This window comes from Pelophylax lessonae, assembly GCF_965119305.1.
Source record: "Pelophylax lessonae genome assembly, chromosome: 4".
Taxonomy (NCBI): Eukaryota; Metazoa; Chordata; class Amphibia; order Anura; family Ranidae; genus Pelophylax; species Pelophylax lessonae.
The window spans coordinates 337,454,592-337,526,680 of record NC_138771.1 but is presented as its reverse complement, the minus strand read 5'-3'; positions in this window follow the sequence as shown (position 1 = coordinate 337,526,680).

Genomic DNA, 72,089 nt, shown 5'->3' with positions numbered 1-72,089 from the left:
TGGAGGCAAGTCCAGTGATCATGTCAAAATTTTCAAGGAGGTTGTCCTGAGGGAATTGGAGGAGAAAGATATGAAAATCCAATCCCAAAGAGATTTATCTTTAGGGATCAAAGCTATATGCGACAATAAAAATCTGATTGTTCGACCGGCTGATAAAGGAGGGGGAACGGTACTCCTGAATAAAGAGGATTATCTAGAAGAGATGCAAAACCTCTTATCAGACCGAGACACTTATCAAATCCTTCGGAAGGACCCTACTGGGACTTATAAGAGGAGGCTCGAAAAGATTGTGAAAAGAGGCTTTGAAGATGGTATTATAAGTGAAAAGGAAAAAGAATTCCTGGTTCCACTGGCTCCACGTATACCAATCATTTATTATCTTCCAAAAGTTCACAAGAGCTTAACTAGACCTCCAGGAAGACCTATAGTGAGCGGAATAGATTCCGTAACATCTAGGATAGGCAAATACGTTGACTTCTTCCTGCAGCCTCTAGTTAGGGAAACTCCGGCCTACCTGAAGGACACTTCCCAGTGTATACAGGAGATCACCAATTTAGAAGTAGAGGGGAACATTCTACTAGTTACCGCGGATGTTACGTCCTTGTACACTGTCATCCCCCATGATATGGGGTACGAGGCAGCTAGTGTGTTCCTGGACCAGGCATATGAGATTCCAATACAACAAAGGCGGTTTATCCTGGAATTACTCACATTCGGCATGGAACACAACTACTTCTACTTTGGAAATCAGTTTTTTCTCCAAAAGAAAGGCGTGGCGATGGGGGCTAAATTTGCCCCCAGCCTCGCCAATCTTTTTATGGCACTCTGGGAAGATAGGAACATTTTTTCCGAGAGGATACAGGAATTGCTGTTCTGGCGACGTTATATAGACGATGCCATCTTTATTTGGAAAGGAAACAAGGAGAGTTTACACCAGTTTATGGTTCATATCAACCAAAACAGTTGGGGCATTAGGTTCACCTATTCCTGGAGTACTGTGTCAGTACATTACCTCGATCTAGTCATCTCAAGAAGAGGGAATGGATTCGTAACAAGTGCCTACCACAAACCCACAGATAAGAACGGGTTCATCTCACTCGATAGTTGCCATCATCCAGCATGGCTAAAGTCTATTCCCAGAGGGCAATTCAGGCGGATACGAAGGAATTGTACAGAACGTTCTGATTATTACACTCAAGCAGAAATTCTGAAACAACGCTTCACAGAGAAGGGCTATGATCCCATTACATTGGATAGAGAGATGAAGGAGTTAGAAGATTGCACACAAGTGGAACTGACCGTTCAACGAGATGAAGGAACAACTAAGAAAAGTTTTGACTTTGCTTTCATCACGCAGTTCTCGGGCAACTACAGATGGATGAACCATGTTTTTCGTAAACATTGGAACATATTGAGGCAGGATAAAGTATTAGGTCCAGTCCTCCCTACGGGTCCGCAGATGATCTTCAGGAAAGCCAAAAACCTGAAGGAGACGATAGCTCGGACATATGTAGAACCACCTGTAACCCCAATCCTCTTTCCCAATCTTAAGGGGTACTATCCATGTAAAAATTGCAATCTCTGTCGAAGTGCTAAGACCAAAAGGACCAATACCTTCACATCAACTGTCACCGGAGAAAGCTTTCCCATAAAAGACTTCATTACCTGCCATACTAAAGGGGTCATTTACCTTGTGACCTGCAGCTGTAAAAAACAATATGTAGGCAGGACCATCAGGACAGCAAGTATCCGCGTTTGTGAACACCTGGCAAACATAAGGAAAGGTTTTCCAGGTCACAGCCTATCCCAACATTGTACTATATACCACCACAAGAAACATCATGATTTAGAGGTGGTAGTAATAGAGAAATACACTCCCCACTGGCGAGGTAGCGATTTGAGAAGGACCATATCCAGAAGGGAAACCTTCTGGATTTACCAGCTGAAGAGCTCCCGCCCCCTAGGACATAATGTAGATCTTGACATTAACTCATTCATTAATAACAGATGAATGGTTTAGAGATTCGCCAAATCTTGCTCCCTTCTCCTCTTTACACAAAGTGACACATCCTGTTTGATAACAGGCAGGTCATTTACCTATTGGCTTTCTTTTTCTTCTTTTCTTATTGCCCAAATAATGTTTAATTTGAGGTAATATTTTATTGATTTTATTATTTTAACATGTGATTTAAATATTATTTAATATTGTGCAAAATATTCACCTACCTATACTGATGGCAGGGTTTTGCATTTCAATATTTTTATATTTTATATTTTATATTTTTTATTGTATAATGGCTGGAATTAGCTGAGAAGCATTGCGGCTTTTTATTTTATTTTGTACCGTATGGAATTGTATTGGGCATTTCATATATGACCTTCATCTGTATAGTGCTAGTTAGCCCAGATCCCGACTTCCTGTGGCGGCCGGATCGGTCCCCATTATATGGGTGGCGATCGTGCTGATTATGGTAGCGTCACGGACTTTGACCCGGATGTTTATTTTCCATAACAGGAAGTATCGGGACGGACTGCTTGTGTGAGGTCACTTCCTGTGCACGCACAGGAAGGAGGATACTGCGGACACCGGAAGTGCGTCACACATTGGCTTTTTAAGGGCGGAAGATGACGGTGCAGGCATACTCCTATCTCCGTAGACGACTATTGAGTGGAAACGCGTCAGAGAGGAGCGCCGCGCCGTCATCGTTGGTTGCCGGACCGCACTGCAGGTGGTCTCGGCCTCTATTATTGGAATTGGTTCTTTTTGTGATATGAGATGACCGTCTAAATGTAAGTGCATCTACTTTTGTTAATAAAAACCACCCAAGGTACTGCACTATGGTCTAATTTATTTTCATGAGCCACAAGCTGAAGCCTCCATCCGGGATAATAGAGAGAACCCCCAGGAAGATAGAGGACCGGGATTGGGACATAATACGAAAAGTGAGACAACTTGCCCATACTTGGAGCGATCTGGTAAGAGGCCAATTTTGTCTGCACATCCCAAGGTGACCCCCGGGACCCCTAGGACACTACTGGGTTAATTATCCGCCCTTGACCTCTTTCTTATGGTAAGAGGCCAATCCCTATCCAGGTGGTGGAACCATTGCACCTTCACAGTTTTATCCAATACACGTTTGTGGACTGTATTATTTGTGTGGGATTTTGGGACTTGTGTACCCCCCAGGGGTGTATTTACACTTTAGGTGGTTCACACTGAAGTTTTGGACTTTATTTTGCATTATTTGTGAAGCACCATTTGATTATGTTGTTATTATCACATTGAAAAATATTACTTCATCCATCACCTTTTATTTGTCAGCACCAGGGTTTCTGGTAATACCATACACCCTCTTAGTGCACATCAACCAAGGTACACACTGCAGAGGTTGGTTGGTTACTTATTATAGTGACACACCCAAGTTTTGATGTGTGACACATGTGAATTTAGCGCACCTGACTTTCTTTTTTCATTCTCGATAACTTACCTTATCTCTCCCATTAAAAGGAAGGCGACTTGTTTTCTCTTGAGGAAAGGGAAGTATGATTTTGATTTAGGCCGGGGTTCCGCTGGTTCATGCCAGGCGATGGCCTGCTTAACCGCCTGAATAAATGGCTGAACTAGGGCGAAGTTGAAAACTGAAGGTTCTTCTTCATCTGAAGAGTTATTTGAATGATCCTCCGAGGAAGGATCTCTAGCAGCTGGAACTGCGCTAGCACTGATGGAAGAAGGGCCTACGATCAAAGGCTCTGATTCTTGTGGCTGAGAAGCCTGCGGTATAGGACGAGCTGGGATGGTGGACACCAATTCTGAAAGTGAGTCCTTCATCGTTTGTTTAAGAAGGTCCACCATCTGGCGGCTTTTCGTGTCATGACTGGCCGCATAATCCCTGAGACAGTCTTTACAGACCAGCTTTCTCGGGAGGGGAACCGTGCAACAAGACCAGCACTTTTTCCTCGAAGAGTAAGGTGGTGGTGAAGGAGAACGATAACGGCTTCTAGATCTTGATCTCTCTGGGTATCGTGAAGAATGTGACCTGCGATCTGGACTGTGGTCATCCTGTCTTCTTGATGACTTTTGAGACTTCTTCGAGGGTACCGGACTATGACAAACCAAGAACAATGGATGTCAGTGGCGCACTCTTTTTTTTTCTTTATACACACGAAAAGGTGGTCCCATATCTATTACGGTCAGGTGGATCTTGGTTTTGCGAGGAATAACTCATGGCAAGGGTAGGAGGATCAGCTGAAGGAGAGATTATAATAGAAAGACATATATATATATATATACAGTGCCTTGCGAAAGTATTCGGCCCCCTTGAACTTTGCAACCTTTTGCCACATTTCAGGCTTCAAACATAAAGATATAAAACTGTAATTTTTTTGTGAAGAATCAACAACAAGTGGGACACAATCATGAAGTGGAACGAAATTTATTGGATATTTCAAACTTTGTTAACAAATAAAAAACTGAAAAATTGGGCGTGCAAAATTATTCAGCCCCTTTACTTTCAGTGCAGCAAACTCTCTCCAGAAGTTCAGTGAGGATCTCTGAATAATCCAATGTTGACCTAAATGACTAATTATGATAAATAGAATCCACCTGTGTGTAATCAAGTCTCCGTATAAATGCACCTGCACTGTGATTGTCTCAGAGGTCCGTTTAAAGCACAGAGAGCATGATGAAGAACAAGGAACACACCAGGCAGGTCCGAGATACTGTTGTGGAGAAGTTTAAAGCTGGATTTGGATACAAAAAGATTTCCCATGCTTTTAACATCCCAAGGAGAACTGTGCAAGCGATAATATTGAAATGGAAGGAGTATCAGACCACTGCAAATCTACGAAGACCTGGCCGTCCCTCTAAACTTTCAGCTCATACAAGGAGAAGACTGATTAGAGATGCAGCCAAGAGGCCCATGATCACTCTGGATGAACTGCAGAGATCTACAGCTGAGGTGGGAGACTCTGTCCATAGGACAACAATCAGTCGCATACTGCACAAATCTGGCCTTTATGGAAGAGTGGCAAGAAAAAAGACAATTTCTTAAAGATATCCATAAAAAGTGTTGTTTAAAGTTTGCCACAAGCCACCTGGGAGACACACCAAACATGTGGAAGAAGGTGCTCTGGTTCAGATGAAACCAAAATCAAACTTTTTGGCAATAATGCAAAACGTTATGTTTGGCGTAAAAGCAACACAGCTCATCACCCTGAACACACCATCCCCACTGTCAAACATGGTGGTGGCAGCTTCATGGTTTGGGCCTAATTTTCTTCAGCAGGGACAGGGAAGATGGTTCAAATTGATGGGAAGATGGATGGAGCCGAATACAGGACCATTCTGGAAGAAAACCTGATGGAGTCTGCAAAAGACCTGAGACTGGGACGGAGATTTGTCTTCCAACAAGACAATGATCCAAAACATAAAGCAAAATCTACAATGGAATGGTTCACAAATAAACATATCCAGGTGTTAGAATGGCCAAGTCAAAGTCCAGACCTGAATCCAATCGAGAATCTGTGGAAAGAACTGAAAACTACTGTTCACAAACGCTCTCCATCCAACCTTACTGAGCTCGAGCTGTTTTGCAAGGAGGAATGGGCAAAAATTTCAGTCTCTCGATGTGCAAAACTGATAGAGACATACCCCAAGCGATTTACAGCTGTAATCGCAGCAAACTGTGGCGCTACAAAGTATTAACTTAAGGGGGCTGAATAATTTTGCACGCCCAATTTTTCAGTTTTCTATTTGTTAAAACAGTTTGAAATATCCAATACATTTCGTTCCACTTCATGATTGTGTCCCACTTGTTGTTGATTCTTCACAAAAAATTACAGTTTTATATCTTTATGTTTGAAGCCTGAAATGTGGCAAAAGTTCGAAAAGTTCAAGGGGGCCGAATACTTTCGCAAGGCACTGTATATATATATATATATATATATATATATATATATATATATATATATATATATATATAGAGGAAGGGTAAGAAAAGAAGAAAAGGCGTAAAACCACCTACCAAGTGAGAGCAAACAAAAAAGGAAGGTCTGCAGGGCAAGGCTGGTTGAAACCGAAGACCACATCTCTCTGAGAACCCAGCCTTAAATACCTCAGGCTCCGCCCTTTACCTGAGCCGAGGTACCAATAGGAAGGCAGGAAACAAAAATCATTACCTCTGTTAGTTTTTTTTTTTTTTACTCCGGCGCCGCCCCTTAATAATTTATCAGTATGCTGCCTACATCTAGGTCAAAGACCAGCTCCCTTTATTTCTCACTATTGGCCTTCTTTTGAAATAACCCCCTCTTCTTTTTTTTTAAGTTTAGTTTCTATATTCCTTTCCTTCCCCCCCTTTTTTTTTTTTGGAGACCATGGCAAAATGGCTGCCATGGTCCCTACTGCGCATGCGCCCGCCCGCCGCGATCCGACACGTCGGCGCACCGAGACTCCCACCAAGAAGATGGCCGAAGTGGGAGCCAGTGCGCATGCGCCGACTGCGCGTCATCACGGAGCGACCCGACGTGACCAAGAGAACCGAGGATACCGCGGCCACCGGAACCCGAGCGGAAGCATCTCCCCGATTCTCTTAGCACAGCCGCAGCAACAAGGTACCAGGCAAACGATCCTAAAGACCAATAGGAGAGTTAAAAACCGGCATGTTACCAATAAAGCCAGTACTAAAAAACACAAGCTATTGTTTGAAGAGACAGAAAAGTCAATACACAGAATGCTGATCCATCTGCAGCCATTAATCCCCACAATACATGTATATATTCATTCACGTTTTAATATATATATACATATATATATACAAAAGACGGCAGATTTGTTCCACGTTAGGAAGCGCCGTTACTCACAGACCCCAGAAGATCCACAGAAGGGGTTCCCAGTCTTATTAGCGCGTTTAGCAGCCCAAGAACAGGGACTACACACCGGAGAGGCTGAACCCGGTGGAAGCTGCCCATTTTCACAGGCAGAGGTAGGGACATACTGCTGCATCTTCACTGTTCAAGAGGTATGAGGAAAAAAGGAGAATGATGGGGGGGGGGGGGCTATACCTTTTAATTTATGCTATTCACTGATCCTGAAGGTGGAGTCGAGGCGGAGCTCTATCACTAGTATGCTGCCATGGAGGCACCAGGAAAAAGGTCCTACATTTTGGTGCAAATGTTATGCAATTTGAGCCATACAAAACATATGGCTTAAATTGCATCGCAGAAGACATCACATCAGGAATGCGGTGCGTTTTTGGTGCAAATCACATGCGTTCAGCATGCACCGATGTGAATCCAGGCTATGTTCCATGAACAACACCTCGAAACAGAACCCAGGCTTAAAAAAGAAATTGAACCAAAAACTTCAAAAAAAGCCAGTTAGCAGTGTTTTTTGGCGTTTATCAGCATTTATCGGCGTTTATCAACATTAGAGCATTTTTGCAGCTGAAAAATGCCACTTCAAATCAACTAGTTTTCGGGGGGTTTTTACAGCCAGAAAATGCCTCTGCCAAAAACTGCTGATAACAGTCTATGTATTCATGGACACATAGGATAACATGCTGGGGAGTTTACTGGCTGCAGAAAATAACGTCTGACGCCAAAAACAGCAGCTGTAAAAATGTCCAGTGTGCATGAGGCCTAAGCGCTGGGTGATAAACTATAGCTGTCACTGAAATCCAGAAATTCCAGGAATTACACCAGGCTGAGTCCACCAGGGCAGCTGAGACCAGCAATTGTGTCATTTTAAAGCAGTGCTTTGTAATTCAAGTCATAAATTAATAAATAGAGTTTGCAGGCTTATTCTTTTTAGGCCTCATGCACACTGGACGTTATCAAAATGTCAGTAGAAAGCTGTAGCTGTAGAAGTAGTTTTTCAGCTTTTTTGCAGTAGCATTTTTCAGGGTTTTTTTTCTTCGCTTTTTTCAGCTGTAGCATTTTTTAGCTTTTTTTTTTTAGCAAAACTATATTCCCACAGAAGCTTATGGCTTACAAAACCTTGGTAAACGGCGTTTTTTTTTTTTTGGCGTTTTTCAGCGTTTTTTAGCTTTTCTCAAAGCTAGAGCATTTTTATAGCTGAAAAACGCCTCCTAAAACCCACTAGTTCTGTTTTTTTTTTTTCTAGCCAGAAAACACACCTGTGAAAAACTGCTGATAACAGCCTATGTGTGCATGGAGACATAGGATAACATGCTGGGGAGTTTACTGGCTGCAGAAAAAACGTTTGATGCCAAAAACAACCGCTGTAAACACGCCCAGTGTGCATGAGGCCTAAATTGTAAATAACCTGTCTATTAGATAATTTATAGCTCATGCTCTACCTGGGCAAACAGAAGGCCTCATCTCTGTATGAACAACAAAGAAAAGAATCCATCACAAATATCTGTGGGATTTAAAGAGGTTGTAATTGTAAACCCAATTTTTTTTTACATTTACCTATAGGTAAGCCTGTATTAAAGCTTACCTATAGGTGCTATAAATATCTCCTAAACTTGCACCGTTTAGGAGATATTTACAATGCATGCAGCCGATGACGTCATCCCGCATGTGCTCTGAAGGAACGGCCGCCCGTGCCATTCCTTCAGAAGCCTATGCCATGAACGGCGGCTCCCGAGCGCATGCGCGGGAGTGATGTAATCGCACCTCCGGCCAATCAGATGGCCGGAGGACGCGAACAAGGAAGCAGGGTGGCTGGACATGTCGGCCGCCCTGTTGCAGAGCGGGTGACACTTCGGGGGCTTCGTTTTTAGGTAAGTATTTCATAATGAGCTAGTATGTGATGCATACTTGCTCATTATGCCTTTGTCTTTGCAGGTTTTTTTTTTTTTCTCGTTTTTTTTACGTGCATTTACCTCTTTAACAAGGCCGACTAAGTGCAATGTATAAAGCATCCTGGATTTAGTATAATGCTTACATTATTTGGCAACAATGTAGGCTTAGCTAATCCATAATGACTGTTTCTCATAATATTTAATCCCCAGCATAAATTGATTCTTGATATTATTTTAAATTACACCAAATGTTTTATATTTTGTAAGTTCAGGATTATTTGCATCTTTCCATTTTAGCTGATATGTCTTTGTCATTAAGATTTCCTTGCAATTTATTCTAGAAGGGTAGCAATTAAAGCAAAATGCTGCTTTTTGGCATATGCATGTTAATTATTTCAGTCCTTCACAGATCTTGTTTTATTATCAAGCTTTAATTTGTTTCTATGGCAACAATGCAAATTGTAGGAGCATAAATCCTTGTTATGCAGATACATTGTTGTAACATGTCACTCCATTTAACTTATACATGGCTTGTTTCTGGATTTACTTCTTGCTTATTTACACTATTATGTCTTAAAAAAGATTCCAGTTTTAAAAAGTATAAACTAGTGTCTTCTTGCAACAGTTCTTCTCTACCCATTGCTTGTGCACAATATTGTGAACCCCTGCCTTGCTGGTGTTTACTTTGGTTTTATACACCAAAATGCAAATGACTGAATGGCTCCTAAATGTAATTTCCTCTTCATTACAATCAAGACAGTATAACTCAACACACAACATAACAACATAGTAAAGTGCCACATTTTTATAAAAATTCACATGTTCACATCCAATGGACATTGAAGCAATATTAAAGCCTTGTTTAATTACATGATATACTTACCTGCCCTGTGCAGTGGTTTTGCACAGAGCAGCCTGGATCCTCCTTTTCTCGGGTTCCATGCTGGCGCTCCTGGCTCCTCCCTCCTACCGGGTGCCCCCAGAGCAAGTAGCTTGATCTGGGGGCACCCAAGCAGGTGCACTCCCGAGCTGTGGCTCTGTGCGTCTATTCACACACTGAGCCGTCCCTCGGCCCTGCCCCTTCAGTTTCTTGATTGGCTCACTAGCTGTGATTGACAATGGCTACCGCTGCTGCCAGAAGTGAATCAGGAGTGCTAGTCCTCGGAGAGGCAAGGCTCTCATGGACTTCACTGGTTTGAGAGGGGGCTCCGGTAAGTATTAGGGGGGGCTGAGGGGGCTGCTGCACGCAAAAGGTTTTTTTCTTCATGCATAGAATGCATGAAGGTAAGAGACCTTGTACCTTTACAACCACCTTAACCACTTGACCTTTGGAAGATTTACCCCCTTCATTACAGTCCATTTTTTTTCGATACGGCACTGCGGTAATTTAACTGACAATTGCGCAGTAATGAAACGCTGTATACAAATAAAATGTATGTCATTTATTTTCCCACAAATAGAGCTCTCTTTTGGTGGTATTTGATCACCTCTGCGTTTTTCTTTTTTTTGTGCTTAAAATAACAAAACAACAATTAAAAAAAAACAGTATTTTTTACATTCTGCTATAAAACATATCCAATCAAAAAAATGAAAAAAAAAAAAATCAAATTTCTTCATTCATTTAGGCTGATATGTATTCTGCTACATGTTTTTGGTAAAAAAAAAAAATCCCAATAAACGCATATTGATTGGTTTACGCAAACATTATAATGTCTACAAACTATGAGATATATACTGGAATTTGTATTTATTTTTTTTATACTAGCAATGGCGGTGATCAGCTACTTATAGCGGGACTGCGATATTGCAGCTTACAATCAGACACTAACTGACACATTTGACACTTTGCGGGAACCAGTGATACTAATACAGTGATCATTGCTAAAAATATGCACTCTCACTGTACTAATAACACTGGCTGACAAGGGGCTAAAAATCCTGAGGGCGATCAAAGGATTAACTGTGTGCTCAGCCAATGTTTGTGTTTACTATGTGTGCTGCTTTTACTAGTTACTAGTTGCTTCACAGGAACACAAAATATATCCCTTCCCCCCCTGTCAGAACGGAACTCTGCCTTTCTGAGTCTCTGGCTGACATCTAATGCCTGACAACCGCAGATTGACTTCTGCTGTGAATAATCACAGCAGAGGTGCCAGACGGTGGTATGCACAGACGCCCTGCGGGTGGATGTGCAGGATTACATATATACAGTGGGTATAGAAAAGAATCACCCCCCCCCTTTAACCACTTCTGGACTGGAAGGATTTGCCCCCTTAATGACCAGGCCATTTTTTTGCAATTCGGCATTGCATTATTTTAACCACTTAAGGACCAGGCCTATTTCTGACACTTGCTGTTTACAAGTTAAAATCAGGTTTTTTTGCTAGAAAATTACTTAGAACCCTCAAACATTATATATACAGTAAACCCCACTCCATTGCGGGGGTTACATTCCGGACCCAGCCGCGAAAAGTGAAATTCCCTGAAATAGAAAAACCCTATTAAAATACATTGTAGGCATGTTTTTTTTTACTGTCACTGTACGTGTAGAAGCATTTTAAGGTCTTTAAACACACTTTTAAAACAATAGAAACTCATTTAAACACATAAAAGATACTGAGAGACATAGCAAGAGCTATGAAAAACACAAAATAATTCATTTTTAATGATTTATATAGTAAAATAACATAACAAAAAAAACCGCGAATTACCGGGACCGCAAAAACTGAACCCCGATGGAGCGGGGGATTACTGTATATATATATATATATATATATATATATATATATTTAGCAAAGACCCTAGAGAATAAAATGGAGATCGTTGCAATATTCTTTATCACACTGTATTTGCGCAGCGGTCTTCCAAACGCAATTTTTTTTTTGGAAAAAAATCACTTTTTTAAAATAAAAAATAAGAAAACAGTAAAGTTAACCCAATTTTGTTCTATAATGTGAAAGATGATGTTACGCTGAGTAAATAGATACTCAACATGTCATGCTTCAAAATTGCGCATGCTCGTGGAATGGCGACAAACGTTGGTACTTAAAAATCCCCATAGGCGACACTTTAAACATTTCTAGGGCTCAAATTATTGCTCTCGCTCTAATGATCGCGGTGATACATCACATGTGTGGTTTGAACACTGTTTATATATGTGGGCGGGCTTATGCGTTCGCTTCTGCGCACAAGCTAACGGGGACAGGGCGCTTTCATTTTTTTTCCTATTTATTTTATCTATTATTTTTTATTTTTACACAGTTTTTAAAATAAAAAAAAATGTTTTGATTATTTTTATTCCTATAATAAGGAATGAAAACATCGCTTGTAATAGAAATAGGCATGACAGAACCTCTTTAATGTGAGATCTGGGGTCAAAAAGACCTCAGACCTTTCATCTACACTAAAAAAAGAAAAAAAAAAGAGTTTTTTTTTTTTCATGATACGTTGCTAGGAGACAACGTTTGATGTCGCTCCGGTCCTCCAAGACCATAGAGTCGATTGGGGGCCACCTTGCCCTCACTTGACTTCCTACCTGTGAGGAGCGCGAACCGGATCGTTTTTCCCCGCTGCCGGTGGGCCTGGTAAGCGAGGAAAAGGACCAGGAAGCGACGGGAGGGGAGGGCACCTCTCCCCGCGCACCGTAAGGGTGATCCCGCTGCGAATCTGCAATAGGCAGTTTTAAAAAATACCGGGGTTATGGCAGCTATCTGCTGCCATAACCTCAGTATTTAACGTCAAAGTACCAACGTAAATCTGCGGTGGGCAGTCAGGAAGTGGTTAAAGGACAATTGCGCGGTCGTGCAGCGCTGTACCTAAATAAAATGTATGTCCTTTTTTCTCACAAATAGAGCTTTCTTTTGGTGTTATTTGACTATCTGTGTGATTTTTGTTTATTGCTCTATAAACAAAAAAAGAGCAACAATTCTGAAAAAAATATATATTTTTCACTTTCTGCTATATAACATTCCCAAAAAAATTAATTAAAAATCAAATTTTTTCATCCTTTTAGACCAATTTGCATTCTGCTACATATTTTTGGCAAAAAAAATTCCCAATAAGCGTATTTTGAATGGTTTACGCAAAAGTTATCGCGTCTACAAACTAGGGTAAAGATTTATGTCATTTTTATTTTTATTTTTTTTTCTTACTAGTAACGGTGGCGATCTGCGATTTTTAGCGGGACTGCGACATTGCGGCAGACAGATCAGACCCCTAACTGACATTTTTGACACTTTTAGGAGGACCAGTGACATTACTATAGTAATCAGTGCTAAAAATATGCACTGTTACTGTAATAATGATACTGACAGGGCGAGGGGTTAACCCAGGGGTGATCAAAGGGTTAGGTGTGAGCCTAGGGGAGTGTTTTTCAAGTGTATGGGGGAGGGACTTGGGAAATGAACACAGAGACCTGTGATCCTATAAAAGAGGATCGCAGGCGCTCTGTTTTCATTTCAGAGAGAACACAGCAGACCGTCGTTCTCTCTCAGCGGGGAGAGATCGCGGGTGCCCGGCGGCAATCGCAGCCACCAGCCCCAGGGATCGGCATCTCAGCTGCCTAGTGGGGACAGGTGCGCGCCCCCAGGAGCACTCCTGCAAACCGACATACCCAAACGTCGGTTCGCGCAGCTGAGCCAGCCTGCCACAGTAAACCTGCGGTAGGCAGTTGGCAAGTGGTTAAAATAATCACAATTTGTTGCTTTGCAGCCTGAAATAAAGACAGACACATTTTTTGTTTTATCAAGCTGTATTTACTAGTGCAACTTATAACATCCAAGTGAAATATATAACACCAACATGCAGGCTTCTGGGCCACATGTCTTAAGCTGGCAGTAACATGCAGGGCCAGCCGAGGGTTCCAACATGCAGAGCCGGCAGCGGGTTCCTACATGCAGGGCCGCTGATTTTCCGAATATGCCAGGTAGTAGTGGGAGGAGCAGAAAGAGTTTCTTCATTCCTCGCCCACCAAGCTGTTCCATGGCAACCTAGGCAGCTGCTGAACTAAAGTCCCTGTTCGCACATGTGCTCCACAGCTGCCAGGCACCCTTCAACCAGAACGTCAGGTGGGGAGGAGGGATGGAGAAGCCTCAGACCCGCCTCTTGCACATGAAAGCCGATGAGGTGCTGCAACTGCTCATAGGGAAAGCAGTGCAGCTGGTGTATGCTCACCTCCCTTCTTAACAGTAAAGGGGTCGGATACGATCCTGATTAGATGCTGCCAGCCAGAGAGCGCTTCTTTTGTTAATGGTAATTATTATCTTTTTTTAATCAGTAAATTCAGTCTGATTAATCAGTGTGCACCTGCTGTCTCTGGGCACTCCTTTCCCTCAGAAGCCATGTGTCTGGCTCAAGCTGAAGGGAGGCCTGTTCTACCCAGAAAAGGTAATTGGGGCTAATCTGAGGTGTGAAGGTGCAGGAATTGGGGCTCATCTGGGGTGTGAAGCTGCAGGAATTGGGGCTGATCTGAGGTGTGAAGGTGCAGGAATTGGGGCTCATCTGGGGTGTGAAGGTGCAGGAATTGGGGCTCATCTGGGGTGTGAAGCTGCAGGAATTGGGGCTGATCTGAGGTGTGAAGGTGCAGGAATTGGGGCTCATCTGGGGTGTGAAGGTGCAGGAATTTGGGCTCATCTGGGGTGTGAAGCTGCAGGAATTGGGGCTGATCTGAGGTGTGAAGGTGCGGGAATTGGGGCTCATCTGGGGTGTAAAGGTGCAGGAATTTGGGCTCATTTGGGGTGTGAAGCTGCAGGAATTGGGGCTGATCTGAGGTGTGAAGGTGCAGGAATTGGGGCTCATCTGGGGTGTGAAGGTGCAGGAATTGGGGCTGATCTGAGGTGTGAAGGTACAGGAATTGGGGCTAATCTGAGGTGTGAAGGTGCAGGAATTGGGGCTGTTCTGAGGTGTGATGGTGAAGGAATTATGGTGATCTGAGGTTTAAAGGCTGAAGGAATTGGGGCTGATCTAATGTGTGAAGGTGCAGTAATTGGTGCTGATCTGATGTGTGATGGTGCAAAGCTCAGTTGATTTCTTACTATTATTCAAGTGGTTTACAGCATTTACTTTATAAAGATTCCTTTTCATGTGAGGTGGACAATTTATTTTTTTAATGTATGTGGCACTCTTAATTTCTTTAAAAACATTTTTCGGCACACTATGCCCAAAAGGTTGCCCCTGAATTAGAGCAACCCTCATCTTGTGCTGCTTCATACTATTTTCAGGACTCCACTATCAAAACTTGTTAAGGTAAGACAAAAAACAGAATTATATGGCAGCGATGATCGAAATTGGCCCCAATCTGTCAGAATAAAATTAAAAAGGTACCCTAATGGAGTCAACACATCCTGGAAACCCACATTCCTTCATCAAAAGACCCAGCGAATGAAACCCCCCCCCCCCCCCCTGAGCTGTTTAGTCCAGAATGCCTGGGCCTATTTATTGTCCCAGTCTGGGCCTGCCAACATGTCAGTAAAACAATTTAAAAAAAAAATCAAAAACAGAATTACAGAGTTGGAAAAAGCATCACACCCTTTATGTTGATATTTTGTTGAAAACCTTCTGCTTTAATTACAGCCTTTAGTCTGTTGGGATGTCTTTACTAACTTTTCACATCTAGACTTTGCAATATTTGCAGACCCTTTGTCATGTTGGAAGGAAAACCTTCTTACCATTGACAACTTTCTGACAGAGGGCAGCAGATTTTCCTCAAGAATCTGATGATATTTTGCCCCATCTAGCCAAATAATTTGATTTTAGTCTTATCTGACCATAACACCTTTTTTAATGTGGCCTCAGAATCTTTAAGGTGCGTTTAAGATGATCAGATGAGACTAAAATTTAATTATTTTGCTTCAACACCAAAAGATATGTCTGGCAGATATCCAACGCAGCTCACTATCCAATTAACACCATTCCTACAGTAAAAAATGGGAGTGGTAATATCCTGTTATGTAGGTGTTTCTCTGCAGCAGGGACTGGAGTACTTGTCAGGAAAGAAGAAAAATGGATAAGGCAAAGTTCCCTTTAAATTATTGCGGAAAATCTGCTGCCCTCTGCCAGAAAGGTATCAATGGGAAGAAGGTTTACCTTCCAACATGACAATGACCCAAAGCACACAGCAACGACCACACAGTGGTTGAAGGAGAAAAAGGGTGAATGTTCTTGCATGGGTTAGACAAAGCCCAGACTTGCATCCCATTGAAAATCTGTGAAATGACTTGAAGACTGTAGTCCACAGATGGTCACCATCAAATTTAACTCAACTTGAGCAGTTCTGCAAAGAAGAGTGGAGAAATATTGCAAAGTCTAGATGTGCAAAGTTAGTAGAGCTATCCCAAAAGTCTAAAGGCTGTAATTAACACCCGCTTCATTGTACTGTGGCTGCTGGTGTGCGCTGGAAAGGGAGCAGTGTTGGTGCGCCATGAATAATTCATCACACTGCTCCCTTCACTTCACATATTCAAGAGATCATTCACAAAGGAACTCTGCCCATGTGAATGAGTGACTTGTTCATGTGACTGGAGCTGCCTGTCTTCTATGGGGACACAGCACCTGTATGAACAAAGCCACAGATACAAATTTGACAGGTGTGCAGGTGCAGGTGAGTGGCCCTGGATGCACACTGTCAGTGTTTAGGGCCGTACACCTACACCCACGTCTCCTTCAAATTAGGACCTGCAGCTGTGTTCATACAACTGATGTGTCCCCATACCATAACATAAAAAAAGAGCACTGATTAATACTGTACCCATGTGAATGAACCCCAAGACCTCATTCACACACAGAGCTTTATTTAGTAACCCAATACAGTTGTATCTTTTAGATTTAGCAGAAGCTATGTTTGTTTGCGTAATAATGATTTTACTGTATTTTTGTAAGATATTATTTAGATCTTTGGAGCCCCTTACTTCAGGAACAAAAGAGTTTTATTTTAAACATTATTAAATTTGCTATGTCACATAATCTTTTTTGGTTCAATAACACCTTTTATCTGCAGAATAGGGGAGTCGCGATGGGCGCCAAATTTGCCCCCAGCTTGGCCAACTTGTTTATGGCCAAGTGGGAGGAGGATGTCGTCCTTGCCAACTGCCCTCCGCAGTTAATCCTGTGGCGGAGATATTTTGACGACATCCTCCTCCTATGGGATGGCAGTGCCCTTTCGCTTGATTCCTTTATTTCTGGCTTAAATGATAACAATAGAGGCATCAAATTGGATCATACCAGTAGCTCTACTAATATCACTTTTCTTGATCTAAATTTGGTGGTACAGGGTGATAAAATCATAACCACCACTTATTTCAAGAAAACAGATCGGAACAGCTTCATTCCACGTGACAGCTGTCACCACCAATCATGGCTAAATGCCGTTCCAAAAGGTCAGTTTCTGCGTTTACGCAGAAACTGTACCCAACAGGAAGATTTTCTAATACAGGCCAATACCCTTAAGGCTAAATTTATTGAAAAAGGGTATGATGCTAATCAATTAGATGTTACCATCAAAGATATAATTGACGTAGATAGGTCATCCCTTTTGCGTCCAAAGTTGAAGGGAAGTGACAACGAAGGGTTTAAAAACTCGTTTGTCACTTCCTATTCGACTCAACATTTTCTGATTAAGAAAATTATTAAAAAACATTGGCCGGTCTTAAAAAATGACCGAATTCTGGGCCCTTTGCTATCTGAACATCCTAAGATTATTTTTAGGGGTGTGCCCTCCTTGAGACATAAAATAGCCCAAAATGTTATCGAAAGACCCCTCCAACCTACTTTCTTTGGCGATTTTAAAGGTTTTTACCCATGCCATAGATGTAAAATTTGCGCTCTCAATTCCTTCAAGGGAAGGAAAATTGAGAAATTTACGTCCTCTGCAACTGGACGAGAATACAAGATCGATTCTCTTATCACTTGCTCGTCCACCAATGTTGTATACATGCTTCAATGCAAGTGCGGACAACAATATGTGGGCCGCACAACGAGGAAATTGCAGGTCAGGTTGGGAGAACATGCTGGTAATATTAGGAAGGGCTTCCCAGGCCACAGTGTGTCAAAACACTATGACCAGTGTCATCACAATAACCCTAAGAATACATTATTTGTAGGGATAGACAAGTTTTCACCACACTGGAGGGGATCCAACGTTAGACGTGAAATATCAAAAATGGAAACTCGCTGGATCTATAGCCTCAAAACCTACACTCCCTACGGGTTAAATGTGGAATGGGATGTAAATGCTTTTATCAATAATAGTTGATTTTAACATATTTTTAATATTTTTTTATAAATGATGACTTTGAGGTATGAAATTTGTTATCGTGGGATTTCTAGGGTTGTGCGTCTATGTATCACGTTCATTGTTATACACATCCTGCTGCACATAATTTGATTTATTAGCACGTTTAGAGATGATTATTATTGGTCTAAATTTTGTTACTTGAATTTTTTGCAAAGAAAATTCACTTTTTAGTTTCAACACTATATATGTTTTTAGTATGATTATCATTGATTCTTTTGGTATACACAACATTTTATCCTCAGCACATGAGGTCACTTTAAATATATTTGAATTTTTCACATATTTTTCTCCTTTTTCACATTTTTCTTGTGTGGTTCACATATATATTATAGGTGTTTAAATGCTACACCTTTTTGGCCACTAGATGGCGTCATCACTTTTTATATACTGTTGGGCAGGATGAAATATACGCACAATCTTGAAATCTTAAACATATCCAAAACTTTTTTAATCTTTTATTAAGTTGTAATGGTGTATAATAATCCAATTGTCCCGTTTTTTTAAACTAATGAATGGACCGTTATTCCATGTATTGTTATGCTGGTGGATATTAACATCTGAGCCTTTCTGGTCACCGGAAGATGCTTAGGTGTTTTCTATTTGCATAACACATATTTGTTTTTATCATACGGGAATACTGGGTGTTTGTAACGGATTGTCCATATGAGATACTGTATTTTGATTTGTAATGTAATGAGCGATCAGCTCCATGTCTCCGCTTCTGGTCAGGTGACCTCCACTGACGTGCGCACTAGATGATGAGTGGAGGTGCGTCACTTCCGATGGCATCTGATTGGCGGATGATCGTCACTTCCACCGACTGCGGATAGGTGGACGATCATCGCATTTGCACATCGCACTTCCGCTATCATATGATTGGATGAAGGTCGTCACTTCCGCCGAGCGCGGATTGGCTGACGATCGTAATACACACAATTAGCCGGTGTGCAACGGCGGGAGTTCGTGACCAGTGAGCGGAGATGCGGGGGTACATAGGCGTGTTAGTTGCGTCTGGGGTCACGCCCAGACGAAGTCTATTGAGACGAAACGTTGGCGACTCCAGACGCAACGTCCACACGCCCCTTGAAACTAGCCGGCCTCCATCACCTACTATCTGGGACTGTTTTGCGGGACGCCGCATCCTCATCCCTGATAATGCTATTGATATGCCTGTTTGTTAAGATACACTGTGAGTATAACTTTTAAATAAACAAGACTACAAGTTTTAAATGGGATTACGCTATGTGTGTTGCCTCTCTCCTCTCTTCACATATTCATGTATGATTGACGATATTTATTGATGAGTGCCAATCCCATACCGATCCTACTACATCTCAAGTGGTGATTCCTTGGAGCTAAAAAAGTACCTTTCAACCTTCAGTGGTTTGGATTTAACAGCTGGGAGAGGCTAGCTCACTAATCTGAGCAGCCATGGAAATTTGGTAAGCTGCTTATCATATCCCATCACAGAGGTGTCCCCTTTCCTTCATACACTCCTGGTGCCCTGGGAAGAATTCCTCCCTTTTCTTTTGGACCATTGCACTTGTGGATTTATGTCTTCTTCACTTTATTGAAGATTAATTCAGTTGGACATTTTTTCATACACTATCGTGATTATTAGGAACTCATTCATTTGGACACTTATTTATTATTAGTCTTATGAGTATCATTTTTTCGTAGCGCTACACTTTTATGTTATATTGCAATTTGAATCACTGTTGGTTGATTTTGTGTTGGCTGCTGATATTTATCATTTCCTTTTATTCATTATTATTAGCGCGGAAATATTTTTATATTTTTTCTTATACTGTATTTTTAGCGAAAATAACGATTTGATATTTTGGGGGGGAAGGGGGAGTCCCTGTCAGGTGTGGTTAGTATTGGGCCCCATGATTTCTAACAGCAGTGCTGCCCCTCCCTCTGCATTCCTCTTGCTGCTGGTTGCCTCAGTAAAGTTCTCAGAGTCAAGACAAGCTACCATTATGAAGCAGCCATCTCTTTCCTACCTGTTGTTGGATTTGCAATGGCAGGAGGGGGCAGGGTGCAGTTTTGACCTTATAGCTAGGGTTAGGAAACACCAAGAAACATAAGACTACATATATTTTGTCCCACAAGGGACACAGGGGACAGAACAGTAAACCAAATAAATAAATAATAGAAGTGATGTTGTAGATGCAATCCATCAATTAGATATCATGAAAAAAAATGAGGTTGAAGGATTGTAAGAGGTGCATGAAAGTCAAGTCATTTGAGTCTTTGAGACAACAGCCAGTCGTGGATGAGGGTGGGTTGGGGGAGGTTGGGCTGTCTCCCTCTCACCTGTTCCCCCATCCATCCATTAGCGGCCATGTGCCTCCAGTGTGAGGACACTAAATTAAGAGTGTTAGGACTGCAGATTTAACAGGGTGCCGTGAAGTGGCTCTGCAGCTTTCACATGCGTTTGCAAATGTGTGTCAACTAAACCCCTGTTCTTTGTACCAAGAGACAGGTTTATTTGGTTGGTGACTGACTGGAGGGTGAGTACATCAGACTGGGGGCTGACTTTCATGCACCTCTTACAATCCTTCAACCTCATTTTGTTTCTTGTTATAGGGATGGAGACGCCGGGCAACACCAGCTTGGGTCTCACTCAAAGTCCCACCTAGTCCAATATGTTCAATTAGATATCATTTCACTGATCTAGTTATAGAAAACACTGATCTGTGTTTTGCCTTGGGTTAAAACCATCAAACACTTGGCTTAAAGTGGTTGTGAAGGCTGAAGGTTTTTTTTTTAACCTTAATCCATTCTATGCATTAAGGTAAAAAAACCTTCAGTGTGCAGCTCCCCCCTCAGTCCCTCCTAATACTTACCTAAGCCTGATCTGGAACCAGTGATGTGCAGGAGACCCAAGGCTCTCCCGGGCCTCTCCATAGTGATTGGCTGAGATTCAACCATTGGCTCCCACTGCTGTCAATCACAACCAGCCAGGCAGGAGCAGGGGGCAGGACTTAGTCACGCTCTCTGTGTCCTAGGGACGCATAGAGCTGGCTTGGGAGCAAGCACGCACAAGTGCCCCCACAACAAGCTGCTTGCTATGTGAGAATTCGGCAAGGAAGAGGGGCCCAGAACACCGGCGGGGGACTTGAGAAAAGAAGGATTGAGGCTGCTCTGTGCAAAACCACTGCAAAGAGCAGGTAAATATAACTCATTTGTTTTTTTTTTTTTAATAGAACATTTTCCTTTACAATGACTTTAACACCATGGTATAGTGAAACATACAGTATGTACCCACAATAGGTGCCTTCTGCAAACAAGTTCTTACTTACGCTGAATCCCAACCTATAATTTCCATTAAAAAAATAGTATTTTATTCAGGTAAAAGGTTTAGCCTTTTCTAAAGTGGCTCATTTCTGACAATAGTACGTTTACTTGCATGTAGTCTGAAGAAGTTAATAGAATGTCTGTTCATGAAGAGTTCTAATCATTGATGAAGAGCCCTCAGTCACAAACACCAACATCCTAAATTAAATAGGATGCTTCATATATATTCAAAATCTGTGACCTCTTTCTGCGTAGCACATTTTATAGTGTCACTTGTAAATTAGGAAGAATAATTTCAAGTCAAATAACACTGGGTTTTAGAGAAATGCCATGCAGTGGCATGTCACCAAACAATACTTTGACTTTACTAAGTGCTGTTTATTACGTTTTCTTTCTAATTGCTTTAAACAACCAAAGTGTGACCTGGAAATTGGTGTTATTTAAAATGGAGCCACAGGGGAAAGGCACAGATTGGTAACTTAGCAACCTGCCTTAACTATTAGGATTTTTAAATGACCCATGACAGAATAGCAGTCATTGACATTTTACTTTCCCTTAATCTGTACACGTGTTAATAACTGTCACTAATTATTTCTTACAATTCTTTGCTTAAATTACCATGACTCAAGCCTTTGCTTATTTTATACATAGATTGATTTCCTAATCAGATACATTTTGCATTGCTATTTTCAGTAGGTCATAATGACATAAACTTCTTCATGTTTACCAGTATGACAAAAATGTTGACAAATCTGTGCTATTGCCTATTATTTGGCATTATGAATAGTGTTGAGCGAACACGGACTGTATTATTCGTGTTCGTACCGAATAATTGGATTTTTTGTACCCGAACACGGACACGGACACTTTACTGTATGTTCGGGTAAAAATCCGTGTTCGGTCGTTTTATTTCCGGGTTTTGCATGCTTTGGCGCTCTTTTCATGGCGGGCTTTCAACAGCCAATCAACAATCGTTTAACTGGTGTGCCTTAAGCCATCCCAGCCATGCCTGCAAATGTCTCAGTAGCTGTGATTGGCCGTCTGAAGCATGTGACCAAGTCTTTATAAGTTCGAGGCAGCCGCAGCGGCGTCATTATGCTGCTTAGATTCAGGGACAGAGCACACATCAACGTGCTGGCTGCTGATTAGGGAAAGATAGGCAGGAAAAAACCATTTGTGTCCGGATAGAATTGAGGGACAGGTCGGAGTGTTTAGGCAGGGCGAGTTGTAGGCATTTTAGGGATAGAGTCTGCTGAATTATATAGGGTCAGTGTCTTCTACAAACTACAATCGATATTGCTGTGTGGGGGGTGGGGTCTGCACTCAATCCTGATCTACGATCTCTTCTCAATCCTGTTAGGGACAGAGTCTGCTGAATTTTAGGGAAACTGTGTTCTACAAACTACAATCGATATTGCTGTGTGGTGTGGGATTGGAGATAGGCAGGTGTCAGTGATCCACATCCATTTTTCTGTGTGTGAGCTGCAGTGAACACAATCTTTTTGGGCTGCAGTGAACACAATCTTTTTGGGCTGCAGTGAACACAATCTTTTTGGGCTGCAGTGAACACAATCTTTTTGGGCTGCAGTGAACACAATCTTTTTGGGGTGCAGTGAACAAAATCTTTTTGGGGTGCAGTGAACACAATCCTTTTTGGTGTGCAGTGAACACAATCTTTGTGGGGTGCAGTGAACAAAATCCTTTGTGGGGTGCAGTGAACACAATCTTTTTGGGGTGCAGTGAACAAAATCCTTTTTGGGGTGCAGTGAACAACATCCTTTTTGGGGTGCAGTGAACACAATCTTTTTGGGGTGCAGTGAACAAAATCCTTTGTGGGGTGCAGTGAACACAATCTTTTTGGGGTGCAGTGAACACAATCTTTTTGGGGTGGAGTGAACAACATCCTTTTTGGGGTGCAGTGAACAAAATCCTTTTTGGGGTGCAGTGAACAAAATCATTTTTGGGGTGCAGTGAACACAATCTTTTTGGGGTGCAGTGAACACAATCTTTGTGGGGTGCAGTGAACACAATCTTTTTGGGGTGGAGTGAACAACATCCTTTTTGGGGTGCAGTGAACAACATCCTTTTTGGGGTGCAGTGAACACAATCTTTTTGGGGTGCAGTGAACACAATCTTTGTGGGGTACAGTGAACAGAATCTTTGTGGGGTGCAGTGAACACAATCTTTGGGGGGTACAGTGAACACAATCTTTGTGAGGTGCAGTGAACACAATCTTTGTGGGGTGCAGTGAACACAATCATTGTGGGGTGCAGTGAACTCAATCTTTGTGGGGTACAGTGAACACAATCTCATACTGAAGGTTTGAGGGTGCTGCCTGTTCCATACTCCCCCTATTCCTCATCTAGCCTTTTAGGGGTACAAACAATAGTAATTGGGGCCTAGTGTGGTTGTGTACGTGTGATATACATACACTTTTTTGGGATCATATTTTCTATTCCGCTATTTAATCAAAAACCTTTGGGGATCAGTTAAATTGGGGGATAGTCTGTGTTGGTACGTGTGAGAGAGATCCACCTTTCCAAGTTGTTGGGGTTCATCTCATACTTCTGAAGGTTTGAGGGTGCTGCCTGTTCCATACTCCCCCTACTCCTAGCCTTTTAGGGGTACAAACAATAGTAATTGGGGCCTAGTGTGGTTGTGTACGTGTGATATACATACACTTTTTTGGGATCATATTTTCTATTCCGCTATTTAATCAAAAACCTTTGGGGATCAGTTAAATTGGGGGATAGTCTGTGTTGGTACGTGTGAGAGAGATCCACCTTTCCAAGTTGTTGGGGTTCATCTCATACTTCTGAAGGTTTGAGGGTGCTGCCTGTTCCATACTCCCCCTACTCCTAGCCTTTTAGGGGTACAAACAATAGTAATTGGGGCCTAGTGTGGTTGTGTACGTGTGATATACATACACTTTTTTGGGATCATATTTTCTATTCCGCTATTTAATCAAAAACCTTTGGGGATCAGTTAAATTGGGGGATAGTCTGTGTTGGTACGTGTGAGAGAGATCCACCTTTCCAAGTTGTTGGGGTTCATCTCATACTTCTGAAGGTTTGAGGGTGCTGCCTGTTCCATACTCCCCCTACTCCTAGCCTTTTAGGGGTACAAACAATAGTAATTGGGGCCTAGTGTGGTTGTGTACGTGTGATATACATACACTTTTTTGGGATCATATTTTCTATTCCGCTATTTAATCAAAAACCTTTGGGGATCAGTTAAATTGGGGGATAGTCTGTGTTGGTACGTGTGAGAGAGATCCACCTTTCCAAGTTGTTGAGGTTCATCTCATACTTCTGAAGGTTTGAGGGTGCTGCCTGTTCCATACTCCCCCTACTCCTAGCCTTTTAGGGGTACAAACAATAGTAATTGGGGCCTAGTGTGGTTGTGTACGTGTGATATACATACACTTTTTTGGGATCATATTTTCTATTCCGCTATTTAATCAAAAACCTTTGGGGATCAGTTAAATTGGGGGATAGTCTGTGTTGGTACGTGTGAGAGAGATCCACCTTTCCAAGTTGTTGGGGTTCATCTCATACTTCTGAAGGTTTGAGGGTGCTGCCTGTTCCATACTCCCCCTACTCCTAGCCTTTTAGGGGTACAAACAATAGTAATTGGGGCCTAGTGTGGTTGTGTACGTGTGATATACATACACTTTTTTGGGATCATATTTTCTATTCCGCTATTTAATCAAAAACCTTTGGGGATCAGTTAAATTGGGGGATAGTCTGTGTTGGTACGTGTGAGAGAGATCCACCTTTCCAAGTTGTTGAGGTTCATCTCATACTTCTGAAGGTTTGAGGGTGCTGCCTGTTCCATACTCCCCCTACTCCTAGCCTTTTAGGGGTACAAACAATAGTAATTGGGGCCTAGTGTGGTTGTGTACGTGTGATATACATACACTTTTTTGGGATCATATTTTCTATTCCGCTATTTAATCAAAAACCTTTGGGGATCAGTTAAATTGGGGGATAGTCTGTGTTGGTACGTGTGAGAGAGATCCACCTTTCCAAGTTGTTGGGGTTCATCTCATACTTCTGAAGGTTTGAGGGTGCTGCCTGTTCCATACTCCCCCTACTCCTAGCCTTTTAGGGGTACAAACAATAGTAATTGGGGCCTAGTGTGGTTGTGTACGTGTGATATACATACACTTTTTTGGGATCATATTTTCTATTCCGCTATTTAATCAAAAACCTTTGGGGATCAGTTAAATTGGGGGATAGTCTGTGTTGGTACGTGTGAGAGAGATCCACCTTTCCAAGTTGTTGGGGTTCATCTCATACTTCTGAAGGTTTGAGGGTGCTGCCTGTTCCATACTCCCCCTACTCCTAGCCTTTTAGGGGTACAAACAATAGTAATTGGGGCCTAGTGTGGTTGTGTACGTGTGATATACATACACTTTTTTGGGATCATATTTTCTATTCCGCTATTTAATCAAAAACCTTTGGGGATCAGTTAAATTGGGGGATAGTCTGTGTTGGTACGTGTGAGAGAGATCCACCTTTCCAAGTTGTTGGGGTTCATCTCATACTTCTGAAGGTTTGAGGGTGCTGCCTGTTCCATACTCCCCCTACTCCTAGCCTTTTAGGGGTACAAACAATAGTAATTGGGGCCTAGTGTGGTTGTGTACGTGTGATATACATACACTTTTTTGGGATCATATTTTCTATTCCGCTATTTAATCAAAAACCTTTGGGGATCAGTTAAATTGGGGGATAGTCTGTGTTGGTACGTGTGAGAGAGATCCACCTTTCCAAGTTGTTGGGGTTCATCTCATACTTCTGAAGGTTTGAGGGTGCTGCCTGTTCCATACTCCCCCTACTCCTAGCCTTTTAGGGGTACAAACAATAGTAATTGGGGCCTAGTGTGGTTGTGTACGTGTGATATACATACACTTTTTTGGGATCATATTTTCTATTCCGCTATTTAATCAAAAACCTTTGGGGATCAGTTAAATTGGGGGATAGTCTGTGTTGGTACGTGTGAGAGAGATCCACCTTTCCAAGTTGTTGAGGTTCATCTCATACTTCTGAAGGTTTGAGGGTGCTGCCTGTTCCATACTCCCCCTACTCCTAGCCTTTTAGGGGTACAAACAATAGTAATTGGGGCCTAGTGTGGTTGTGTACGTGTGATATACATACACTTTTTTGGGATCATATTTTCTATTCCGCTATTTAATCAAAAACCTTTGGGGATCAGTTAAATTGGGGGATAGTCTGTGTTGGTACGTGTGAGAGAGATCCACCTTTCCAAGTTGTTGGGGTTCATCTCATACTTCTGAAGGTTTGAGGGTGCTGCCTGTTCCATACTCCCCCTACTCCTAGCCTTTTAGGGGTACAAACAATAGTAATTGGGGCCTAGTGTGGTTGTGTACGTGTGATATACATACACTTTTTTGGGATCATATTTTCTATTCCGCTATTTAATCAAAAACCTTTGGGGATCAGTTAAATTGGGGGATAGTCTGTGTTGGTACGTGTGAGAGAGATCCACCTTTCCAAGTTGTTGGGGTTCATCTCATACTTCTGAAGGTTTGAGGGTGCTGCCTGTTCCATACCCCCCCTACTCCTCATCTAGCCTTTTAGGGGTACAAACAATAGTAATTGGGGCCTAGTGTGGTTGTGTACGTGCGAGATACATACACTTTTTTTGATCATATTTCCTATTCCGCTATTCAATAAAAACCTTTGAGGATCAATTGAATTGCGGGATAGTCTGTGTCGGTACGTGTGAGAGAGATCCACCTTTCCAAGTTGTTGGGGTTCATCTCATACTTCTGAAGGTTTGAGGGTGCTGCCTGTTCCATACCCCCCCTACTCCTCATCTAGCCTTTTAGGGGTACAAACAATAGTAATTGGGGCCTAGTGTGGTTGTGTACGTGCGAGATACATACACTTTTTTTGATCATATTTCCTATTCCGCTATTCAATAAAAACCTTTGAGGATCAATTGAATTGCGGGATAGTCTGTGTCGGTACGTGTGAGAGAGATCCACCTTTCCAAGTTGTTGGGGTTCATCTCATACTTCTGAAGGTTTGAGGGTGCTGCCTGTTCCATACCCCCCCTACTCCTCATCTAGCCTTTTAGGGGTACAAACAATAGTAATTGGGGCCTAGTGTGGTTGTGTACGTGCGAGATACATACACTTTTTTTGATCATATTTCCTATTCCGCTATTCAATAAAAACCTTTGAGGATCAATTGAATTGCGGGATAGTCTGTGTCGGTACGTGTGAGAGAGATCCACCTTTCCAAGTTGTTGGGGTTCATCTCATACTTCTGAAGGTTTGAGGGTGCTGCCTGTTCCATACTCCCCCTACTCCTCATCTAGCCTTTTAGGGGTACAAACAATAGTAATTGGGGCCTAGTGTGGTTGTGTACGTGTGATATACATACACTTTTTTTGGATCATATTTTCTATTCCGCTATTCAATAAAAACCTTTCTAGGGCAAGATCTTAAATTACAGAAATATGAGGAGACCGTCAAATAAGGGCCGTGGCCTGGGTCGTGGTGCTGCTGGTAGAGCTCCTGTTGCAAGGAGAGGACATGGTCGATCTGTGCCAGCTACACGCACAAGTGAAACACCTTCCTCAAGTGTGAGTAGGCGACAGAACCTGCATCAGTATTTGGTAGGGCATCAAACGCCCCTAGAAGTGATGAGGCCAGAACAAGTTGAGGCGATAGTAGATTGGTTTGCTGCTGACAGTGCCTCCAGTTCCTTCACATTGTCTCCCACCCAGTCTACTGCAGAAAGGTCAGAGTTGGCACCTGCAGCCAATGTCCAACCGTCTTTCACCTCACCCCCTTGCAAATCAGGCCAGCAGTCTGAGCCCCAAGCCATACAGCAGTCTCTTATTCTTTTTGAGGACTCTGTCAGCAGGGTTTCCCAGGGCCATCCACCTAGCCCTGCCCCAGAAGTGGAAGAGATTGAGTGCAGCGATGCCCAACCACTTATTTCTCAAGATGAGTACATGCAAGGATCATCGCAGCACGTCTCCGATGATGACGAAACGCAGGTGCCAACTGCTGCGGCGTTCAGCATTGTGGAGACCGACAAGGAGGGCAGGGGTGAAGACTGGGTGGAAGATGATGTGGAGGACGATGAGGTCCTCGACCCCACATGGAATGAACGTCATGCAGGTGAACTGAGTAGTTTGGAGGAAGAGGCGGTGGTCGCACAGAGCCACCAGCACAGCAGAAGAGGGAGCAGGGTGCAGAAGCGGAGCGGCCGTGCCCTAGACACTACGCCCGCTACTGCCCAACGCAGCAAGGGAACGAGCGCACCAAAGTCAGCTCAAAGGAGTTCTCTAGCGTGGAAGTTCTTTAGAAAATGTGCTGATGACAGGACACGAGTGGTTTGCACCCTGTGCAATCAGAGCTTGAAGCGAGGCATGAACCTTCTCAACCTGAGCACAACCTGCATGATCAGGCATCTAAGTGCAAAGCACGAGCTGCAGTGGAGTACACACCTTCAAAACCAAGAAACGTCTCTGGCTCATCCTGCTTCCTCTTCTGCTGCAGTCTCGGCCGCTCCAGCCACATCTGTAGTGATACCGGCACCTGCCACCCCGCAAACAGACGATCTGTCAGCAACACCACCACCTGGGTCACCAACAACCATCTCCACAATGTCCCGTGGAAGCGTTCAGCTTTCCATCTCCCAAACACTTGAGAGGAAGAGGAAGTACCCCCCTACCCACCCGCGATCCCTGGCCCTGAATGCCAGCATTTCAAAATTATTGGCCTTTGAAATGCTGTCATTCCGTCTGGTGGAGACGCACAGTTTTAAAAACCTTATGTCGGTGGCTGTCCCACAGTACGTCGTGCCCAGCCGCCACTACTTTTCCAGGCAAGCCATCCCTTCCCTGCACAACCAAGTGGGGGAAAAAATCAGGTGTGCACTGCGCAACGCCATCTGTGCCAAGGTCCACCTAACTACGGATACGTGGACCAGTAAGCACGGTCAGGGGCGTTATATCTCCCTAACGGCACACTGGGTAAATGCAGTGGCGGATGGGCCTGAGGCGGATAGCAATTTGGCGCATGTCCTTCCACCACCGAGGATTGCAGGGCGCTTCAGTTTGCCTCCTGTTCCTAACTCCTCCTACTCCGCTTCCTCATCCTCTACCGCCTCCTCATCCGGACAGCGTAACACCTTCACCACCAACTTCAGCACGGCCAGGGGTAAACGACAGCAGGCAGTTTTACAACTTGCCTGTTTGGGGGACAAACCACACACCGCGCAGGAGTTGTGGAGGAGCATGGAACAGCAGACAAATGAGTGGTTGCTGCCAGCGAGCCTCAAGCCCGGCCTGGTGGTGTGCGATAACGGGCGAAATCTCATAGCAGCTCTGGGCCTAGCCGGTTTGACGCACATCCCTTGCCTGGCGCATGTGCTGAATTTGGTGGTGCAGAGGTTCCTTAAAAACTACCCCGATATGTCAGAGCTGCTGCAGAAAGTGCGGGCCGTTTGTGCGCACTTTCGGCGTTCTCACCCTGCTGCTGCTCGCCTGGCAGCGCTGCAGCGTAACTTCGGCCTTCCCGCTCACCGCCTCATATGTGACGTGCCCACAAGGTGGAACTCCACCTTGCACATGCTGGAAAGACTGTGCGAGCAGCAGCAGGCCATAGTGGAGTTTCAGCTGCAGCACGCACGCGTGAGTCGCTCTGCGGAACAGCACCACTTCACCACCAATAACTGGGCCTCCATGCGAGACCTGTGTGCCTTGTTGCGCTGTTTTGAGTACTCCACCAACATGGCCAGTGGCAATGACGCCGTTCTCAGCTTAACTATCCCACTTCTATGCCTCCTTGAAAAAACAATTCGGGCGATGATGGAAGAGGATGTGGCACAGGATGAGGAGGAGGAGGAGGATGAAGAGGTAACATTTCCAAGGCTTTCAGGGCAGTCATTCGCAAGGGGCTCCGAGGGTGGGTTCCTGCACACGCAAACGCCAGGGACGCAATTGTCCAGCAGGGGCACAGTTCTGGAGGATGAGGAGGATGAGGAGGAGGAGGAGCTGGAGGAGGAGATGGAACCATGTTCACAGCAGGGTGGCACCCAGGCCAGCTCATGGCCATCACTGGTGCGTGGCTGGGGGGATACAGAGGACACGGACCATACACCTCCCACAGAGGACAGCCTTTCGTTGCCTCTGGGCAGCCTGGCACACATGAGCGATTACATGCTGCAGTGTCTCCACAACGACCGCCGAGTTGCCCACATTCTAACTTGTGCTGATTACTGGGTGGCCACGCTGCTGGATCCCCGTTACAAGGACAACGTACCGTCCTTAATTCACTCACTGGAGCGCGATCGCAAGATGCGCGAGTACAAGCGCACGCTGGTAGACGCCATGCTGCTGGCATTCCCATCTGACAGCGGGGCCACAGTGGAAGCACAAGGCAGAGGAGGAGGAGGAGGAGGTCGCCAACGCAACCAGGGCACCGCCAGCACCTCAGAAGGCAGGGTTAGCATGGCCGAAATGTGGAAAAGCTTTGTCAGCACGCCACAACAAACAGCAGCACCAGCAGCTCAGATGGAACGTCTTAGCAGGAGGCAGCATTTTACCAACATGGTGGAGCAGTATGTGTGCACACGCCTACATGTAGTGAATGACGGGTCTGCCCCCTTCAACTTCTGGGTCTCCAAATTGGGCACATGGCCTGAGCTTGCCCTTTACGCCTTGGAGGTGCTGGCGTGCCCTGCAGCCAGTGTATTATCTGAACGGGTATTTAGCACGGCTGGGGGCGTTATAACAGACAAGCGCAGCCGCCTGTCCAGAGACAATGTGGACAAGCTCACGTTCATTAAAATGAACCAGGCATGGATCCCACGGGACTTTTCCGTACCTTATGCAGAATAGCAATGGATACCGACCTTACCCACCCATTGTTCCATTTTTGCTCTTTCTCACTCTTTTGGGGTGTACCCTCATTTAAAATTTGTGAAAAGAAGCAGTGTTGGCTACCTCGTCCTCCTCCTCAGGGCCAGATTAATGTAGGGGCTATTGGAGCTGCAGCTCCAGGCCCCTACCTTTTATATAGGCCCCGGGTTGGCCATATTCACTGTTACCGCTCTTCTGTCACTTGTAAACACAGAAGTCTGGCTTCTATGCTCGCTTCCCCAGGCAGCACCCTCAGAACCTCCCCACACAGCGTGAAGGCCGGACAAGGAGGGACAGTTGGCGATGCATGGATGTGTTTATGGGCTTCAGAGACAGCATCCCATGTTGAATTAGGCATGCATGGCTGCACCCTTCCTCCTCTGGGTGCATGGCAAGGCACGGCCCTAAGGCCCTTCAAAATCCTCAGCACCAAGCCCATGATGCTGTTAATCCGGCCCTGGTCCTCCTCCACCGCCGCTTCCACCTACACCGCCCATAGGTGTGCGCAGCCTATTGCATTAAGGTGTGCACCCCAAAGTTGAAATACACATGCATGTGTTTGCCAGCAGGGAGAGTAATGTATCGGGGCCATGTACCTGTAGGCAAGGAGAAATAGAGCAGAGCAGGTCCCAGGGAGATCTTTCCCATCTCCTCACTGGCAATGCTATGTGCCCTAGGTGATTAGGGTGTGCCCAGGCACACCCAGCACACCCTGTGCGCACGCCTATGTCACCGCCACATCCACCACCACCTCAACCTCCCTCCTACTCCATATGGGCCTCGTCCTTCAGAGATGAAGAAGAACATTGTTTTATTTTTCTGTTTTTTTTTGTTGTTTTAAGTTATTTCCCTATCCACATTTGTTTGCAGAGCACTTGTCATGCTCTTAATTACGTTTTGCTGCCATTTGCAGCACTCTAGCCCTTTCCATTGGTGTTTTAGAGCCATTTTAGTGCCTTAAAGTTCGGGTCCCCATTGACTTCAATGGGGTTCGGTGTCCGGGAAAAGTTCGGTAAAAGTCCGGGACACGGACCCGGACTTTTTTTTAAAGTTCGGCCGAACCCGTCGAACACGGACATCTAGGTGTCCGCTCAACCCTAATTATGAAAGAACAAAAAAATAACAAACCAATATTTCAAGCATACAGTGCATCCAGAAAGTATTCACAGAGCTTCAAGTTTTCCACATATATTTATGTTATTTTCCTTATTTCAAAATGGATTAAATTCATTATTTTCTTTAAAATTTTGCAAACAATACTCCATAATGACACAGTGGAAGGAGTTTTGAAATCTTTACAAATTTATTAAAAATAAAAAATGAAAAAAAGTACTGTATTCAAAGCCTTTGCCATGACACTCAAAATTGAGCTCAGGTGCTACCTGTTCCCTGATCATCCTGGAGATTTCTACAATGTGATTCGGGTTCACCTATGGTAAATTCAGTTGATTGGGCATGATTTGGAAAGGCACACAACTGTCTATATAAGTTCCCACAGTTAACAATGCATATCAGAGCACAAACCAAGCCATAAAGTCAAAGGAATTGTTTGTAGACCTCTGAGACAGGATTGTATCAGGGCACAGATCTGGAGAAGGGTACAGAAACATTTCTGCAGTATTGAAGGTCCCAATGAGCACAGTGGCCTCCATTATCCGTAAATGGAAGAAGTTTGTAACCACCAGGACTCTTCCTAGAGCAGGCTGCCTGGCCAAGCTGAGCAATCAAGGGAGAAGGGCCTTAGTCAGGGAGGCGACCAAGAACTAGATGGTCACTCCCTGACAGAGCTCCAGCATTTCTCTGTGGAGAGAGGAGAACCTTCCATAAGAACATCCATCTATACAGCAATCCACCAATCAAGCCTGTATGGTAGGCTAGCCACTCCTCAGTACACATGACAGACCACCTGGAGTTTGCCAAAACGTACCTGAAGGACTTTCAGACCATGAGAAACAAATTTCTCTGGTCTGACAAAACAAAAATTGAACTCTTTGGCCTGAATGGCAAGCGTCATGTCTGGAGGAAATCGGGCACTGCTCATTACCATCCCTACAGTGAAGCATGATGGTGGCAGCATCATGTTGTGGGGATGGTTTTTAATGGCAGAAACTGGGAGACTAGTCAGGATCAAAGAAAAGATGAATGCAGCAATGTACAGAGACATTCTTGATGAAAACCTGCTCTAGAGTGCACTGGACCGGGGGGAAGGTTCATCTTCCAACAAGACAATGACTCTAAGCACAAGGCCAAGATAACAAAGGAGTGGCTTTGGGACAACTCTGTGAATGTCCTTAGGTGACCCAGCCAGAGCCCAGATTTGAACCCAAATCAGCATCTCTGGAGAGAACTGAAAATGGCTGTGCACAGTCACAGTCCTAATGGAGCTTGAGAGGTTCTGCAAAAAAAAATAATGGGAGAATTTCTCAAGCATGGAGATACAGATCCAGCCAAAATTGTACAGTAGATGAAAGTTCATCAACTATTTATATATATGTATGATGTCAGCATGGATGTCATAAATCAACTTCACAGTTCCTCCATACTAAATAGTCAACGTGTTTCGTGAGATTTGCTTGATTCTTAAGGACTGATTGGGTGGGTGCTGTTATTGAAGTCAAAATATATAAAATATTCCATTAGTATCATATCTTATTCCAAACTGAATTTTCCATTTCTACATATTTTTGTATTTTGTACCTATATTTGTACATAATTATCCAAAAATAAACAAACGATAAAACAAAACAAAAAAAAAAACAAATAGTTTGTCCTTGCCTGATTGACCTTGAGAGTAGAGACAGGGGTAATAAACAATCATGAGGGTGGACACAGGAGCCACCTTAAGGAGGAGTGGGGAGAACCCGATTGGAAGATCCAGATTCTCACTTCTCCCAAATCACATACCAAATAAGGGTATGGACAGACGATGGAGTAACTCTACCGTAACATTCTAAAGAAAGGGGGAGTATATATATATATATGTATTATAGTACTTCATAGGGGGTAGAGAACAATAGAACAGCCATATATTAAACCACCAACTTTAGATACAGTATAACTTATCCTGAGGGGTGTTGATAGGAGGATGAATGGTAGGCTCAAAAGCATGAGCAAGAGATAGCCACAGCACGACTGAGTCAGTCACTTAAATGATATAATATAGGACATAATAATAGGACAACGATGGTATAGGACCAATATACAGAGGCAATAGGTGTAAACTAGTAACATATTAGTCTCTCTATTATGGCCACAAAAGGGGAGCCTTACCTCAAGATAGTTGTTACATTGATTGTGCTGGTTGGTCTGTAGATGGGAGCTCCCAGCCCCTCCAAAATATATACTCCCACTGTGCCTGATTGAATACCACCGGTGAGCAGACCACCACTAGTAGCAAGAGGCATTGTATAGCAATGTTTTTTTGGGGTTTTTTTATCGTTTGTTTATTTTTTTTATAAATATGCACAAATTTAGGTACAAAATACACAAATATGTAGAAATAAAAAAAGAAGTTTGGAATAATATATGATACTTGTAACGGATCAACCGGCACCCCGACTGGGTACCTCCATTGACGGATGCTCCTAGTGCTTCCCAAGGGCTCCAAGCACTCCAAAAGACACCATAACCACCTCATACCCCATGAACCGCCGCAGCTTGGTTGGGGTCTCGCCACCCCCTACCCACCCTGGACCTATGACAAGGCTCCAAGTTGCCGTGGGTGAACCTCTCTTTCCCCAGAGAGTGAAGCAGGAACAAGCTCTTGCAAGAACTTAATGATTATCCAAGGGAGTATAAAGAGCATAGCAATCCATTGTAGCAGGTTCCCCCAAACATGAGTCAAGACTTCATGAAGGGGTAAAAACAGACTGTTTATTTAAACACATGCACAAAGAGATATACACTGTGGGACAAACCCCCCTCCCCCTTAGCAGCCAATCCACATACACATATACATCCCTTAATAATTTTATCTTAAGGCAGACAGAAACAATAGAACAAAGGTATACAGGCACTTACCAATAACAAACCCCACCCCATCTCACTATCTAGCAATCTGAAAAGTCAAACTATTCATCTTCCTACATTTCCTGAGAGATATTGCTGACAAATATTACTGTCCCATCTGAAGCAATTCAAACCATTATTATCTGTCTTTCACTCCCAGTGACGGTGAACACCATCACAATACTTATGGAATATTTTATATATTTTGCATTCAATAAGAGCACCTACCCAATCAGTCCTGAGGAATCAAGCATATCTCGCGAAACATGCTGACTATAAGGTATGGAGGAACTGCAAAGTTGATCTATGACATCTATGCTGACATCATACATATATATAATTTGTTAATGAACTTTCTTATACAATTTTGGCTAGATCTGTATCTCCATGCTTGGGACTGGGTATTGTTGACCTATTGAATGTAAAGGGTGCTGCAATTATTTTACATATGTTTATTTTAATTAATTTTTGGACTAAAGATTGATATATACTTTTAATAGATTGCCTCATTTTATGCCTACAAAGTCCGCTATTTCTCTGAGAATCTAGGGTTCTATTTTCTCTTCTCCTTAAAAACAAAAGGTAAATTTTTCTGGGTACTGTGGAGGCATTATTAATATTCTAGATATTCCCTATAACATAACAAAGCTTTGCTTTTTCAGTTCACATCCACATTAAAGTAATTTACTTGAAGCAGAACCAGAGCTATAAGGAGGCAGCTAAAGAAATATATTAAACTGAACACTGAACAAAGGATTTGTAATTCTGTTCAGTTTCTTTTAGATTTATTCACCCTTTCCTTACAGCATAGCCAGGACCCTGACCTCAATTTTCTTCAATGCAGCACAGTTGATAAAGGACCTGCCCTAGCTTGTCACTGAATAATGAAGGAGCAACAGCAGCACACTGATGAGGTCATCACTCTGTTCTCTGCTATTGGCAAGTGAGCTCTGAGTTAGATTGGCAGCTCTGTTCTGTATAACTTGCTTTTGCTTACAGTGTTATGCTGTAAAGAAAATTTCTTGAGGCTAATATAAAGAAAGACTTAGGTATACTTTAAAAACTTTGAATCATTTTTTAAAGTCTAAGTTTATGTAGTGCTATCGCCCAGCTGGGGCCACTGGTTTTATGTCCCAGGTTCTCTTCCCGCTAGTGAAACCGCAACCAGGTAAGCAGCAGCTTCCACGCTTCTGGAACAAAAACAGTCTAGGGGTTGCCTTTTTAAAGTTTATTGCAAGTTAACTTTAATGGGGGTTCAGAGAGCTGTGGGATCCTCCATTGCACTAAAAGGAAAATTGAGGACACACTTCACTTGTTACAGTTTCTTGACCAAGGCCCCATGAGTAGTAGAACATACCATGGACAGCACTGGAGCACTTGTAACAATGTCCCAGGTCAGGCAAGCCTTAACTCTGTGCAGCAGGGGTAAATGAGAACATCAGCCACTAAGACCTTTACAGATTAGGTCTTTACTCACAGTGTCCCTCAACTTGGAATGTCTCCCTCAGACTCTAGCAAGCAGGCTCCTCTGTGAAACTCCCAAACCAGATCTCCAGTGGCACCCTTCTTTGGCTCCTCAAGAGCTCGTAGTTGGATGGGCCCCCTCAGCTAAGCATTGCTGAGACTTCAATGAGCAGGCTGGACCTCAGTAGAATGGCAAGGAAGGCAGACAGCGCCCCCTGGCTGAGAACCTCTCCTCTAGGTGAAAGAAGAACTTCCCTCTCAGTGATTTAAAATTATTTATGTATACATCTTTCAACCACCATCTTGGCACACCTCTACAGGGATTGGTCGGAGCTTTATAATTTTTCAGGCTGCCTGCATGATTCTCTCATCCACTAGATTCTGGAACTTTCCAAAAACCGGGGGAAGCAAACAAACCCGCAGCCTGCAAAACTCAGCCCAAGATAATCACACACAGCTGCTTGCACATGTGAAGTAGAACCCTATAGTCTTCTATGGAGTAGAAAGAGAGATCCAGCAGCAGATGCTATAGCTATACTTCCTGTGCTCTGACACTAGATCTTCTAGTCTCAGCTTCTGTAGCTGAAGTCCTTATCCTGCCCAATTATAGAGCGATTTGTATTATATAAACTAATTCACAAAATATAAAGGCTCCTGTGAAGAACAACAGAGGGGAGGGGTGGGCAGAACCGCTGTGTCTTTCCTGCCAGAACGCCAGGAGTACAGTGATAGCTGTAGTCCCAGTGGTCATTAAAACTGTCAGTTGTAAGAGATAAGTCCAAGAGGTGATATGCATCTCATTGGACTAAACTCATAGTAAGGCAGCACATTTTACAAAATGACTGAATTCCCGGAGTCCAGCTTTAATCTGTCTACTATACTACTACTGTAAAACAGTCTCCCATTGGAATCGGTTCTCAAAGATACAGAAGACTGATTCAAAACAAATTTGAATGTCTTTCTAAAGCAACTTAAAAGAAAGGGATATTTACATGCATAGTAGTATGTACATTTAGAGATTTGATTGTCATTAGGGGTCAGAAAGGATTCTTTTCTAATCTGTTCAAATAAATATCCAAGAAAAACATGCAGGCAGCCATTTCTTGCCTCTTTCTGAAAATGCTAGTTACCTGGCTGTCAGAGCCAGGTCAGAATATCTAATCTAATCTAATCTAATCTATGTAAAAAGGTCTAAAAAAAATAAAAAAAATAAAAAAAAATCATTATCTGAGCGTACATGTTCCCTCGCATAAGTTGTCAATAGAGCAACCCTGTCACCATACTTAAAGCCCAAATAAAAGTATTTTATATAAGGAAGAAACCAAACGCTCACAGAAAGCCATGATGGACATTTCTACAGAAATAATAAAATAATAAAGTAAAGTCAGCGCCTTACAAATATAGAACAGCAGCTAGCAAACAGTGTAAATATACAAACACCAAAATAACATGTAAAATAAGGTTGCAGCGCAGTATTTGTCACCTTTATCACAGTTTTTAGCGCAATAACCTTATTTTACAGGACATTTCTACAGAAATTGACACTTCTGGAAGTGTCAATTTTCTGCCCCCCCCCCCCCCCGGAAGTGTCAATCTCCCATGTTCTCTTCTGTGTTCAGTGATTCCTTTCACTGACCCTCTCATAATTACTGTGTACTGCAGCAAAGTGGTCAGCAGGAGGGGCCCTTTCAGCCCCCCATCCTCCCTCAGAGTCCCCTTTCCCTCAGAGTCCTCCTTCCCCCCACCCTTTTATTCAACTGACAGTCCTCCTCTGACTGGCACTAGAGATGCAGCAGCATTTTTCCCTCTGACAGTATTGCAGAACCATTTCTCCTTATAGCAACATTGCTGACACAGGGACATTTTTTTACTTTCAATGACATCACCTACACAAAGGCATTTTTTCCTTTGAGTGACTGCACCAATGCACTGACTTTTTTCCTTTCAATGACATCAATAGGCCTGCGCAGGAGGCGTGCCAGGTGTGCCTGGGCACCCCCTATTCACTACAGTTCAATATGGAGAGTGGGGCAAGGGGCTTGTAAATATGTAATTTACTGGCACCTTCCTTTTCTAAAGGAACACAGTGAACACACTCACTGTGTTCATTCATAACTGAAGCATAGTAAACCGTGTTCACTATGCTTCCGTTTGTGAATGAACAGGAAGCCGCTTAGCACTGAGCACTTCCCATTCATTCACTGTCCAGTGCAACTTAAGCTTCAGATAAAGGTATGTGCGTTTGAGTTTTGGGGTGCACACCCTAATGCAATAGGCTGCGCACACCTATGGTAACACCACCAATGAAGGGACATTTTTTGTTCTTTGCCATCACTAGCTCCAATTTTACAATCTTCACTTTTCTGCAGTGTACCACACCTATTGGTGGTGTTTAAGCACATGCCACATATATTACAATACTTAATCCACACGCCGCTATTAACCCTGTCCCTTCTTCACCATGGGGTGCACTTTGTCATCTTCGCCCTGAGCACTGGATGACCATGTTCTGGCACTGCAAGTTATATGTGTTATACATGTATACATAATATACATGTGCCTCTTAACTAAGATATCTAAACACATCAACCTAACTAGCTATGTTACACCTAAATAAAACACTGCTTTGCTTCATTTACATTACATCTGTATAAGTTCTTACAGCACAAATATGAAAAAATAATGGGGAAATACCTTTTGCATTGTTAAAAGAGGTAACTGCTGTAAAAGAAGTACTAAGGAATTACTCACAAAGTATGTTTTAATATTTGCACATGTTTTTGAAAAATGCAGTTGTTGGTTAAAAACGTGCCTTTCCATAAGGAATTAGCTTCAGCAGTGGCAGTTTACTTAAAAATTCTGAACATCTGCTACAGTGTGACTGCCTGCTTAATCAAAGTATACTTTCAGGGTTACCGCAGAGTAAATATCCTATGCTTGAATGTCTTGAATTTCTAATTTAATGAGAATCCTTTTGTATTCTATATGCTGGAGTTTTGCTCTCCTGAGATTTACAGTACATTGCAGAGTAAATTAGGTGTGTAGTTCAGGAGATTCCCTTTGTGCGCCTATCTAGGTAATGGGATTTGCTTTTTGTGTCTTTCCAGTGGTGTTTGCACCAGGCTATAAGGCAGGCCAAAGATGAGTAGAAAAAAGAACAACTGCTGGATCAAAAATCAAAATATCGGTTTGATTTAACATTCGATAGTCCCATCATTTTTTTGGAATTTGTGCAGCAAAATGACAACATTTTTCCAAATGTTTTCAACATAGTCACATTTTTTTTTTTTTTTTTTTTCTGTAGATTTCTTCGGCTCGCAACCATTTCATGTTTTTTTTTTCTTGAACAAACCCTCTATTAACAATTAGAAAATTGTTTGTTCTGAAAAAACTTTCCAATATGTTCATTTGTTCCCTTACAATGGCAGCACATAAATATCCAGTTGCAACAGGCAGACTAATTGAGAAAATCAAACAATCAGTCTATCCACCGGAATTTTCTTTAATTTTTCTATTCATCTATGGCCTGCTTAAGGACCCTTTCCCACGGGCTTTCCGATCAGATCCGCTTGTCTGTTTTTCAGGTGAACCTGAATTGGATGCTCTATGCGCCCCTATGGAGCAGCGGATGAGACATGTCCACTGACACCCGCTGCTATCCGTTTAGATCCTGTCCATGAAATCCAGACGGCTGGAAACCCTATTTTTCATCCGTCTGGAGGATCGGATAGTATTGGATGAAAATGGACAGGCGGTCCATTTTCATCCGATCTCCTATAGAGGAGAGCAGAGACCTGAAAGGTCCGTCTCAGCACAGAGAGCGGAGATGGATCTATCATCTGCCTGCTCAGCGGGGATCGGCGGATCGATGCCTGCTGAGCAAAACAGAGTCCACCAGGCAGAAAGCCTGTGTGAAAGGACCCTAAAGTGTTACTAAACCCACAACATTAAAGTCTGTATATGCAGTTTTTTTTTTTTTTTCAGTCGTTTAGTCATGTCCGACTCTTCCTGACCTCATGGACCATAGCGTGACAGGCTTTTCTGTCCCCCACTGCCTCCCAGAGCTTGCTTAACTTCATGTTCATTGTTTTGTGACCTCATGGACCATAGCGCGCCAGGCTGTTCTGTCCTCCACTGCCTCCCGAAGCTTGCTTACCCTCATGTTCATTGTTTCGTGACCTCATGGACCATAGCGCACCAGGCTTTTCTGTCCTCCACTGCCTCCCGGAGCTTGCTTAACTTCATGTTCATTGTTTCGATGATGCTATCCAGGGCCGGTGCTAGACTATTTTACGCCCTAGGCAAGACCAGCTACTTGCGCCCCCGCCCCCCAAAAAGAAATAAAAAGGGAAGGGGTTAAAAACTTCTCTATATCGTGCCCAGTGACCCTGATCTGATGGTTCCTCCATGTTATGCTGTCGTAACCCAGTAACCCCCATATTCCTCCATGTCACACCTGGGGACCCTGATGTCCCTCTATGTCACACCCAGGGACCCTGATGTTTTTCCATGTCACATTCTGGGACCCCAATATTCCTCCATGTCATGCTGTCATACCCAGTGACCCCAATGTTCCTATATGTCACCCCAGAGGCCCCCGATGTTCCTCCATGTCATACCCAGAGAGACCCTGATGTTTTTCAATGTCACTCCTGGGGACCCTGATGTTCCTCCATGTCACACCTGGGGACCTCAATCCCCCATGGCACACCCAGGGACCCCAATTCCTCATGGCACACCTGGTGACCCCGAACCCCTGTTACACCCGGTGACCCCTATCCCCCATGTCACACCTGGGCACTCTGATTCCCCATGGCACACCTGGTGACCCCCAATTCCCTTTCACACCAGGGATCCTCCATGTCACACCCAGGGACACGGATCCCCTGTTCTGGGGACACTCACTGGGCAGAATGAAGAGAGTGACCCGCACTCTCCCCTTCTTCACTGTGATTCCTTTTCCCAGGATACTCCTCTTCTGGACCACAGTGCTCACCACAGCTCCATCAGGCTCCTGCTGGAGGAAGAAGCAGCAGTCAGAGAGCTCCGCACATCCTTCATCACCAACCTCCTCAGACCATTCCGGTGCCTCGTCGCTTCTGCTCCAGTAAAGGTGTCGCCCTCCAGTGCCGAGCTCCGGCTCTGGTTCAGCTCTCCTCCACTCCCTGCTTAGTACCGACCCAGGGAAATGATGACTGCCCACCAGCACTCTGGTGGGCTCCCTTCCTGCCTTCTGGGCCCCCCCCCAAAGCCAAGGCTTGGTAGTTCCGCCACTGCCCCAGACACCTGGCATCTTCCTCTGTCCCTTCTTCCTCCCCCACTGCCGCCCCTCCCCTCAGCTCACAAGGATCATTAATAAAGGAGAGAGAGTGCCGACTCCTGGCTGCTCCCCTAGGTGGCAATCGGCTGCCTAGTTTGCCTAGTGGAAGCACCGGCCCTGATGCTATCCATCCATCTTGTTTTCTGTCTTCCTCTTCTACTTTTTCCTTCCATGTTTCCCAGCATCAGGGTCTTTTCCAATGAGTCCTCTCCCCAGATTAGGTGGTCAAAGTTTTCGAGTTTCAGCTCCAAGATCTGTCCTTCCAGTGAATATTCAGGGTTGATTTCCTTCAGGATTGACTGGTTTGATCTTCTTGCTGTCCAAGGGACTTTCAAGAGTCTTCTCCAACACCATAGTTCAAAAGCATCAATTCTTTAGCGTTCAGTTTTCCTTATGGTCCAACTTTCATGGCCATAGGTTACTACTGGGAATGCCATAGCTTTTTATATGCAGTATATGCAGTAAAGCATGCTTATTAAACTCACTGTGGAACCTAGGTGGTTAATCCTCCGCATTTTGTAGGAAGAGTTTTTATTCTCCTCTGAATGGCCTATGAGACTGCAGAACCCTGACCCTCTGTCTGCACAGTGCTGATTGACCCTGCATCGAATACATGCACTATCCCAAGAAAAGAAAAAACTATCAATACACACCAAACCGAGCATGTGCAGAGTGACTCCAGAGGCTCTGTCTGGAGATGGATTGGGACAGTGGAAGAAGGGGGGATCACAGAAGACATGATTAAACAGCCTTTTTACAAAATTCAGAGGATTAACCACCTAGGTTCCACAGTGAGTATAATAAGCATGCTTTACTGCATATACTACATATACAAAGCTATGGTATGTCACTGCGAAACTGCCTGGCCGTACAATGTACAGACAGACAGCTCACACTTGCAGTCTGCAGGAGACCTGCATGGCACCCGCCATCTGCTGATTGCTGGTGCAATGCTTTTAAGGCTCCTACAACAAAAAAAATAGTAAATCTGTGCATTTATTTTTTTTTTGTAAAAAAGTGAACTTATCCTTTAAATTATGCACATCCTCCAATATTCAACATAAATCATGTGTCAGCCCAAATATCCTATGCACTCCAAGCAATTCCTACTTGTTCTCTAATGTGCTCAGTCAAGTTCCTCCACCCCAAACTCGCTCATCCATGTCTTTATGGACCTTGTTTGTGCACTGGTGCGCAGTCATGTTTGAACAGGAAGGGGCTATCCCCAAACTGTTCCAACAAAGTTTGGGAGCATGAAATTGCCCAAAATGTCCTAGTATGCTGACATTTTAAAAGTTCCCTTCACTGGAACTAAGGGGCCAAGTCCCACCCCTGAAAACACCCCTCACCATAATCCCCCCTCTACCAAATGATTTAGACCAGTGCACAAAGCAAGGACCATAAAGACATGTAAGGGCGAGTTTGGGGGTGGAAGAACTTGACTGGCCTGCCCAGAGTTCTGACCTCAACCCGACAGAACAGCTTTGGGATAAATTAGAGTGGAGTCTGTGAGCCTTGCCTTCTCATCCACATCAGTGCCTGACCTCACAAATGCGCTCCTGGAAGAATGGTCAAACATTCCCATAGACACACTCCTAAACCTTGTGGTCAGATTTCTAAGCTAAAGCTGGTATAGCTGCAAAGAATGAGCCAACTCAATATTGCACCCTTCGGACAAAGACTTGGATGGCATTAAGGTTCATGCGCATGTAAAGGCAGGTGTCCAAATACTTTTGGTAATATATATATATATATGTATATATACAGTATCTCACAATAGTGAGTACACCCCTCATATTTTTTGTAAATATTTTATTCTATCTTTTCACGTGATGACACTTTGCTACAATGTAAAGAAGTGAGTGTACAGCTTGTCTAACAGTGTACATTTGCTGTTCCCTCAAAATAACTTAACACACAGCCATTAATGTCTAAACCGCTGGCAACAAAAGTGAGTACACCCCTAAGTGAAAATTTCAAAATTGGGCCCAATTAGCCATTTTCCCTCCCCGTAGTCATGTGACTTGTTAGTGTTACAAGGTTTCAGATGTGAATGGGGAGCAGGTGTGTTAAATTTGGTTGGTATGGCTCTCACTCTCTCATACTGCTCACTGGAAGTTCAGCATGGCACCTCATGGCAAAGAACTCTCTGAGGATCTGAAGAAAAGAATTGTTGCTGTACATAAAGATGGCCTAGGCTATAAGAAGATTGCCAAGACGCTAAAACTGAGCTGCAGCATGGTGGCAAAGACCATACAGTGGTTTAACAGGACAGGTTCCACTCAGAACAGGCCTCGCCATGGTCGACCAAAGAAGTTGAGTGCACATGTTCAGCATTATATCCAGAGGTTGTCTTTAAGAAATAGATGTATGAGTGCTGCCAGCATTGCTGCAGAGGTTGAAGGGGTGGAGGGTCAGCCCGTCAGTGCTCAGGTCATATGTCACACACTGCATCAAATTGGTCTGCATGGCTGTTGTCCCAGAAGTTAGCCTCTTCTAAACACGATGCACAAGAAAGCCTGCAAACAATTTGCTGAAGACAAACAGATTAAGGACATGGATTAATGGAACCATGTCCTGTGGTCTGATGAGTCCAAGATAAACTTATCTGGTTAAGACATGTAAATTCAGTGTGGCGGCAATCAGAAGATAAGTGCGTCTTGCCTAGAGTAAAGCATGGTGATGGGAGTGTCATGGTCTGGGGCTGCATGAGTGCTGCCGACACTGGGGAGCTACAGTTCATTGAGGGAACCATGAATGCCAACATGCACTGTGACATACTGAAGAGCATGATCCCATCCCTTGGGAGACTGGCCGCAGGGCTGTTTTCCAACATGATAACAACCCCAAACACATCCCAACTGCCTTGCTAAAGAAGCTAAGGGTAAAGGTGATGGACTGGCCAAGGATGTCTCTTGACCTAAAGCCTATTAAGCATCTGTAGGGCATCCTCAAATGGAAGGTGGAGGAGCGCAAGGTAGCTAACATCCACCAGCACCAGATGTCGTCATGGAGGAGTGGAAGAGGATTCCAGTGGCAACCTGTGAAGCTCTGGTGAACTCCATGCCCAGGAAGGTTAAGGCTGTACTGGAAAATAATGGTGGCCACACAAAATATTGACACTTTGGGCCCAATTTGGACATTTCCACTTAGGGGTGTACTCACTTTTGTTGCCAGCGGTTTAGACATTAATGGCTGTGTGTTGAGTTATTTTGAAAGGACAGCAAATTTACACTGTTATATAAGCTTTACACTCACTACTTTACATTGTAGCAAAGTGTTGTCACATGAAAAGGTTTAATAAAATAATAAAATATTTACAAAAACTGTGAAGGGTGTATATGTACTGTGTGTGTACATATATATATATATATATATATATATATATATATATATATATATATATACAGGTGCATCTCATAAAATTGGAATATCATCAAAAAGTTAACTTATTTCAGTAATTCAAGTCAAAGTGAAAATCATATATTTTTTATAGATGCGTTATACACAGAGTGATATATTTCAAACATTTCTTTCTTTAAATTTTGATGATTATGGCTTACAGCTAGTGAAAACCCCAAATTCAGTATCTCAGAAAATGTAGAATATTACATAATACTATTAAAAAAAAAAAAAAAAGGATTTTTATTAAAGAAATGTTTGCTTACTAAAAAGTATGTCCATGTACAGTATAGTATGCACTCAATACTTGGTCAGGGCTCCTTTTGCATGAATTACTGCATCAATGCATCGTGGTATGGAGGCGATCAGCCTGTGGTACTGCTGAGGTGTTATGGAAGGAGCTTTGCTTTTACTGGGAAAAAATCAAAAGCAAAGCTCCTTCCTCCTAAAAACTTGAGTTTGATGGAGCTTCACTGGCTCTTTGCTTGTCTACAAGTGTGGGTGTAAAAAAGGGAATTTAGAGAGTAGCTTAAAAAAAAGTTTGAGGAAGCATGAACATTAAACCTCCATTATGATGAGACAGAGTTTATTACTGGATGTCTCTTCAGGTCTTTAAACCTTTTAGATGTTACCACTTAACATCTTCTGACAAAGCAGTAATATTGGTCTCTGCATATGAGGTATCTGGAGGGATAGGAATCTGTTGGAAGAGTCGAGCAAGTCCTGTACCTGGATATTGTGTACAGCCACATAGTGCTGAGAATGCTGACTTACCCCTAGTAAGGGGAACATTTCTGGTGAGTGAGGTGGAGTAGCGGGAGCACGTGTGAAAACCACCAACACTTCATAGGATTTGTGTATCTCAATTGTCACTGAAATAAGGACTTATTTTGATTGAAAGCACGCCACTTAATTTACGAATGTTAATGAAATATTGTAAGCACAGCAAATTCACTTTATTGTAGATTACGTATATGGTGTTAGTTTATTGATTTTAGTGTTTTATGATTTATGCACCAGGTAATAGTGATGGACGAGCATCGGCCGGGGCGGTTCGCGAACGTTAGCCGCAAACTTTCTCAAATGTTTGTGAACCGCAAGTTCGCGGCGGGACCATTGACTTTAATGGGAGGCGAACTTTAAAAACCTTTAGGTCATATTTGCAGCCACAAAAGACTTACTAGCTGTGCACAAAAAGTCCCACCACATGGACAATGTCATAACAGAAGTATTGCAATTGCAAAAGTTGCCCTAAATTTTTTTTTTTACAGCAAAAAAAATATTTTTTTTCCCTAAAGCAGCCAGAACTGACAGCAGCCAGTAAATACATGTCAAATACATATAGGGTCCATTCACACATCTGTAAATTGGGTCCACATCCATTTCACAATTTGGCGGAACGTTTACAGACCCATTGATTTTCAATTCCAGTCTGAAAAATTAGGCATTCACAGGATAAAGAAGTAAGTGTCGGCCATTCTAGGCCCCAAAAATTAGCCCACATGCGTTTACCTGACAGCAAAGAACGTTGTATTCTGTGGCTGAAGGTACATTAGGCATTCACAGTATAAATAAGTAAGTGTCGGCCATGAAAGGCCCCAAAAATTGGCCCACATGGGTTTACCTGACAGCTAAGAACGTTGTATTCTGTGGCTGAAGGTACATTAGGCATTCACAGGATACAGAAGTAAGTGTCGGCCATGAAAGGCCCCAAAAATTAGCCCCCATGGGTTTACCTGACAGCTAAGAACGTTGTATTCTGTGGCTGAAGGTACATTAGGCATTGACAGGATACAGAAGTAAGTGTCGGCCATAAAAGGCCCCAAAAATTAGGCATTCAATGGACACGAAATGCCTTTTATGCCGCTGTATTTACCGAAGACAAGGACCATGAATTGTTGTGAGTGGATGGCGGTCTGGCAGATATTTGTGGCCTGTTATGAGGAATTTAAATGAAACATGGCCTACTGGTCACATGTGTTGAATTCCTCAGAGATCCATGCCTCATTCATTTTTATAAATGTGAGGTAGTCAACACTGTCATGAGCTAGGCGAGTGCGCTTATCGGTCACGATCCCCCTTGCTGCGCTGAATGTCCTATCAGACAGGACACTGGATGGGGGGCAAGCCAACAGTTCCATTGCAAATTGTGCAAGCTCTGGCCAGAGGTCAAGCCTGCCCACCCAGTAGTCCAGGGGTTCATCACTCCTCAGAGCGTCCACATCGGCCGTTAACCCAACGTAGTCGGACACCTGTTGGTCTAGGCGTTCCCTGATGCTGGATCCGGAGTATAGCTGTCAATGGGTCAGCTGAAAGAAGGATCTCATATCTGAAGTGACCAACACATCTTCAAATGCCCTCTTCTTGCAGGCGCTGTTGGATTGCTACCCGCAACTGTTTCTCTGTGAGTGGAAATTCCTCTGCCAGCGCACGCAAAAGCAGAATGTAGCATTTCTCGCAGCAAGGCCTGGAAGTGCTGAATTCTGACCGCCCTCTGTGATGGTGGTAACATTTCCGCCATTTTTTCTTTGTACCAGGGGTCTAAGTACGTTGCCACCCAGTACTTGTCCTTGCCCTTTATGCTTTTTATACGGGGGTCCCCCTTAAAACACTGGAGCATGAAGGCCCCCATTTGCACTAAACTGGACACGGTTTAGTGGCCTGGCTCCAGCTTATCATCCAGAATAATCTCGTCCTCGTTCTCCTCCCCCATCCACAGACAACATCAGGGATCCCAGACAGGTTCAAAGCATGCTCTTCTTGCTCCTCCTCATCCGCCCCGGCACCATCCTCCTCTGACTTCAGACTCCTGTTGTTGACTTGTCTCAGATGGAATAGCACCCCCTGGGAATTCATCCAACATTGCGACTTCCTCATCTTCCTGCTCCTGCTCCTCGACGGCTTGATAAATGACATGACGCAATGCACGCTCCAGAAAGAAGGTGTAAGGTACAATGTCACTGATGGCGCCCTGGCCGTGACTGGCCAGTTTGGTGATCTCATCAAATGGCCGCAGAAGTCTGCATACATAGCGCATGAGCAGCCACTGGCGTGGTGAAAAAAACCCAAGCTCCCCTGAACCTGTCCTGCCGCAGAGTTCGTACAGGTAGTCGTTAACTGCATGTTTTTGCTGGAGCAGCCTATCAAGCATATGCAACGTTGATTTCAATCGCGTCAGGCAGTCACAAATAAGACGCCTGATGGGCAGGTTGTGTCGCCGCTGAATGTCAGCAAGGCAAGCCATGGCTGTGTAAGATCTTCTGAAACGGCCCGAGATTTTCCTGGCCTGCCGCAAGATGTCCTGGACCCCAGGGTATTTGGCAACGAATCGCTGCATGACCAAGTTCAGGACGTGTGCCATGCATGGCACGTGTTTAATCTTGCCCTGTTTCAGCGCGCTCAGCAGATTGGCACCGTTGTCACACACCACTTTACCAACTGTCAAATTGAGCGGTGTCAGCCACTGATCTGCCTGTGAACGCAAAGCTGAAAGGAGTGCAGGACCAGTGTGGCTCTTGGCTTCCAGGCACAACAGACTCAGCACAGCAAGGCAACGTCTCACCTGGCATGTGGAATAGGTTCTGGGGATCTTGGGCGGCGCAGCGGAAGAGACGGTAGCAGCGGAAAAGTAGGAGTCAGCCGAAGAGGAGAGGGAGGATGGAGTAGGAGGAGGAGAAGAAGAGGTAGGCCTGCATGCAATCTGTGGTGGTAAAACCAAATCTACACGGATGCCATGGTTTACATGCTTGACGGCCGTCAGAAGGTTCACCCAGTGGGCAGTAAAAGTGATATACCATCCCTGCATGTGTTTGCTAGACCATGTGTCTGTGGTCAGATGTATCTTGGCACCGACACTGTATGCCAGAGATACATTCACTTGCCGCTGAACATGGCCATACAGCTCTGGAATGCCCTTCTGCGAGAAATATTTCCTGCCTGGGACCTTCAATTGTGGTGTTCCAATGGCCACAAATTTCCGAAAGGCCTCAGAGTCCACCAGTTGATATGACAGTAGTTGGCGGGCTATCAGTTCCGACAAGCCAGCAGTCAAACGTTGGGCAAGAGGGTTATCCGGCGTCATCAATTTTTTACGCTCCAACATTTGGGCCACGGAAGCCTGCCTTTTTCCAGAACAACGTGAGGACGGCATGATGGAAGGTGGAGTGGAGGACAATTGTGAGGAGAGAGGAGAAGGAGAAGGGGAAGAGGCGGGACGGTGAGAGCCTGGAGTGTGGCTTTGTGGGCTCTAACGGTGTTGCTCCCACTGGGCTCGGTGATTCGGTGATGGGAGTTCAGGTGCCTTCTTAAGCCGGTCGTCCCTAGGTGAGTGTTGGGCTTACCGCGACTTATACGTTGACTGCAAAGGCTGCAGATGGCAACACTGTTGTCAGCAGCGCACACATTAAAAAAAGCCCACACTGCGGAGCCATGTGCCAGCGTCCTGGGAGCACCAGAAGTGACTGTACATGGTTGATGACTCGCTCCTGATACATTTGCAGTCTGCTTTGTCCCTCCTGTGCAATGCAAGTTCCACCTTCTTCTCCTCCCTATCTGCTGGTCTGTCTCTCCCTCTGAACTCCCCTCCTCTTCCTCTCTTGTGGCAACCCATGTGACGTCCATAGACACGTCATCATCCACGTCACCATCCCCACCACTAGCATTCGAGATCTCAGAGTAGGCAGCAACAGCGGGGACCAACCTCCTTGGGCTGATCTGGGATCTGGGTCATCAGACTGCTGAGTGGCGGCTGTTGCTACCTCCTCTTCCTGATCCGATGCCAACAATGGCTGCGCATCACAAATGTCTTGTGATGGATCGGAAAATAATTCCAGTGACTCAAGCGGAGGGTATATGGTGGTTGTGGTGGTGGTGGTGTTGGTGGTGGTGTCTTTGGGGGTGCACGCAGCAGAGAGTGAAGAGGGTGCAGATAGAAAAGGATGAGGCGGGTGCAGAAGAGGAAGGCTGAGTGAGTCACCCAACCATGTCTGGTGCATTCTTTGAGGTAATCGAACGCACATTCTGAAACTTCACACTTTGGCTCCGGCCTACTGCTCTTGACCTACCCCTACCACCCCTGTGTAAGGGCCTGGCTCTTCCTCTGCCTCTCATTTTTTAAATTACCCTGTGACAAAAGTCTCTAGAGAAGCGCAGTATATGTGGAACAAGGTATATAACACCCCGCTTCAATCTGTGGTATTGGGGGGCCTCTGGTTTATCACACCAGTTCTACAAAAAATTGGCCAATAACTGTTGTCACTGTGTGTAACACAGTTAACGCAGCAAAAGAGGCCACATTTTTGCAGAACTAAAATACACTGTTATAAAAGTATACTGTTAAATAACACCCCACTTCAATATGTGGTATTGGGGGGCCACTGGTCTATCACACCAGTTGTACAAAAAATTGGCTAGTGAGTTTGGCACTGTGTGTAGCAGAGTTAACGCAGCAAAAGAGCCAATATTGTTGCAGGACACAATTACACTTATAAAAGTATACCCAGATAACACCCCACTTCAATATGTGGTATTGGGGGGCCATTGGTCTATCACATCAGTTGTACAAAAAATCGGCCAGTGAGTTTGGCACTGTGTGTAGCAGAGTTAACGCAGAAAAAGAGGCAATATTGTTGCAGGACACAAATACACTTATAAAAGTATACTCAGATAAAACCCCACTTCAATATGTGGTATTGGGGGCCACTGGTTTATCACACCAATTGTACAAAAAATTGGCCAGTGAGTTTGGCACTGTGCATAGCAGAGATAACCCAGCAAAAGGGGCAATATTGTTGCAGGACACAAATACACTTATAAAAGTATACTCAGATAACACCCCACTTCAATATGTGGCATTGGGGGGCCACTGGTCTATAACATCAGTTGTACAAAAAATGGCCAGTGAGTTTGGCACTGTGTGTAGCAGAGTTAACGCAGCAAAAGAGGCAATATTGTTGATGAACGCAAATACACTTATAAAAGTATACTCACATAACACCCCACTTCAATATGTGGTCTTGGGGGGCCACTGATCTATCACACCAGTTGTACAAAAAATTGCCCAGTGAGTTTGGAACTGTGTGTAGCAGAGTTAATGCAGCAAAAGAGGCAATATTGTTGCAGGACGCAAATACACTTATAAAAATATACTCAGATAACACCCCACTTCAATATGTGGTCTTGGGGGGCCACTGGTCTATCACACCAGTTATAATACTTTTTTAAAAGTGCTTTTGTCACTGTTTGTAGTATTGCTGCAGAAACGCTCAACACACCAGTCACAATGCTGCACAGTGCACAATACAAATCCACTATAATATGCTTTCTATATTAGAAAGTATATTATAAGTGTATTACACCCCTATATAGTGCACTGCACACCAAAGAATAGTACACCTATACCAAATACCAGTCCTTAAAAGGACTTTTGGGTGTGGCTTCTGAAATGACCATAGACCTATATAGCAGGATCACATGGGCTCTATGATCATCCCAGGGAGAAGGACGGTCGGCTGTGTTTACAACAGCCGACCGTCCTTCTCTCTCAGCAGGGAACAATCGCGGGTGTCAGGCGGCAAACGGAGCCGCCTGCCCGCTGCATCGGCTTCCCCGCTGACGATCAGGAGCGGAAGCACACCGCCAGTGGCGCACGCTTGCCTCCTAGCTGCTACCAGGCGACCGACGTATACCTACATCGGTTTGCCTGGGAGAGCCACACTGCCACAGTATATATGTGTTAAGCGGTCAGCAAGTGGTTAAACACATGAATTTTTACGCACACTATAAATAATCAGCGCCACACCCATATTATTCCATATTATTCATGACTGTTCAGATAACCTGCCTCAGTGACGATCACTCTCAATTTGCTGGTGCTTACATTGTGGTCCTGCAAGCTGCCCAGGGTGTGTGTAATGATCTAAGTGACCCCATTAATATTAAGTGACAATTTAGGCTGTATTGGCCCCTGTGTGTTTTAGGAGCACGACAAATGGAAATAATTCTGTAAGTTGCATCTTTGGTGTAGTTTAATGGAAAAAACACAATAGACCGCACTGAATAAAAAATGCGCAATACCTCCAGTGCACCACATCAGCAAAGCACTTTACCTTTTGGCGTCTGCCTGTCTGTAAAATGAAACATTTTAAATTATAATGGTTAAATCCTGCCAAAACCTTTTCCATTCATTGGATGGAGAAGGCTTTGATAAATTGCTTTTTGTGTCTTTGGTGCTGCCTCGACCCTGGTATGAAGGTTCACCCAACCCTTCCTCCCAGCTGTGCAAAGACAGTCAGGTCTCAGCTGTAAGTAGACATCCTTTTTTGTCTCTGGGGAGTGCATCCCTCATATATTTTTATGAATATTCCACAAGGCATTTGCTGGTGTCCACCTAGTCTGTTCTCCACAGCTAAGCCCAGGCTGTCAGAGCAGGATAAAGGATTGGAGGAGATCTTCCTGCTAAGGTCAGACACAGACAGCACTTATACATGTTGGGAGATCAAGCTCAATGTGATTAAAACCGAAAAATTAAAAAAAAAGGTTATGCAGAGATTTCTAGAAAATCTCTGTTAATTTATAGATTGAATTTTAAAGATTGATTTTGTTATTGAAGTGTACGCTCACCTAATTTTGTGAACCTTCAGGACACATTAAATATTACAGCACTATTGTATTAGCACAATGTTCCCTACATACCTTTCATTTTGTGAAATGACGGCCCAACTTGTTCCAGAAACCCCTTTAGACCTGGTATGCATGTTGTATGTAGCCGTGAGTGAAACTGGGGGTTTGTGCTTGCCAAAATGTCAGCAAACATCTGGTATTTGGCTACAATTTTGCCATCCCTGCAAAACGCATTGGAGTCGAGGGAGAAGATAAAAAGTAGGTGTTTTTTATATATTTTTTTCAGGGTGCAACGGGCTATAAATAGATCTTCAAGGTACCATAAAATAATTTTCCCTTTTTAGCAGGGAACATGACACATTTTAATGATCAACCATATGTTGCCTATGTGTTTCTGTGATTGCACGCTTCTTGCTAGCCGATTGTTATGATTACTCATTTGCTGATTGCAGGTGTCTATTTTTCAGCTATGTATTTTAAAGCCTAGTACACACGTGCTGAATGTTGGGCGGCATCAACCTGTTCAATAAAAACCTTGCCTGTGTGTACTGGAGTCAGTCTGAAGGGACATGACAGAAAAAGGTCTGCCGATCGGCTCCTGATCAGCGCTTTCTGTGTTCTGGTGGGGGGGGGGGGGTGGCATTCCTCTGTCAGAACAGAATAGCACAGCAGGGGAGATCACTGTACTGACATCTGATTGTTAGAACAGTGAATCCAACCTGAGCTGTCAGTTTTTTTTTGTTTTTTTTTCATTTTCAATCCGATGGGGTCAGTGCACCCTTAAAACATCATAAATTAATCATGTTAATGTGACTCTTATCACAATCACCACATTTCGTCAAAAGACAACATTCTCTAGAAAAATCATTACATTTTTTTAATTGTTATTCATAGAAATTTGTGATTACAACATTTGATAATTGTCCACACATCACTGGTATCTTTTGAATTGCATGAAAGATCATTATGTCTATGGCCTGCCTACATTTTATAAAATGTAAAAAACTATAACAGTCTTACGGTGAGCTTCAAAAGCCAGACTTCCTTCCCATATAAAAAAAAGTTAAAAAAAAAAACAGGGGATAAAAACATAAAAACAAAAAAGTGGTAAACTAAAAGTTTACGGGGGGAGTGGGGATGGAAAAAGAAATAAAAAGTAACTTGTTTTTATTACATCCGTAAAAAAAATAAAAAAAAACAGGGGTTGATGTTGTTATTCTTCTCTGATGTTTGTTACTATAGAAGGCATAAGTCTACATGAGCCCCTAAGGGCTCTTTCAGACGGCCGCTCCGCTGCTTTTCTCCGCTGCGGGACTTTTTTTTTTTTTTTCACGGAGCGGATGACATTTGTGTCATCCGCTCCGTATGTCCGCATATCATCCCATCCGTTTGCGGATGATATGCGGACATAATGTAAGTCTATGGGCATTGCGGATGTCAGCGGATGACACCGCTGACATCCGATTTTGCTTCCTTTCCATTTTTTTAACAGAGACAAAATAGGGTTCTGTTCCATTCCAAAAAACGGAACAGAACTGAAAGGAAGAAAATCGGATGTCAGCGGATGGTATTCCGCTGACATCCGCAATGCCATTGACTTACATTATGTCCGCAAATCATCCGCAAAAAAATAGGATGATTTGCGGACATACGGAGCGGCCGTGTGAAAGAGCCCTAAAGGAAAACTGCATAAAAAAACGTCCATAGGTGGTGTCATTTTCTTTTGGTGAAATTTTGGTGAATGCTGATTATCCAAATTTTGTGAAAAGACGTTCTAGTACAGAACAACAGTGTGTTCTCTTAAGATTTAGGGTAGCTAGCTTTCCCCAAGATCTCAGTGACATCATCTAGACCAGGGTTTCTCAGCCAGGATTCTGTGGAACACTAGGGTTCCTCCTGAGGTTGCTAGGGGTTCCTTGAGCAATGGGCAATTTTTGCCTCTCAGATAAGTTCCCAATGATACCATTGTTCCTTTTAGCTATCTGAAAGGGCATAATTCTTCCCAATGTCGACAAGAGTAAGGAGCATTCTTGCCACTGACTGTCACACTAATGTGTCATGAGTTGTAGCTTTTTAATTTTCAGCAGGGGTTCCTCCGAGACCAGAAATTTGTTTCAAAGGTTCCTCTGTGTTGAAAAGGTTGAGAAAGGCTGATCTAGACTTTGCAGGCTGAAGCAAGCCTTTTTTTTTGTAATGAATACTGCAGAATCTCTTTTAGGACTGATGAACACTTACACACTGCAGTAACAGGTCTAATGAAACAAAAATACTACAAAACACATAGCATATCTGTTAAATGATCCCCATTAGGAGTGTTGGAAGCTCTTTCTTAAGGAAAAAGTATAATTTTCTTCATTGCTCCTGCCCATGGGTTACAATGTGTACAGGTCTCCATCAGTAGGTATGCAGGTGAGGGGTGTGTCAGTTCCCCTATTTCAGCCCAGCTGTCTTTTTATATGTCTACAAGGATCTATGCTGCTGAGCTGCACAGCATCTTTGGTTGCTAGGTTGCAGGTGTTGGGCTGTACAGCGCTATGCATTTCCAAGATATGTGTGTGAGCCGCTCAGGCTTTATGAGAATGAAGTCCTGTGCCCACCGTTGTGAGTGCTGGGTGGGAAGGGAGCTCATCTATACTCCAGGCAATGGTAGAGAGTAGAGAGTGATTAATTGGAGCTGCACATCAAATCAAAACCTGCTGTATGATAGTGAGTGGCAGTCTCAGCCTGGACCCCCACCGGGCCACACCCTAGTGGATTTAAAAGAGAATTGCAGATTTTTAAATAAATAATCCTCCACTGGCTTTAAGACTGAAAACTGAGCGATCACGTGAGCACTGATCACTCATTTCTCAGTCTTCACTGAGCAGAGAACAGTAAATGTCAGGCACTGGCTCTCTGCTCTGCCCCTCCAGCTCTCACTGGAGTGCCAAGCTGTGGATGGGGTGGGAGTGGCTGGCTCAGGATTTCAGGCACACTGAGAGGCTGAGGCTCTGAGCCAGCTGTCGGGATTCTTCCAGAACTTGGACCGGCTCTGTGCCATCAGCAGTCAGTGGGATTCAGCCCACTGTCGGCTGAATTTGGGTCACAAGAGAGTAGACACAAGTGTGCTCCTGTGACCCACATGAGAAGTATGGCCAAAAAAGCTTTAGCCATACTTCACCTTTAATACAAGGGCTGGGAGAAAAGAGGAGAAGAATAATTTTGTCAATGACAGGTGGGGAAGAAAAATTGCTGTGTGTGGGCCTAACAGAGGGGGTGATAGCTATTGAGCTTTGCTGTAACTCTTCCAAAGGGGTTCCCACAATCCGGCTTCATACAGTGGTGGAGCTCACAGTTAAATATACAAGACATAAAGAAGTGCCAATTGGTTCTGCATAAAGGTATGTTTTTTTTTTTTTTTTTACATGAATCACTCAACACTCGATTAACAGGAAAGATCTTATTCCTTATTCCTATTGAGACTTCTTCTTTAATGAATTAGCCAGCCTTAAAGCATTGCACGTTGGCATGTATAAATATGAGCTCATTGATGTACTGCAGTGGACTGTATAAATGTAATTGGGCCCTTAACATCTACTGCTTCTTAACAGAAATCAGGAAAACTTTTAAGTGATAACATAAATGCACCCTGGTCTAGCAGAATTACTATTTGCCCAAATAATATTAATTACAATTCTTTCTTTAAATCGATGACAGAAAGAAAGAATTATTCCTTTTAATTATAAATAATGTTAATCTAAACATCAGGTAAATCCATTTCTATGTCTATCTTTTCTGGTTCTTTTATAAACGAGTATTTCAGTAGAACAGACAAAGAACTTTTCAATTAACCTTTGTCAGTGAAGCAAAATTAAAATCAAGAATGACTTGGTTTAAAATTATTAAGCTAATTATGCCATCAATCTCCCAATAGTTCCCATTGCCAAGTTAAACTGGGGCAGAATTTATTATAAAAAAAGAAATGTGAGTATAGCATTTAAGAAAAATATTCACTAGATAAGCATATTGTTTTAAGGGGCATACAGTATTAGGGGACCCATATCATAACTGTATGTGATTAATACACATAATGATTTTGCTATATATATATATATACTGTATATGTTGCTATCCTAGAAAACTATTAGTACAAGCAGAACTCTCGGAACCAATGTGTCTCTGGCTCAGATGGCGGAACAGGGATAGGGTCCAGCATTGGTGAAGTCTGTGCAGGCAGACTGTGCGATGGTTGTATGATGTGTGGGCCAAGTTTCGTGGATCTCCATGTCAGAAGAATTATTAGATAGTGTGCTGGACGTCGCCTGCACCTTTCCATCATTGTCTTCTTTGTGACATCTCAGGTACATGTACTCCATTCCGCCTGGCTTCTAACAGAGACTTCTAATTGGGACTGTCTGCTTGTATGGTGTTCTGTGAGAGTGAGGGGTCACTTATAGCACATACCAGTATGGAGACTGTGTGAGATTACTGGGAGCATGTGGAAGGATAACGTTTCAGCTGTGTGCTACTATCTGCTAATTAACCCCTTGCATACCAGCATGTAATCCTACCCTCCATTCATTACCAGCCCATTTCCAGGTTTCAGGGCCGTGGGAGCTGATCGACTTGTTCAGGGTACCTGATGTCCTCGGGCACCCGCCCATCCTTAGGCAGAGAGACAGAACTGCAATCTGCCTAAGTGTAGGAGCCATAGAAGATTTTTCTGCTGAGATACCCAGAGCTCATCTACTGTTGTCGGTGGAAGAAAAGTCCTTTAAGGGGATGGATCCATGCATCATTTAATATTCATCTGGTAAGAGGCTTGGCATATTTGTCTCTCTCACAGTGTGAATAAGAGCACGGGATCACTTCCACAACACAGGAGTTTTACCCTTGGGGGAGTCCATTTGCACCTTAACCTTATCCATCTGGTAAGGAGACAGCCCAAGAGGTGGTGGGATTCACTTGCACGTTATATGCATTTTGTTGGACATTCACTGCTTTATTTGGATCTACATCTCTTCACTTTTGATTTGAGGATTTGTTGTTTACACACCTTGAACACTTGTGGACTTTATGTTTGGACATTAGTCACTGTTTTATTTATTGTGTTTTGAGACACATTTGGATCATAATATTTGATTATAGATGCACAGATTTATTTGTGTTTTATACATGGAACATATTGGTTTTGTTATGTCATTATTCATTTTAGCACAGGGCACCAGACCACTATTTTTCAAAATATAAAGTGACTTTAGTATAAAGTGACTAAGTGCATAATTGAAATAATGCAGAAAGAAAGCACATAAAAAGGTGACTCAGTGCTATTGTAAATATATATCAGTGTGCATCCACAAAATATAAAAAATTAATTCAGTGAAGAGACCAAAAAAATGTAACATAAAAAGTGACTCAGTGCTTATATATAATAAAGTCCATATTGGTGCATTTGAAAAAATCTTTGTAGATCTCCAAGTGTGGCTGGTGTAAGTGATGGATCACTCGTGCTCCCCTCACTCCCAGGATCGCACTCACCAGATATACTAACCCCCACGGGGGGTAGTAGGCTTTATGTAGTTAGAGGACGTGGCTCATATAAACCTCTACTGATGGGTCACGAATCCTATTGATATCCCTGGAGGACCCATGTAAAGTGGCCAGTAAGCATAGGCAAATGCTCAGGAAATGCAGGAGAAAAAGAAGGGCTCATATAGTGAAGTACCGTTTTCAAATATCATAACGTTTAATGAAATCAAACTCACATACACAGATTAATAACAGGCAGTCAAGTAAACAGTGATTACGTATTGTAGATAGAGACAGAGTGCTTCTGGAATGCAATGCGTTCCAAGTAACCGGAAGTGCGCTCCACAAGGGTGGAAGTGACGCAATGACAGCTTACTCGTTTCTTCTAATTGATGTCATCAGGAGCAGCCGCATTGCGTTCCAGAAGAAAATGACAGTTTTAGAATAAATATTTTAAATCTTCTGTGTCAGCTGGATAGCTAGAAAGTCTATAGCTTAAAGTGGAACTTCACCCTCCCAATCAACATTGATTACTTTTAATCCTCATGCTGCTAGCATTAGTAAATAGATAGGAAGGTATATCATATTTACTTGTTTTAAATTCTTTTTTCTTACATTTCTTCAGTTACTTCCTGGTTTCCTGCCTAGGCAAATTATGTCAGGAGTCTTCATGTGGGGAGGAGAGGAGATGGAGGGGTTTTTTCAGCTAAGCACAATCTCCTGCATGCATACTTGAGCTAAGGGCAGGAAGTAAATGCTACATGAATCATTTGCCCTTTCTTAAGATAGCCAGAAATGCTAGGCGGTGTTTCCTCACCAAAATAAAGCATTGGGACATGGATGGATGGGGGAGTTTGCTTTGAATATAATAAATGAATGATGTAGTGTTTTTGGTTTGTGGTGCTCAGATGCAGTGAAGCTCTGCTTTAAAACACTTACAGTGTTTGTTGATTAGAAGTTGCTTAACCACTTGCCTACTGTGCACTTAAACCCCCTTCCCATCCAGGCCAATTTTCAGCTTTCAGCACTCTCACACTTTGAATCACAATTGCGCGGTCATGCTACACTGTACCCATATGAAATTTTTATCATTTTTTTCACACAAATAGAGCTTTCTTTTGGTGGTATTTAATCACCTCTGGGTTTTTTATTTTTTACAAAAAAAAAGAAAAAAGACAGAAAATTTTGAAAAAAAAAAAGTTTTTCTTATTTTCTGCGAGTAAATTTTGAAAATAAAATTTTCTCCTTCACTGATGTGCGCTGATGAGGCGGCACTGATGGGCACTGATAGGCTGCACTGATGGGCACTGATGAGGTGGCACTTATGGGCACTGATGAGGAGGTACTAATATGCAGCACTGATGAGCACTGATAGGCGGCACTGATAGGCGGCACTGATGAGCACTGATAGGCGGCACTAATGAGTACTGATAGGCGGCACTGCTGGGCACTGAGAGGTGGCACTGCTGGGCACTGAGAGGTGGCACTGAGAGGTGGCACTGCTGGGCACTGAGAGGCGGCACTGACGGGCGGCACTGATGGGCACTGATAGGCGGCACTGATGGGCACTGGCGGATGGCACTGATGGACACTGACGGGTGGCACTGATGAGCACTGATGAGCGGCACTGATGAGCACTGATGGGCAGCACCATCAGTGCCCATAGTGCTGCCAGTCAGTGCTCATCAGTGTCTAGATGAGCAGGCACTGATGGGCACTGACTGGCAGCACTATGGGCACTGATTGTGGGCATTGATGGGGGCACTGATGGCGGCACTGTGGGCACTTTGTGTATGTTTTTTTACCTCTAGTAATCAGAGCACTGGTGATCGGTGCCCTGATTACATTCCTGTGTGTCCCCGGTGGCTGACGGCTCTCCTCCTTCCTCACACTGCAGGCTCTGTGTGAGGAAGGAGCGCTGGCGATGAGAGATGATCTCATATGTTTACATATGAGATCATCTCTCATTGGACGGTCCGATCACGTGGTGGATGGCCGCTGTGATTGGCCATTCACCACGAACTGTGATCGGCTGTGTCCAAGGGACACGGCCGACACAGATTTTCCCCGATGCGCACTTGCGGGAGCGCGCGGGGAGCGTGTTACTGGGAGGTCGTATAAAGATGGCCTCCCGAAAACGTGAGTCCGCGCTGCAGCCGTATATAGGCTGTAGCGCGGATGGGAAGAAGTTAATTGACTAGACTTGCTTTGTAAGACAGAAGCTTGTCCAATGATGTGAAGTCTCTTGTTAACAGGATTTTACATTTTGTTTTCCAGACAGTCCTATCTTTTCTTTCATACTTCTGATCTAAAGTCAAATTTAAACCTCATACGATAATTAGATGCCATGTCTACATTTTTCAGGAGAAACAGATGTAAGGAAACAGTCCACCCTCAGTCACTTTAAGGATGCACGTGCCATTTGAAGTGTGCATGTCACATTATAATAAGAAAGATGACCCCTACCCTCATCTATAACTGGCCTTTACAGCAAGGAGCACATGGAAGGGCAAAGCATGGAAGACAAAACCAGTGAAAATTCCCAGCTCAATTTACCAACCAGTCTGCTTACCAACCAAATTTACCTGTCCAACAGTATGCGTTAAAAACAGGGGTTTTACTGCATGCTGTTACAGCATCCTGTATTACTTGCAGTCCTAACCCTTCTAAATTTATGAGAGTCACCACAGTGGGAGCACATGCATTCTAATGGATAGATAAGGGACAGGTGGGCCTGGAGGTTGCCAGCACATAGCTCAATGGCAGAAAAGGTGTCCAGTGAGTCCCCTCACCAGTATTTACACCAGTAACAAAGAGATAGCCCCTGTCCCCATCTATATCTGGCCTTCACAACAAGAAGCACATGGAAGGACAAAAGCATGAAAGACAAAACCAAAGAAAATTCATGCATGTGTTCATGCATGTGCTGCCACTCTGGAGACTCTCATAAATTTAGAAGGGTTAGGACTGCAAGTAATAGAGGGTGCCGTGAAGGGGCCTTGCAGCTTACACATGCATTTGCAAATGTGTAATAACTAAACCCCTGTTTTAATGCATACTGTTGGACGGGTTAATTTGGTTGGTAAGCGGACTGGTTGGTGAGTTGAGCTGGGAAATTTCTCTGGTTTTGTCTTTAACGCATTATAATAAGGCATAAAACATGCTTATGACCCTTTTTTTTTGATTAACAGGCTATTGGACAAGTTATAAATTATTAGCCAACATGCAAACTCCATTAAAGTCTATGGGACACAAACACTAAAATTCAAAAGTCCTCATTTTAATGGCTTATATGCAAGTTATTGCCATAAAAAGTGTATGGGGACCTGGGTACTGCCCTGGGGGACATGTATCAATGAAAAAATCTTTTTTCAAAACAATCATTTTTACAAGAGCAGTGATTTTCATGATGCTTAAAGTGAAACAATAAATCATCAAAGACATATAGATACAAACATTTAGTATGCTGTTATCTGACTAGATACAATCATTTAGTATGTTGTTATCTGACTAGGTTTCTTTGTAATGCCCCTCTTAAAACATATATTCATTGTTTTTTTAGTGTTTATGAATTAATTTTATTAGGTTTTAACATAGTGGAATAAAGTTGACAATTAGATATTGTTTTTAGGAACAGGGGCACACACAGGATATGTCCTATTGGGTGTACTTGAAGCTGGAAGTACACCTTACCGGAAATAGGCCCTAGAGGCTGTATAAATCTGAGCTGTAAGGACGGTAATTATGTCTTTGATGACGCTCACAAGGAGGGGCAAAACGTGTCAACGTACATCTGGTCTTTACAGCTAACGTGATACGTCACTTCCGGTGTGGTGGAATGCAAGCGGAAGTAGCGTTGGAACGCATGCCGCTACATGCCGTTACACAGATCAAGTAGGACGGTAGGAGTATTACCCACTAGACGCCGGGGATATTTTGATATGATAAAGCTTGTATTTATATTGGAAATGTGAGTGTAATTCCTGTGGTTACTCTAAATAAATTAATTTAATTGGAACGTACTGCACCATTAGTTTTTTATGCTTATTTGCATATCCTTTTGGAAAGGCTATCCTGAAGACACCCAAGCTCATCCACTTACCCTAAAGCCTGTCAGACCCCAAGACCATAAGGCCTTAAGGGGTCCACACAATCTGGTAAGTGGACTCACATGTGGGGAAGAGGGCACGTGTGGATTTATTCATAAAGCACTTGGGAGCACTTCATTATACAGCATTTGCACAAAGAATTTGCAAAGTGGACATGTGTGTTTTCACGGAACTTTATTTGGACACGATTGTATTCATATTTTTATATATTCTTCATAATTTTATTCATGGACATGTATATGTATAGCACATAATTTTTCACTGGTTTATTTAATTAATGTTTAGATCACTAGAATACTGTTTTTAGCGCTGTGTTTATATATTTATTCATTTTTTCACTTGGTGATGAACAGCTGCAGTATATAAGGGGTGTTTTTCACTCAAATATTTAATTTATTCACATATGGGCAGGGTGGACCTTTTTTGTTTTTTTATTTCAATAAAAATGAAAAAATTCTTTAAATATCGTGCCTGGGGGGTCCCCTTAATGTGCCTGTAAATTGGCACATCTGTACAATGTATGGAGCCTGCTGCAGCAATACTAATATTTCTAAAGGGAAAAATGTCATTTGAACTTACTCATGGCTGTAATGTATTGCCGACTCCCGGCTCTGCCCCCCCACCCCAAAGCACCTTGTCCCCATGTTGATGGGGAGAAGGGTCTCTTTCCGACAACCCTGGGCTGTGGTTGTCGGGGTCTGCGGGTGGGGGGGCCTATTGGAATCTGAAAGCCTCCTTTAACAAAGGGGTCCCCAGATCCCGACCCCCCTATGTGAATGGGAATCACATCGTACCCCTACCCATTCACCAAAAAAATGTAAAAAAGTAAAAACCACAGAACAAAGTTTTTGACAAGTCCTTTATTAAAAAGGAAAAAAAAAAAATAGTGTCCCTCAATGTAAATCCATCGTCAATCACGATGCCTGCTGGACCAGAAAAATAGAAAAAAAATAAAAAACGCTTCCGTCTCTTAAGAACCTACCCACCATATGCCCGATCCTCAGCTTTGACAGTTCTTTTATAGACCAGGGGGCCACATGGTTACGGTAAACGGTGGCACCACCCCCTTCTGACATCACATCACGTCATGTGATGTTAGAGGGGGGATGTCACTACCACAATGGTACTGCTCCTGAACTATAAGTGTCAGGGACACAAAACTTGGGGAGCACCGAGAGGTGACCCCGGACTATAACATATCCATACATTTTAAATGTGGGATGTGCCTGTACAGTACACTGACTGCACTAAACTGACTGAACACACTATCCACTAACTACCTGCCTAATCTCTATTGTAACACACTATACACGCTGCTGTGTAAGCAGAAGCCTTAAATAGTGGGTTATGTACTTAGCCCCTGAGCCATGTTTGACCAAAGGCACCCTGCCTTTGGCCAAATAATGGCTTTGACAGGACATTGTGCTGTGATTGGCCAGAGCATACAGGTCAGTTTCATGCTTTGGCCAATCATCAGCATTCAATGCACTGCAACAGCACAGTGCATTATGGGGCGCTCATCGGCTGGTAAACTTCCCGCCGAGCGCCCCATTTGTTCATGTGTTCGCCTCAAACACAGAGCCCATCTCTAATACTATGTGCAATCTGCAGGAAAGAAGGGAAAGGGGAGACATTTTAAATACATAAAAGGGGATAAATATGGTTCCGAGGGCAGTGTTTTCAATATGAAACCAAAATCAATTACAAGAGGACATAACCTCAAACTAACTAGACGAAAGTTCAAAACTAATCTTAGAAAGTATTATTTTACTGAAAGGGTAGTTGATGCTTGGAATAAACTTCCAGCAGAGATAGTTAGACAGTCAACAGTAAATGGCTTCAAACATGCTTGGGAAAAATATAGATCTATACAAAAAAAACAAAAAAAAATCAAACCAAAAACCTCCCCAAAAAATGGGCAGACACGATGGACTACTCAGGCTTTTTCTGCCGTCACTTTTCTATGTTTCTATATTTCTATTTTGGAATATTTAGGGCACACACCAGCCTCCTTCTAAGCTGTCCTCTAGAGATGATGGGTCCAGACATCTGTCAACACTGCATACCCCACAACCGCCAATCTCCTCTGCCTAATCTTCCCCTCTAAAACCATTGAGGGGCCACTAATGATGTGACTCCTGTGCATGCACACATGATTTACATTATCCTGGCCCATTCACAGCATCTGTAAGATATCCTAAATGGTGTAAACAGAAAACAAAGAAATGCTAGGGGGAAGAAGAAGAAGCAAGTTTATTATTCCTACTTTAGGACACCATTACCACTTTGCAATGTATTAGAAGACTCCTCATTGAATTTAGTCTGCTCAAATTTTCTAACTTATGTTTATCAATTTTTTAAGTATATGTTACTTGATTATAGTTTGCTATTACTATCTGTTTCTGAGTTAAAAAGAGTTAACTGTATAGCACGGACACAAAGTTACATCTTCTATGCTGTCCTGCAGAGATGATGGGTCCAGACACCTGTCAACACTGCATACCCCACAACCGCCAATCTCCTCTGCCTAATCTTCCCTTCTAAAACCATTGAGGGGCCACTAATGATGTAACTCCTGTGCATGCACACAGGATTTACATTATCCTGGCTGGCCCATTAATGCTATCTGTAAGACATTCTGAACGGTGTACACAAAAAATAAAGAAATGCTAGGGGAAAGAGGAAGAAGCAGGTTTATTAATCCAACTTTAGGACACCATTACCGCTTTGCAATGTATTAGCTAGCAGACTGCTCATTGAATTCAGTCTGCTCAAACTTTCTAACTTATGTTTATCAAATTTCTAAGTAGATGTTACTTGATTATAGTTTGCTATAACTATCTGTTTCTGAGTTAAAAAGAGTTAACTGTATAGCACTGACACAAAGTTACATCTGCTATGCTGTTCTTTGAAAGTACACGCATAAAAAATGTATGTGTCCTTGCATTATTTATCCTGTAATGAATAGAATTTTAGAGCAATCTTCTTCACACAACCAGACTAACACAGTTGCTGCTCCCGTGGGTGCACTGTGACTCGGTTAACTAAGATGCACAGCCATTTTTACACTGAAAAGCTAAGAAAGAACAAATGAAGCTTTCATTTTTTTTTTTTATTTTGCAAAGAAACAATGTGATGCTATGCACCAATAATAACAAGAATACTCATATTAAAACCATAAACCAGGGGAACATGTCTAGCCTGCAGTGCTAAATGTTCACAATCTACAACTAATATCTTAAAGGAGAAATCTATTAGGGATAAAGTACTCCAGCAAATATATTTTTAAAATAATAAACTGCATACTGTAAGTACACATGATTTGATAATGTAAAATACTGTAACTTCCCAACAGCTGTAAGCTTGTACTAGTGGCCATCCTGTTTTTGTTGTACATATTTATCACTAGAATGTTTCTTTATTTGCATTATCTGTATTACTTTAATTATAGCATTTATTTTGCACCATTGTATGATAAATGATGATGTGGCTCTGATCAATAATAATAATAATATTAAAAATACTTACTGTCAGAAGTTGTTTTGGATTTGAGTGATTACCTTGTTGGAAGACCATTTTAAAGAACCATGACAATATTTGGAATTGGGTAAGGGGAAGGAAAATGAAAATGCTGCAGGACAGCCATGGCAAAGCAGGAAAGATTTTGCAACATTTTTGTAATTTCTGCTAGAGGTGATCTGATTTAAAATTCATTCCTAAAAAAAGAGACCTAAAAATGGTTTCAGTTGCTTTAAAGCCAAATCTTGTTTTCTGTTTTAGTTTTAAATAGAGCAGTAAGCCTCTGTCAGGTTTTTGCTTGGCCATCGGTGTCCCCCTAATGGAGTTTTACTCTCTCTATTTTTTCGAATGACCACAGTCAATCCTAAATTTAAAATTTTCAACAGAACAGGAAAAGAGCAGAACTTGGAGACATTTCCCTCACTTTAAAGAAATGTCCTTGCACTTCCTGTTTTGTCTTGAGACTGGAAGTAAGGGGAACACAGATAACAAAACAACTTGACTCAAAAATGGAAAAGTATTGGTTTAAGATACACTCTATGAAAAATGATATACTATGGGTCAGGTGGTAGTGACAGTGCTAATGGCAGATTTTTTGGAAGCCTTTCCTAAATACACAAGTGACTTCCAGTTGACATAATACATTTTACATCGGCATAATGGTAAATTGAATGTTATCATGTGTGTGGCGTAAGTGATGGCAGATCCAAACCAATAATTTTAAAAGATAACAGTGAACATTTATATAGGTGGAAGTAGAAAGAGCCATCTGGGGTCTTGGTGGTCACAACTTTTCTAAAGATGACAGTTGTGGATATCCTCCAGTCCTAAAATAGGCTGAAGAAGAAAAAATGGTTATAGCCAATGTTGTTGGTATCTGCATGGAGATTCCTTTTGACCGAGCAAAAGAAACGGATATGTGGACTTTACGGTGCCAACCATAACCCCAAGGAAGAAAGGAAAAACACAAATGTCTAAAAACACATCACGTTATTGCAATATATTGTTAAAAGGTTGTAAGACATAACATTTAAAGTGCAATATAACAATTTAGGGGCCAGTGATACAAGAAGGAGTGCAACGATCTTGCCGCATTTCATAACTGGTTTGCTTCATCAGGAGACCATATGGAGACTTCAATATGCCATGTGTGGACAGCACTGCAACCAGTGGGAAAATATTCTGAACAGCTCAGACGAAAATGAGAAAAAGGGAAAACAACTCTAAACTGGTGGTGAAGTGGTACGTCTCCCTGGAGGCACTTTAAGTCATGCGTTAAGTCCAACAAAGATCCAGAAAAATCCAAATAAATACAGCATAAAGACCAGACAACAGAGGCACCTTACTGGAAGAGATGCCAAACACAGGCTATGAATAATAGAGCTTGTCCAAGAGCCAAGCAGCATTTCCAACAACAGTCCAGGCAGTCGGCCTGGAGATGCCTTTCACACTCTTTGTTATGGAATTATCCCTCCACAGTTGGTAAAACCTGTGCACCCCTTTATCTTCAGATTTGTCATCACCTTTACAAGGCACCAAGTAACATTGTTCAACAAAGACATACTGGGGTTGATTGGAAAAAGGGGAAGATGACTTTGTCATGCAGGTCACATTATAAGAGGATTTGTGTGAAAAATGGGCTTCTTGGAAATGTGTAAAAATAAAACATTTCTTGTGTGCTCCTGCTGTCTATTTTCTCACCACAGCCTCTGATATTAGCTTCTATTCAACATAGCCCACCAATTGTTATTTGTAGTGTCTAGAGATGGCCTTGCGGTTTGCCCCTCGGTCGGTTCGCGGCAAACTTTGCTCGTTCGCTGTCCGCTGATAATGCGAACATATAACGATGTTCGCGGCCGCCATATTCTTTTACATTGTGAAGAACTTTGACCCATGACACATCCAATAGGTGGTACAGGACAGCCAATTGGGACATTTCAGCACATGGACATACCCCTCTACCTTATAAATAGACCTGACCCGGCTGCCATTTTACATTCTGCTTTTTGTCAGAGTAGGGAGAGGTTTGCTGTGTGCAGCAGGGACAGATTTTCAGTGACACAGATCGCTCTGTTATAGGTCCACAACAGTCTTTTTTAAGGACTGGTATTTGGTATAGGTGTACTATCTATATTCTGTCTTTTGTCAGTGTAGGGAGAGGTTTGCTGTGGGGAGCAGGGACAGATTGTCAGTGACACAGATCGCTCTGTTATAGGTCCACAAAATTCCTTTCAAGGACTGGTATTTGGTATAGGTGTACTATTGTTTGGTGTGCAGTATATAGGGGTGTAATACACTTATAATATACTTTCTAATATAAACCAGTGGCCCCCAAAATGACAGATTGAAGCGGGGTGTTATACTTTCATAAGTGTTTTTGGGTACTGCAGAAATGTTGCCTCTTTCGCTGCGTTAACTCTGCTGCACACAGTGACAAAAGTTACTAGAAAATATTTTTCATAACTGGTGTGATAAACCAGTGGCCCTCCAAAACGACAGATTGAAGCGGGGTGTTATACCCTCTTCCACATATACTGCGCTTCACTAGAGACATTTGTCAGAGGGTCATCTAAAAAATTACAGGCAGAGCAAGAGACAGGCCCTTCCACAGGGGTGGTAGGGGTAGGGCAGGAGCACCAGGCCGGAGCGAAAGATGGAAGTTGCAGAGGGTGTGTTCAATTACATCAAAGGACACACCAGACTTGGTTGAGTGGTTCACTCAGCCTTCCTCTTCTGCACCATCCTCATCCTCTCTATCTGCACCCTCTTCACTCTCTACTGTGTGCACTCGCAAAGACACCACCATATACCCTCCGCTTGAATCACAGGAATTATTTTCTGATCCATCACAAGAAATTTACGATGAGCAGCCATTCTTGGCATCGGATAAGGAAGAGGAGGTAGCAACAGCTCAAATGTTAGTGGTGGGGAAGGTGACGTTGATGATGACGTGTCTATGGACGTCACATGGGTGCCCACAAGAGAGGAAGAGGAGGGGAGTTCAGAGGGAGAGATGGACCAGCAGTTAGGGAGGAGAATCAGGCCGAACTTACAATGCTCCAGAAATAAAAATAGTGATGCTGAGCACCCTGCTTAACATAAGTTTAAAATCAGCTACTCACAAACATGCGTAATAATCCATCATATCAATTCCATAGAGCAGCATCTTTATAAAAGTCCAATGTCTCGTGAAGACGGAGGGCTGATGCGTTTTGATCCCGTGCCTCTTCCTCAGAGCCTCTGAGGAAGAGGATAATGCGCTAGGCTGGTGCGCCCTTTTCTTTGTTTTTATTTGCAAACTTACAATGCACAGGAGGGACAAACCAGACTGGTAATGTATCAGGAGCAAGCCATCAACCATGTACGGTCACATCTGGCGCTCCCAGGACGCGGGCACATGGCTCCGCAGTGTGGGTTTTTTTTAACCTGTCCACTGCTGACAACAGTGTTGCCATCTGCAGCCTTTGCAGTCAACGCATAAGTCGCGGTAAGCCCAACACTCACCTAGGGACGACCGCCTTAAGAAGGCACCTGGACTCCCATCACCGAGCCCAGTGGGAGAAACACCGTCAGAACCCATAAAGCCACACTCCAGGCTCCCAATGTCCAGCCTCTTCTCCTTCTCCTCTCTCCTCACAATTGTCCTCCACTCCACCTTCCATCATGCCGTCCTCAAGTTTTTCTGGAAAAAGGCAGGCTTCCGTGGCCCAAATGTTGCAACGTAAAAAAATGACACTGGATAACCCTCTTGCCCAACGGTTGACCGCTGGCTTGTCGGAGCCGATAGCCCGCCAACTACTGCCATATAAACTGGTGGACTCGGAGGCCTTTAGAAAATTTGTGGCCATTGGAATACGACAATGGAAGGTCCCAGGAAGGAAATATTTCTCTCAGAAGGGCATCGCAGAGCTACATGGCCATGTTCAGTGGGAAGTGAATGTATCTCTGGCACACAGTGTCAGTGCCAAGATACATCTGACCACAGACACGGGCAGGGAAGGAATATAACTTTTACTGCCCACTGGGTGAACCTTCTGATGGCCGTCAAGCATGTAACCCGTGGCACCCGTGTAGATTTGGTTTTACCGCCATGGATTGCATGCAGGCCTGCCTCTTCTTCTCCTCCTCCTCCATCCTCCCTCTCCTCCTCGGCTGACTCCTCCTTTTCCGCTGCAACCATCTCTTCTGCTGCACCGCCCAAGATCCCCAGAACCTATTCGACATGCCAGGTGAGACGTTGCCATGCTATGCTGCATCTCTTGTGCCTGGAAGCCAAGAGCTACACTGGTCCTGCACTCCTATCAGCTTTGCGTTCACAGGCAGATCAGTGGATAAGACCGCTGAATTTGACAGTTGGTAAAGTGGTGTGCGACAACGGTGCCAATCTGCTGAGCGCGCTGAAAGTGGGCAAAATTAAACACGTGCCATGCATGGCACACGTCCTGAACTTGGTCATGCAGCGATTCGTTGTCAAATACCCTGGGGTCCAGGACGTCTTGCGGCAGGCCAGGAAAATCTCGGCCCATTTCAGAAGATCTTACACAGCCATGGCTCGCCTTGCTGACATTCATCGGTGACACAACCTACCCGTCAGACGTCTTATTTGTGACTGCCCGATGCAATGGAACCTTGTATACGCTTGATAGGCTGCTCCAGCAGAAACGTGCAGTTAACCACTACCTGTACGAACTCTGCGGCAGTACAGGTTTTTGGAAGCTTTGGTTTTTCTCACCGCACCAGTGGCTGCTCATGCGCGACACATGCAGACTTCTGCGTCCATTTGATGAGATCACCAAACTGGTCAGTCGCAGCCAGGGCACCATCGGTGACACCTTACCTTACGCCTTCTTTCTGGAGTGTGCATTGCGTTGTGTCATTGATCAAGCCGTCGAGGAGAAGGAGCAGGAAGATGAGGAAGTTGCAATGCTGGATGAATTCCATATGAGACAAGACAACAACAGGAGTCTGAAGAGGAGTCATAGGAGGATGGTACCGGGGCGGATGAGGAGGAGCAAGAAGAGCATGCGTTAAACCTTTCTGGGATCCCTGGTGTTGTCCGTGGATGGGGGAGGAGAACGAGGACGACATTATCCTGGATGATGAGCAGGAGCCAGGCCACTACACCGCTTCCAGTTTAGTGAAAATGGGGGCCTTCATGTCCCAGTGTTTGAAGAGGGACCCCCGTATAAAAAGCATAAAGGGCAAGGACCTGTACTGGGTGGCAACGTACTTAGACTCCCGGTACAAACAAAAAATGGCAGAAATGTTACCACCATCACAGAGGGCTGTCAGAATGCAGCACTTCCAGGCCTTGCTTCAGGAAATGCTGCATTCTGCTTTTGCGTGCGCTGGCAGAGGAATTTCCACTCACAGAGAAACAGTTGCGGGTAGCAATCCGACAATGCCTGCAAGAAGAGGGCGGTTTGAAGATGCGTTGGTCACTTCTGATATAAGATCATTCTTTCAGCCGACCCATCCACAGCTGTCCTCCGGATCCAGCATCAGGGAATGCCTAGACCGACAGGTGTCCGACTACATCGGGTTAATGGCCGATGTGGACACTCTGAGAAGTGATGAACCCCTGGACTACTGGGTGGGCAGGCTTGACCTCTGGCCAGAGCTTGCACAATTTGCAATGGAACTGTTGGCTTGCCCCTCGTCCAGTGTCCTGTCTAAAAGGACGCTCAGCGCAGCGGGGGGATCGTGACCGATAAGCGCACTCGCCTAGGTCACAATAGTGTTGACTACCTCACATTTATAAAAATGAATGAGGCTTGGATCTCGGAGGAATTCAAAACATGTGACCACTGACCAGTAGACCATGTTTCATTCAAATTCCTCATGGCAGCCCACAAATATCCGCCACCACCCATAAC